Genomic DNA, 68,238 nt, shown 5'->3' on the forward strand with positions numbered 1-68,238 from the left:
ATTTGCTCACATTGAATTTCATCAGCCATTTCCTGGACCACTCTCCTAAACTGTCTAAATCTTTCTGCGGCTTCCCCACCTGCCTGTCCACCAATCTTTGTATCATCGGCAGACTTCGCCAGAATGCCCCCAGTCCCTTCATCCAGATCATTAATATACAAGGTGAACAGCTGCGGCCCCAGCACTGAACCCTGCGGGACACCACTTGTCACCGGTTGCCATTCCGAAAAAGAGCCTTTTATCCCAACTCTCTGCCTTCTGTCATACAGCCAATCCTCAGTAGCTCACCTCGAACACCATGGGCCCTCACCTTAACTCAGCAGCCTCCCGTGAGGCACCTTATCAAATGCCTTTTGGAAGTCTAGATAGATAACATCCACTGGGTTTCTCTGTTCTAACCTACTTGTTACCCCTTCAAAGAATTCCAACAGGTTTGTCAGGCCATGGTCCCAATACTGAACTCTGCAGCATCCCAGTCATCACTGCCTGCCACTCTGAAAAGGACCTGTTTATTTCAACTCTCTGCTTTCTGTCTGCCAACCAGTTCTCTATCCACGTCAATACACTATCTCCAATGCCATGAGCTTTAATTTTCCCCTTCATTCTCTTGTGTAGAACCTTGTCAAAAGAGTTTTGAATGTCGAGAACACAACATCTATTGATTCACCATTTATTACACTATTGCGGCATCCTCAAAAAAATTCCAGAAGGTTTGTCAAGCATGATGTCTGTTTAGTGAATCCATGCTGACTAGGACAATTCTGTCATTGCTTTCCAAATGCTTAGTTATTACATCCTTAATGATTCACTCCAGAATTTCCCCACCACCAATGTCAGGCTAACTGTCCTATAATTTCCCATTTCTTTTCTCTTTTTTTTAAAGGGTGGAGTTACATTAGTTACCCTCCAGTCCCCAGAGTCTACATAATGCTGGAAAATGATCACCAATGCATCCGGTATTTCTAGGGTCACTTCCTTAAGTACCCTGGGATGCAGAGCATCAGGCCCTGGGGACTTATCATGTTTTAGTCCCATCAATTTTCTCCAATACCCTTTCCTTACCAATAAGGATTTCTTTCAGTTCCTCCTTCATGCTTGACCCTGTGTCCCATAGCATTTCCTGAAGATTATTTGTGTTCTGCTTAATGAAAACAGATCTAAAGTATTTGTTAAACTGACAGATCCAAAGTAGTTGTTCAACACATAGGAAGATGTTCATGGTTTTTGGGGTCAGTCATCTCAGCTGCAGGACATCTCTGGGTAGTTCCTCAGAGTCATGTCCTAGGCCCAACCATCATCAGCTGCTTCATCAAAGACCTTCCCTCCATCATAAGGTCAGGAGTGGAGATGTTCGCCGATGGTTGCACAATTGTTCAGCACCATTTGGGACTTCTCAGATACCAAAACAGTCCATTTTCAAATGCAGTAAGATCCAGACAATATCCAGGCTTGGGTTGACAAATGCCAAGTAACATTTGCACCACACAAATGCCAGGCTATGACCATCACCAATAAGAGACAATCTAATCACCACCTCCTAGCACTCAATTGTGTTACCATCTCTGAAACCCCCACTATCAACATCCTGGGGGCTATCATTGACCAGAAACTCAACTGGACTCACCACATTAACACAGTGGCTACAACTGCAGTGAGTAACTCACTTCCTGACTCTTCAAAGCCTGTCAGCCATCTATAAGGCACAAATCAGAAGTGTGACAGAATACTCCCCTATTTCCTGGATGACTGCAGCCTCAACAACACTCAAGAAGCTTAACACTATCCAGGACAAAGCAGCCTGCTTGATTGGCACTACATCTACAAGCATCCACACCCTCCACCACTGATGCTCAGTAGCAGCAGTGTGTACTGTCTGCATGATGCAGTGCAGAAATTCACCAAAGATCCTCAGACAGCACCTTCCAAACCCACAACCATTTCCATCTAGAAGGACAACAGCAGCAGACATAAGGGAACACCACCTCCTTCAGGTTCCCCTCCAAGCCACTCACCATCCTTACTTGGAAATATATCACTGTTCCTTCACTGTCACTGGGTCAAAATCCTGGAATTCCTTCCCTAATTGCATTGTGGATTAACCCACAGCAGGAGGACTGCAGTGGTTCAAGAAGGCAGCTCACCACCACCTGCTCAAGGGCACCTAGGGACAGGCAATAAACACTGGCCAGCCAGCAATGCCCACATCCTACAAAAATGAATAAATTAAAAAATAAGAAAAAAAAAGACCTGTAGTCCTATGCATTGGCAGGAATCCAATGCCTGGTCTCCAAAGGTAAGGTAACTCAAGATAACTATTGCTTTAGCTCTCTATGCCCGTACCTAATTCCAGCGGATATGGTCCAGTGTTTCCTCGGTATCTTTATTGGCTTATTTCCTCCATTTGAAGTATAACAGAATACTCGCCCTGTGAGATAAAATATTCTAGAATCTCCAGTGTTTGATTCTATTTATCGACACTCAAAGAAGACTTTTCATGATTGTTCCTGTCATTTCTACCTTCTTAGTACATTCTAAGGAAACAATTAGTCTTTAGATTGTCACTATAGTTTTAATGCCTATTTCCTTATGCCCTGCTTTGGAGTTTCCTTTCCCATTACAAAAACTGCTTACACCACTTCACTTCCAGAAATTGACTTTGGTAAAGCTGCCCTAGTACAATGGAAGCTTATACTTCCTATACCTCACTTTTTGGTTCTCGCCTTTTCCCTTTATTACTTTGGTGGTCTGCTGTTTTTCTCTACAACTCGTACCTCTTCCATCTGCAGATTTTCTATCTCACCAATTTCCTTTCCTTTTTCAAGTGTGATTATAACTATCTTTTGACTATCCTCAGCAGATTCAGACATTAAACATAGAGTTTTTAGTCAAGTCCAATCCTTCATGTTTCCCTTCTTGCAAAACCGAACACTGGATAATCACTTCTAGCATCTCTTCCATTGGAGAACTTGCTTTCATTTCTGCTTCCAATTCCTTTGATTACTGCCTCAGATTTGCATTTGTCAAAGTTTGCAAATAAACAGCTGTTAAGTATTCTACTCCGAGAAAATTCTTAGCAACATTCGAAAATCCAATTTGTGCAATTAACCTCATCACTGCTCCCTGTGTTATTTTCAGTACTTTTGTTTTCTCTTTGTTTAGCAGAGTTGCAAATTCGTCTTAAATTCAAAAGCCTTCATTTATTATGATCCTAGCTGATGGTATTATTGGAAAACCCAGATCCCAGAATGAAATTTGGTCTGATCATTTTTTGTTTGCTTTTATTAATTTCATAGTCATCTACTGCAGCATTGTCACTTGGGCTGTAATGTTTTTGAACAATGGAGCAAATAATTTATTCCAGGAAAGGTGAATATAAAACAAACTAAGCTTTCTAAATGTGAAACATGGTTGGAAAGATCATGAAATATACAGGAAAACAAAGTCTCATCCCATTTCCTGATACTATCTGTTGAGGGGTCTCTAGTCTGTCCGTCAGATTTTTCATTTTGATTAAACTGGCTTCCCCTCATTATTTCCTGTGAACTGAGCTGTCTTCTTGCCTGCAACCTCATTAAACTGAGAGCTGTTCCTCAACACTCACTGCATCATGTCATTGTCCTGAAAGGACTATCTAATCTAATTCATTTCTAAATAAAATGTTGACAAGAGTAACCTACCCCATATGCCACTATTTACAATTCAAACACTAAGCCTTATATATATATAAAGCAATCCATGTGAGTTACAAAAATGAAGTGCTGATCTCTGCGCCCAAATTCTGTTTGCACGTTTGTTGACAGACCTCTTCCTCACTGCATACACTGGTCATGAATTCAATACTATTGGTTTGTAAAGGAAAGGTTTTGCAAAGTTTCTCCACCATTACCTGACTCAATCCTCAAACTGTACATTCATTGTATTTTCAGTCTCAACAATATTCCTGCCACTGATCATAGTTTTCACCTTTTCATCGCACTGCATTCACAGTTAGTGGAGTACTCATGCATAAAGTTATCCAGAGCTGCGTTTAGACCTGTTGTTCATTTCCTCAGAGCAGCCAGCAGAGGGAGATGTTACATTACAGATCATTCTGTTTTGATTCTGACATGACCCCAATCTTGAGGCTTTCCTTTAATTTTCCTTCAATTCATCTCACTTCTGCCAAATCAAAGGAGTGGCCATGGGCATCTGTATGGACCCTAGTTATACCTGCCTCCTTATGGGCTACACTGGCCGTCCTCCCACAAATCTTTCCTCGGTATATGGACAACAGCTTTGGTGTCGCTTCATGCTCCCACCAGGACCCTCAAAAATTTGCTCATTTTGCCTCCTAATTTCTACCCCTCTGAACTTTCATATCATCTATTTCCAACGCTTCCTTTCCTTGACTTCTCTGTCTCCATTTTGGGGAATGAACTGTCCACTGCTATCCACTATAGAGCCACTGACTCATATAGCTACCTTCACTACAGCTCTTCACACCCCACGTCCTGCAAGGATTCCATCCCATTTGCGTACATTGCTTCTATTCGAATGATGGCACCTTCCAAAGCAATGCTGCTGACAAGGCTTCCCTCTTGCATAACCATGGTTTCCCGCCCCCTGTGGTTGACAGGGACCCCATCCACACCCATGCTTCTGCCCCTGCCCCTTCCCATCACTCACGACAGCATGATCGGGTCCCCTTTGTTCTCACTTTTCATGCTACCAGCCTCCGCATCCAATAGGTCATTCTGCACCATTTCAGACAACTCCAACAGGACACCACCACCAAACGCAGCTTCCTGTCACTCCCACTGTCCACATTTTGCAGGGATCATACCTTCCGGGTCACTCTAGTCCCTTCATTGACCACTGCGATCGCTGCCCCCTTCCCATGTGAGCGCAGGAGGCGCACTGCCTGACCGTTCACCTCCTCCCTGCTCACCATCAGTGGGCCTAAACAATCTTTCCAGGAGAAGCAGCAATTCCTTGAACCTCCTCCAATCTTGTGGTTTATATTAGCTGCACCCAGCACGGCCTATTCTCTACTTGAGAAACCAAATGCAGGCTGGGTGACTGCTTTTAAGAACATCACCAGTCTGCGCACAAGCATAACACCGATCTTCCTGTAGCAAACCATTTTAACACAGGGCCCTGCTCGCTTACCTATTTGTCTGCCCTCGGCATGCTGCAATGCTTCAAGTGAATCACAGCGCGAACTGAAGGAACAACATCCCATCCTCAGGCAAGGCGCTTTACAACCTTCTGGACTTAATATTGAGTTCAACACCTTCAAATTGTGAAACAATTCTCATTCCTTCCCTTTCTTTTAGCTTTGCTTGTTACATTCCCGTTAGGCCCCATTTAGAATACTGTGTCCAATTTTGGGCCCCACACCTCAGGGAGGACATACTAGCCCTGGAGCGTGTCCAGCAGAGATTCACACGGAAGATGCCTGGAATGATGAACGGCTAAGGATCCTGGGATTGTACTCATTAGAGTTTAGAAGGTTGAGGAGAGATCTAATAGAAACTTACAAGATAATGTGTGGCTTAGAAGGGGTGGACGCTAGGAAGTTGTTTCTGTTAGGCGGGGAGACTAGGACCCGTGGGCACAGCCTTAAAATTAGAGGGGGTAAATTTAAAATGGAAATGAGACAACATTTCTTCAGCCAGAGAGTGGTGGGCTTGTGGAATTCATTGCCTCGGAGTGCAGTGGAGGCCGGGACGTTGGATGACTTCAAGGCAGAGATCGACAAATTCCTGATCTCAGAAGGAATCAAGGGCAACAGGGAGAGTGCAGGAAAGTGGAGTTGAAATGCCCATCAGCCATGATTTAAATGGCAGAGTGGACTTGATGGGCCGAATGGCCTTACTTCCACTCCTATGTCTTATGGTCTTATTCTCTGTCACCATGTCCTCTCTCCCCTCACTCTACCCCACTGGGACTGTCTGTTCCTTCAAGTCTGGCAGTTAGACACAACATTGCTCTGCCATTCTCACATTCCAATCACTTAATCTGCATGATCAAAATCTTTTATCCCTCGGCATTCTATACTCCAACCTTACCCACCCAACTACAGCATAAGTGCCGACCCCTCCAACCTTCACGTCAGCCCTGATGAAGAGTCATTTAGACTGCAGACGTTGGTTTGCTGTCTCTCCATGGGCGCTGCCTGACCCACTGTTACCTCCAGCATTTGTTGTTTTAAGTACAGATTCCAGTGCTCCTACTTGGAAATTCTTTTCCATGCCCTTTCCAAAAGCTGCAGAGATTAGACAAGACAAACCGGTGGCCTGTCGGCATGGGAAAGCCCTGCAGGATCCAGCACCTGATTGGTAGCCACTGGGCTTTCAACTGACACATTAGGACCCTGATTGAGGAAGCCTCAGCTGCCAAGAGATTATTGTTAAACTGATGATGGCATCTCCACCCTGGAAGAGGCTGCTGCCTATCTAACAGCCCTCCGACTTCCTGGATGAAGAAGTGACCAGAAAAGGAAGGTATGTGTTTTTTAATGAGGTGGAGGCAGAGATATCACAGTGTGAGGGGATGGGTCACGTTGAGTCGGTAGCCATGGGAATTAGAAACAAGGCCACGGGATCTCTTGCAGAGACTGCACCTCGATTCCCCAGCTCCAGCTGCTCAAATGCACACAGACAAGGGCAGAAGGAGATTCTTAAAATGTGTAACAATGCAGAGAGAATCCAAATCGAACCTTGTAGAACAAGGCTGGGGAAATTATAGTGAGAGCCAGGAAATGGCAGAGGGGTTGAATAACTGCTTTGCATGAGATGAGATAGATTTTTTTTCTCTGAGGATAGTAAATCTGTGGAATTCTTTATCACAGAGGGTCATCAAGGCTGGGTCATTAGATATATTCAAGGCTGGCATAGGTAGATACTTAATCAGCGAGAGAATCAAGGGTTCTGGGGAAAAGGCAGGAATGTGAAGCTGAGGATCACAAGAACATTCATGGTTTCATTGATTGGCGGAGCAGATTCGATTGGCTGAATCTTATAGAGGTTTGAATGTTGTGTGTTATTGGGGGGAGATGTGGCAAAACTGTGCAAGAAGACAAGTCAATCTTAAAATTGGGAACTACTCAATCTTTTAAATCCATTCTAGGCATTAGGCTGCTACCAGCTTGTAGTGAGTTGCCTCTTGATGGGGATTATTGCTTATTAATTGCTCACCTCACTTCTGTATTATGCAGCTTCCCATCCTGCCATGAGGAAATTCGACACTGATAGTGCTCAACATGCCAGTCAGAGCACGTACCTGGCGACTTCAGTTCACCACTTACTCCAAAGGGCCTCCATGTTGGACACCAGGCACCAAAATGTCAGGCCACATGATAAGAGCCCTGACAACACGCATGCATGCCCATGAACTTTGGCATCTTACATGTGCTAACCTCAAAGAATCCTCCAATTCACTTACAGGGCACTTCTGCATCTCAATGCTGCACCTCGGACTCCACCAACCACTATTCCTAACCCTATTGTAATGCTAAAGTGTGTCATGTGTGTCCAGGGACACACAGCTTGCTCATGGTTGGAGCAGGCATCTCAGGGTCTTCATCTGCCGTCGAGCACTCACTCACTCTGACCCCACCTGGATATTCACAGCACCCTGCCTTGCCTCACCTTGCCATTTAGTGCCTTGTATTGTCTTGCCATTTAGCGGAGACACAAAGCCAGAAGGCTTGTCATGATAGTCAACAGCCCTCTGTCAAGGTCAAGGGAGATAACTATGATTCAGGAGTTCTAGCACAGTAAGACAAGGGCAGTCTCAGATACCAGTGCATTGGCTTGGACTCGGTTCATCAGTTGCTTGGGGTGGTCAGAGTCAGGTTCCTTTCCTCAAGAGGGGTGAAGCATTAAATGACAGGGCAGCACACCATCCCTAATTAGTCTTGCTGCCCCATTGTGGGCTGCTTTCCTCCTGGAATGAGAAACGGGCATGTATTAAGGGAGATGAAAATGGGTGGCATAGCTGTCACTGTTGTTGAAGGTGGAGAGATGTTCGAATCGAGTGACGAGACAGCACAGGTGGCAAGTAGGACTGCATTGAATGAGGGAAGCTTTGCATGAATGAATGTGAGCAGGAGAGCATAAGCCTTTTTAGGAGGTGGGTACAGTCCCATTAGGGTGAGGTATCAGGGAGGAGATGGTTGTACCCAGAGTGGAGATTGTCATTGACTTACTTTGTGCATCATTGTGCATTTCTCTAGATGGCTGAGACTGCAGTAATCTGGGCAGTGGCCTCGGACCTAGCTGGCATGGTCTGATACCAGTCCTGGGAGTGAGGGTGTCTTGCCTCTGCACCACTCCATCCACTAGGATCTCCAGGTATCTGCCCATAAAGCATGGCACCAATCTTGCCTTTCCTGCCATGTTCATGGCAAATGTCAGAAACAGTGCAGGGTAGCTTAAAACCTACAGTCCTTAAATATACTCCCCAGCTCCCAGCTTCAAGGATACTGATTCTTTCCTGGACATCTTAATTCCGGGTACAGTGAATGGTGGTATAGGCTTCATATAAGATAAGAGCGGGTTCCAGTGGTGGGTTTGGTAGTTAATGAGATGAGATTGGTAGGATGGAGCGAGAAATTTCACCATGCTTCCAGGATTCACCACAATGGGGCGAGTGACTTCTTTCTGCCTCCATGGCTTTTATCTTTTGGGTTGCTGCCAATTTAGCCGTGTATATGAGAAATCATCCAAGAGCTGCAATTCTCACTCGCTATGCACAGTGTGGGGGTTGGGTGAGGCTGATGTGAAGTTTGTGCAGAGAAAATACATAGTGAGGAGGGAAGGAATGAAAGTAACGGTTAACATTATCCAGACCCTCATTAAAATGCAGCATCAAATGCCATGGGAAGGGGCAGGCTTGGCAAGAATGTGCATAGTTTTATATTTACAGACTGCTTTCTTGAATGGAATGCTGCTATGGGTGTTTGAGACTACATTTGACACATACTTAGCTGTGAAACACTTAAAAAAAGAAGGCAAATTAAAATCTTCTCCTGGCGATAGATCATCTGTTGCCAGGCAAAGGAATTTTATACTGTTTTGTAAAATAATTAATTGCAAAATGACAATCAATTTCATTTAAAAATGACAATAAAAAGTTCCTTGTTGTTCAGATTTAGAAACAAATTAAATGTGGAGTTCATTGCTGAAAATGGATATGGATATTGTTAAGGTTACGATACACGACTGCAGCCTGGAGATTTACGATTGGCACCGTTGTTCGCGCTCATTGCATTTTTGCCACTGAAAGGACCTCCAAACTGTGCGTGAGATTGTGACTTCTGGAAGTAGAAGCAATGCATTAGTTTCCATGGAGCTTCCCAGTGGCTGCGTGACCATGAAGCCATTCGATTGACACATAAAATGTCCTTCAGGAATGAGAGCCAGTGGCTCCTCTCTCGTTAGACACAAATGGTCACTGAGTAAATTTCCACATACTTGGCAAAAACAGATCTAGTCCTCATAGATACAGTGAATTCTTAAGGAAAATCAGAATATAAGGAGAGGAATATGTCATTTTGCCTGATGAGCCAATTCCACCAATCTTTGACCTAATTCCATTTGCTGACCTTTAACCCACACTTCATCATACCTTTGGTTAGAAAACAATTGATCAATTTCACTTCTAAAAAACTGATCCAGCTCCAACTTGTTGTAAAAAGATCCAAAGTTTTACCTCTCAAAGTAGAAGTACTTCCTAATTTTATTCCTGAAACATCTGACTCTAAATCTTAGATTCTTAATTCTAATTCTTAATTTCTAGTCTGAGAGACCCAAATCAATGAAACAAATTTTTGTTTATCAACCTTCACTATTTCTCTTAACATTTTGACTATTTTAATCAAGTCAACTCTTGACTTTCAAAATTCCATAAAGCACGACCCTACTTTGTTTAACCTTTCCTCAAAACTTAATATTCAGAATCCAAATAGACTTTATCTGCGCTTTTTCCAAGGTGGTGTATCCTTCCTGTATTGCCGAGAATTGCTGATGGTATACCAAATGTGACCTTATCAAGCCTTTATGTAATGGTATGAAAATGGGGTATTTTTAATATTTTTTGAGAACTCAGTTCAAAGGTTTGTAAACAATTTGGAGTGTTAAGAAGTGTTTTTTTAACAGGTCCTGGACAGGATGGTGAGACGCTTTTTAAAATCAAAACCACAACTTGGAAGCCACATGGTTTCAGCTATGTAACTAGCGCAGGATGTATTTACTGGAAGTCACTGGTCTGAGTTTATAGCTGTCAAGAACTGTGGCAGTTTTGAATATTGTTGGGAATCCACTTGGAGTACAGACTGCTAAGAGGAAGAAATTATCCAGCTCATTCAGACAAAAACATAGTGAATCCAGTGTGCACAATGAAACAGTGATCCAACTGTTGATGATTCACTTCTTGATGATTCCTGAATAAACGTCATCCACTAAGATCCCAGGGACAATGGACTCTGGTTCAGGCCCCTTCTAAGAGTGCCAGAATTGTGACTAAAAGCTAACATGGACATTTCGTACACTATCTTAAGTCCTTCAAAAACTAGCTATTATATGATCAAAGCATTATTTTTTTGTCAACATTAACCTCTTCAGAGAAAGTTTTTCTTAAATTTCTGCATATATACGGGTTTATTTAGCAGAGTAAATACTTACAATTTCATACATCCAACTGTGTATTAAGCAGCTTTACACTTCTGCCAAATAAGGCCTAGTTTCAAAATCAGTTAATAAATTTGTAATTTATTGTGGTTGGATTTATTAATTCTAAACCTATTGTAGATAATGTATATCATGAGCCATAGTGGTAATCAGATAAACTTTTAAAATTTATGTTGTGCATAACGAAGTGGTGGATTAAAGCATGACAGTACAATCCTCCAATCTCAACCATGCCCATAGCATCACTTTGGCCCTTGTGGTCAATTCATCTAAACATAAAAACCACCGTTTTGATATTTCTGTTCTTGTTCATGACATTTTAATGATTTAAGGCCTTAGGCTTCACTAATTCTAGCATTTCAAAACTACTCAATTCTATTATTTTAGGGCTATATTTTCCTGCATAAAGTCCATTTGCCACTATTTTCCCATGCACATCAACATTTCTATAATTTTATGCTTCCGTGTACATTAATTACAATGTCAATCTTTGTGTCATTGGCAAACTCGAATATATAGCTGTTTATTCCATTATCTAAGTCATTAATAAGTACTAGATAATTGAGGTATCAATATAGATCCGTGTGCGACACCACAAGTCATATAGTGCCAATTTTCCTTATTTTCAATTTCCGGACACTGAGCCAGTTTTCTAACCAGATCAACATTCAATTCCATGAGCTTTAAATTTCACTAACAATTTCTGCCAAGGGACTGCATCAAATGCATCCTGTTCATATTTGTTTGATTTGAAGCCATCAAGGCAACTAGGGATAAGTAAGGAATGTGGGATTGCCAGTGTTACACAGAGACCAAGATTAATTAAAACCTTTAGATTCCAAAATATAGAAGATGCTCCAAGTAAGCATTATTTTTCTGATTATCATCCTTTCTTGGACAGTTCGAAAACTGACAATTATTACAAATCCCCAGGTGCCCTTTAAGAAGCTGGAGGTAAATGTTCTTGAATCAATCCAGTTCTTGTGATGAAGATGCACCCATAAGTTTATTGGTCATTCTCAGGATGTTGCTGGCTGGGCCAGCATTTATTGCCTATCCCTAGTGGCCTTTGAGGAGGTGATGGTGGGCTGTCTCCTTGAATCACCAAAGTCCACATGCTGTAGATAGATCCACAATGCTATTAGGGAGGAAATTCCAAGATCTTGACCCAGTGACACAGAATGAAAGGCAATATATTTCCAAGTCAGATGGTAATTGATTTGGAAGGAAGCTTGCAAGTAGTGGCATTCCCAGGTATCTGTTGCCCTTATCTGTATAGGTGGTAGAGGTTGTGTGTTTGGAAAGTGCTGTCAAAGTGCTGCTATGGAGCATTGGAGATGGAGGGTGTGAGTGTTCATGGATTTGGTGCCATTCAAGTGGGCTGCTTTGTCCTGAATTATGCCAAACTTCTTGATATTGGAGCTCCACTTATTGAGGCAAGTAGGGAGTATGCAATCACTTGTGCCTTGTAGTTGATGGACATGCTTTGGGGAGTCAGAGGGCGAATTTCACAATACAGAATTTCAAACGTCTGACATGCTCTCTTAGCCATAGTATTTATATTCTGGAGAATGGTCATTGGATCCAAAGAATTAATTCTGTTTCCTCTCCACCAATTCTGCCAGATTTGCTGAGTTTCTTCAGCAATTTCTGCTTTGCTATTCATATGGCTGGTCTGGTTCAGTTTCTCATCAATTGTAATCTCAAATAATCTGATAGTAGAGGATTCGGTAATGGTAATATCATTGAATGTCATGAGTCTAAAGGAGTATAGTAGAAGCTCCCTATGGAGCACCAATGTTGAGAATTACTGGGAAGATGATGGATTCTCTCTTGTAGATGGTCTTTGCTTGGCAGATTTAGGGTATGAATGTTACTTGCCACTTACCAGCCTAAGCCTGATATTGTTCAAGTCTTGCTACATTTGGATTCAAATTGCTTGAGCAGGCAAAGAGTTGTAAAAACTGCTAAACATGTTGCAGTCATCAGTGAAAATCTCCAAATCTATCTTGTGATGGAGGGAGGGACAGTGATAAAGCAGCTAAAGATTTCTGGGCCTCGACACTTCCCTATGAAACTCCTGCTTTGATGTCTAAAGTCTGAGATGACTGCTTTCCAACAACACAAGCATCTTCTTTTGTATTGAGTATGACTTCATCCAGTACAGAGTTGCTCCCTGATGCCCATTAACTCTAGTTTTGTCTTTGAACAAAGGTTGAAACTAAGCCAGCAGCTGAGTGTCCATGGTGGGACCTAACCTGAATGTCAGTGAGCAGGTTACTGCTTATCAAGTGACATTTGATCACACTGTTGATGAACCCAGGCAACCCAGGTAAAATTGGGCAACATGCCTTAATGACTATTACCTGATGGTCCTGATATGCTTCACTATTAAGAGCTTCAAGAGGTTAATAATATCACATATCAACTCCAGCCTCTCAAACTGCCTTGATCCACTACAATTCACCTAGCATCACAATAGGTTCACGGCAGACACCATCTCCTTGGCCCTACACTCATCCCTGGAACACCTGGATGTCAAAAACATCTATGTCACACTCCTCTTTATTGACTTCAGCTCCACCTTCAACACCATTATTCCAACCAAACTCACCTCCAGACTCTGAACCCTTTGACTCTGCTCCCCCCTCTACAACTGTATTCTCAACTCTTGACTCACAGACTACATTCAGTAAGGATAGATGACAACATCTCCTTCTCAATAATCCTCAACATTGGTGCTCCACAAGGCTATGTACTCAGCTCTTACTGTTCTCCTTTAGGCTCATGACTGTGTGGCCAAATTCAGCTCTAATTCCATTTACTAATTTGCCGATGACACCACTGTAGTCGGTCGGATCTCCAACAACAATGAGATAGAATACAGGAATAAGATAGAGAGCTTACTGGCATGGTGTAAAACCAACAACTCCCCCTCAATGTCAGCAAAACGAAGGAGCTGGTCATCAACTTCCAGAAGCAGAGGGAAGGACTCACTGTTGTTTTTATCAATAGTGCTGAGGTGGAAGTGATTGAGAGCTTCAAGTTCCCAGAAGTAAATATCACCAATAATCTACCCTGGTCCATCCACAATCAAAAAATCACACCAACACCCCTACTTCTTTAGAAAGCTAAAGAAATTTGGCACGTCCACAATTACTCTTGCCAATTTTTATAGATGCACCACAGAAAGCTTCCTATCCAGATACATCACAGATTAAAATGGCAACTGTTCTGCCCAAGAACGCAATAAATTACAGAGCGTTATGAACATAGCCCAGCCCATCTGACTCCGTTTACACTTCCCACTTCCTCGAGAAAGTAGTCAACATAATCAAGGACTCCTCCCTTCCCAGTTATACTCTCTTCCACACTCTCTCATCAGGCACAAGGTACAAAGTTTTAAAACACATACCAACAGATTTAAGAACAGCTTCTTCCCTACTATTATCAGACTTATGAATGGACCTCTCATATATTAAAGTTAACCTTTCCCTGAAGCTTCCCTGTAGGTCTAACACTGTATTCTTAATTCTGTTCTATAATCCTAATTTACTTATGTAAGGTATGATTTGTCTGCTAAGCACACAAAGCAATACATTTCACTCTATCTCAGTACATGTGACAATAATAATAAATCAATTCAAGTCAAATCAAGTCAACCCTTCCAACATTCCAGGGATGTGCAGGTTAGAGAGGTTGGCCATAATTTAGGGGCGGCACGGTGGCTCAGTGATTAGCTCTGCTGCCTCACAGCACCAGGGACCCAGGTTCAATTCCACCAATTGCACATTCTCCCCATGTCTGCATGGGTTTCTACCTACAGTCCAAAGATGTGCAGGGTAGGTGGATTGGCCATGCTAAATTACCATAGTGTTCATGGATATGTAGCCTGGGTGTGTTATAAAGGGGTGGGTCTGGGTGGGATGCCCCAAGGGTCAGTGTGGACTTGTTGGGCCGAAGGTTCCACACTGTAGGGATTCAGTTCTAATTAAAACTCTCTGCAAGGCTATGGGAATGGGGTGGGATGTTTATCGGTGAGTCGGTGTAGACTTGATGGATCTCTTACTGCACTGTAGGGATTCTATGACTCTACGATTCTATAATTCTACTTTGCTGATGAATGTATGTGCAATGATGAGGGTGGTTCTACAATATCAACTAGGGGGAACATTGATACAGCAAACATGCTTGAGGTGAGAGGAGGATGAACTTGAAGACTATTCAGGGATAGATGGGAAGGGATGGGGCAATGAGTCAGTGAGGAGAAGTTTGCGAATAAACTACTTACCTGTCCCAGTAATTGCAAAGTTACCATTTTAGTCAATATGATTCGCCTGATATCATTTTATGCTTATATTGAAGTGGAGGAGAATGCAAGAACATTTCAGGTTAGAGAGTTAGCAATAAATTCTAGCACAGGAACAGATTCCCGTAGGTTGCAGATATATGAGGAGCAGGAACTGAGAAATCACTGCCAATGATGTCAGTCTTAACATGATCGTTTTGACGTCTGAATGATGTGTTAACACATTTTAAAATAAATCTTGCGATGAATGCCAGCAGATGTAAGAACCAATGAACACATGAAGGGTTCATTCACTTATTTTCCCAACTGTTATTTGGAGACTAAGGCTTCCTTTCTTTCTAAGACTAAACCAGTTAAAAAAAAAACTTCATCCTTGACTCTGGTTCTTTTAAGCAACAGCTAGGTTTAGAGTTACTTCAATTTATAGCTGATGAGGGCCATAGATATGAGCTGCTCTAGCAAATAGTTCTCCTCTTACTCACCAGTGACTGTTTCCAAATACACTCTGTGAGCATTCACTCCATGTGCTTACAATGTTTTTCATTTGCTCGATCAAACCAGTGCATATTAAAAAAAATGATTGAGTGCTAACTCTTAACAAAACAATGGATTGGCAATCCTGGGGATGAATTTCTGGGTGGGTTACACATTGCATGCCAGTTTCTAGGGTGTAATGTTTTAGACATTCTTATTATCAAAACTGACGCATTTGGGAATGCTAGACTTCAAGGCAAGTGCAAGAAGCCAATAAAGTTTCAAATTTTCTTCAGGTGACCTTGGATTACAGGGCACAGCCCTGAACTTGAGACTTATTGCCCCATCAGCTTTTCAAACTCTTTCTTCAAAGGCAATGTAACTCCCCCATATTTCCATTTCTACTTAAATCTGATATTGTACAGTCTATTAATCCCTTCTTGGTTCATTTTCCCCTGCATTCTTCCACATTAGCAGTGTTCTGCCATTTGGAACTTGAACTTGGAACTTGGCTTCTCCAATTTAAAAATAACAATCCTAATCTTTTTCCATTATTCCCAGTCTTCGCAGTCTTCCTACCAACTGGGAAATTTGAGACTTTGGAAGAGGAGTCTTCCCTTATTTAGCAGAATTGTGATCATTGGATATGGGAGGAAACTCAACTCACATGACCTTCTGAATGGACTGACTAATCCATGAGAGAACCATCTGATAGCTCTTGGTTTCTATATCCAATTTTGCTTTCACCATGAAGCCATTTGTCCAATAATTAGCCTGTTAAGATGAATTTGATCATTGTTACAGGAAATAACAGGCAGATTGAACGTCTGACTGATGAAAATTTACCAGGCTCCAGCCGCTGTCTCCTAGAATGCAGGTAAGAAGGTGGCTTTCTTGATAATGCTTACAAAGGAGCATTTTCCAATCTGGAGTTCAACATGTGAAACATATATATTGAACACATTCACAACCTGCAATTTTGTAAAATATCATTTTGAATTTGGGCATTGTTCTCACTCCCTTAATCAGTTCAGGTATTTCATTTTCATGGGAATTATCTTGCACGGCCCCAGTGGTCATGTTCCTTAGTATAACTAGGAGCTGCAGTATTAAAACCTTTGGGTGGCCTAGACTGGACTTCTGTCAATCTACATCTCAATCCCTCTAAACACTGTAAACAGTTCTTGCATTGTAGGTTATCAATGGTATCTGGATTACTGTTGGAAAATTGACATGCAAAGATCTTCCTATCTGAGGTTTCCGCCTGGTCACCTATATCCATTTTTAGGATGCTCCTTAGCATCCAGCCGTAAACCATCCCCACACCCCTCCCCGCACCATTATCACCACCACCAGTCATATATTCTTCTTGTGTGACTTGGTGTTGAAGTTTGTTTGATGCTGTAAAGGATGCACGCTTTCGAAAATACTTCCAAGGCGGGAAAGAAGATGACAGAAAACAGTGCACCCCACAGCAGCACTGCCACAACAAGCCTGCTATGCATATCTAGAATTATTTGTTGCGATTTAAGTTTCCAATATTCACATTTTTAATGCTGACTGTCTGCATGAAGTCAATTTTATCTGTCAGCAATGACACAGCTATTTGCTTGAATCTCTTGCACAATTACCAAGTGGGTGATGATGCTATTTTGAGTCAAGCCATTCAATCAGTTCATCAAATTAGCCTGGGCACGCAGCATCCAAACATTGCTGTTTCTCTTACTCATAGATGTGCGTTTAGGATCATGGCTGTTTAACAACTACTTGTGTGAGCAATGATCCAGAAATAAGTTCTCTGTAGTCAGATGTCTTAACATTTAGCGTCCCTGTCAGTTGCCCTGTAATTTTATGTGGAAGCTGAAAAGTTATTAGATGTTTGCACATTCTGATAATAAATGTTTGGTCCACTTATTATTGTTTCTATTTCTTAAACTTCCACTTTCTTCACTTAACTTAAAGCTTGTGAGTACACAGAATTTGAAAACCCAATGTTATCTCTTCCTCACCATATTTTGTTTCTTCTCCTTAAAAAAGTAGTAGGGATGTTTAAGACCCGGGGCTGTTGCAAGTCTCCCCAAGTCTAAGTAAGAGTTTGTTCAGGGTTATCAATCATGGACAACAGTGAAACTAGCAATTTTTAATGATGGTGGAAGGAAGAATGAATTTTTGGCGGTAATTGACAAACAGTCACAACATCAAGGGGCAACGGCTGTTTCCGGGTGGAGCCACCTTTGGGAGGAGGACTCATGTTTTTTTTTAACACATGAGAAAGGCAAAGGGGAACTACCTCATGTATTCTTTTCTCTAGCCTCTCTTATTGAAATTGAAAATGAGAATCTCCTACAGCCAACTGAACAGGAAAGTATGAGACCTTGAGTGTGGAGAAATGAGCTGATGTCCTACATTAGGCAGGTCACCATTACTACTTCTCCTGAAGCCATCAACATATTTGGTGTACAGTTTCCTCATTAAAGCGGCCTTTTCACACACGAATCACAGTACACAGTTTGACATTGGGAGAGCTCTACAGTTGAGCACAATTAAGTTATCCTGTTCCAGCAATAAATGATGATCAAGAGCAGGAGTCCTGGCTGCTGTATTTTTTTTTAACTCAGGGGGCACTCGATCTTTTCGCATTATTGTTCTGGTTGAAAATGCAAATTATTTGCATTTTTACAGCACCTGCAAAAAGCTTCTCAATTCTCCAGAGCCAATAAATTATAATTTAAGTATATTGTTGTTACACAGACAGGTTACTGATAAATGTGACAACTAATGTGTACAGAGCCAGATCTTCCAGACAGCCAATGGATGAGCTCAGGCACGACAACCTTCCAGGCCATTTGGAGACACACCCTCCAATAAAATTTGACAAAACTGACACTTAGCCAAGAAAATGTAAGACTTAACTCTCTATCACCAGAGATGCAGCCAAAATCTGCTGAGTTTCTCCTGCAATCCTGTTTTCTTTTATTTCAGAACTCCAGCATCCATTTTTATTTTAGCTGGTGATTCACTGTCCTGACTTTTGGGGAAAATGTTAAACCCGCTCAAAAGGATAAAAATAATAGCCCCTAATGCTTTCTAATACAGAGACATTAATCGTTTAAAAAAATAATTCATGACTTCAAATCTTTGTGAGTTCAAATTGGAAGCTAATTGAATGTATTTGGTTTCAAAATTGTAAAATAGTTACTGAGAAGTGAGCGATAAGCTGGAATCTCATTGAGTGATTTAGATAGTTTACATAGAGAAAGATAGATACTGTGAAGCAGAACCTCCTACCTTCTGTAGTGCCATGATTGGGGGAACAAGGACATTCCATTGGGTTGAGTGTGGCAATTGAGAACTGTGCCTCTCTTCCAATTCTGATAAGCATGAAGTAATTCTGATAATTGAGGTCATTAATAGTTATTTGAAGGCATTATCCCTCTGTTGCCAGCATTAGCTCAGCTACACAGAGAAAATGACAAGTAAGCTTGTGCATTGCTGTTTCTTTTCACCTGAGGGATAGTTCATCTTTCAGCTCGAGCCAGTGCCCAATTGAGGGACCAGGCATCAGAAAGGGGAGGCTCGATTTGAGCTCCTATCACCCGTGCTCCTCCCAATGCTTCCTGCCATTTCTGGCCTGGGTCACTCCACGATTCTGCAGTGTCAGTGAATGTCATTCTGGGAGCAGCCACTATCTCCTTGGTGATTCCATTGTGCAAATGAGCTGCCGACCTCTGAGTTACAGGCTGGAATCTAATCAGGAGATCCAGAAAGCTTCTGTTTCGATTGATAGATACCTGGAAATAAATTACAGGCTCAAATTGAGCTCATAGATGGGATCGAAGGGCTTTGAGAAGAGAAATATAACTTGAGGATTAAAATCACCTGAAGTTGTCGAATGTATTGGTTGATGTGCAAAAACACATGCAAGTCTTTGTGATTGGTTTTAGTGGATTTTCCTACCATTAGCATGGTGTTAACACTGCCATTTTTTTGCACGTTATTGATTGATATTATTAGTCCTTGTTTATCAAGTCAACGCGGTAACAGAAGTAAATTGCAAAGATTCATCCAAGTGGCATGGTTGTTCACCTATTCCTGCATTGCCTCGGTGGCTTGGCTAAATGAGCAGGTGCCTTTGGCATGCTCAGCTCGCAGGGATGTCAATGGCGTGAGTCCCATGATGATTTCTGGAAGCAATGATTGACTCAGCCTGATGGAGCAGCCAGGCTCCTAATGCCCTATAAATAGAGTCGGCTTACTCTCCCAAACATAGAGCAGCGATAGAATCAGCTGTCGGCATTTTCCCTAAGCCTGAAAAAGTCACAGACACAGCTGGGAGCAGGACTCCTTCCACCATTACAACTGCTCGGACTCAAACTTTCAACTGGGATTCAGCAAAAAAAAAGGCAAAGAAAACAACACAGTGAGGAGAAAGATTTTGGCAAGTACTGCACCTCACGTGAGTTGTTAAGAATGTTTCAAGTCCTACTATACAAAGGACTTTGTCTTTCAGAAGATGATTGGAGTATGTTGGAGGAAAGTGGTTCTCAGAAAAAGTGTGAAATATAAAATTGCAGTTTGATTGTCCACTTTACACCACCTTTAATTTTCTTTACTATGTTTTCAACACTAATTCCACTACAAGCCTTTTTTGTGCAATAGCCCAAATTTATTGTCATATAGGCTTAAATGTTAAAAGTAACGTAAGTGTTGTGTGGTATGTTGCCTGTTGAAGATTAGTATTAAATCCAGTTCTTGTTTGAAGAATGGTATCTCCCAGCTAATTAAAGTGCCAGTTGATTTTTGCTTTTTGATAGATCAAGCCCAACCTGACAAGCCTTGTTGTTTTCACTACTTTCTAATTTTTATCTGTAAAATCTTTCAGTGTTAACAGAGTACAGGCAGTAGCAATAATATTAAGGATTCAAAAGATTTGATATAAAGTATTTGAATGCATCTTGTTGTTTAGAAAGTCTCATATAGAACCAGGGTTTGTTGACTGGAGCTACCAAATGCCATGGGATATGGATATTACTGGCAAGTCGAATACTTATTGCCTCATCCCTAGTTGCAATGTTGAAGGTTCTTGCCCTATCCCTAGTTGCCCTTGAGAAGGTGGCAGTGAGCTGCCTTCTTGAGCTGCTGTAGTCCATTTGGTCTCAGTGTGTCCACAGTGCTATTAGGAAGGAGATTGCAGGGTTTTCACTCAGTGGTATAGGTGTGAATAGTATTGAGGAACTCCATGGAAGGAGCTTTCCGATCTCCCTACTCTTCTGATATTTTCAAGCGATATTGTCCTTTTTTTTGTACTTATACAGTTTAGAAACCTTTCACATAAATATAATTGCAACTTACAACATAATTACAGATACAACAGGATGGCCAATGTAGGTTCTGAGAATATAGGATCTGAAACATTGACTCTGATTTCTCTCCACAGATGCAGCCAGACATGCTGAGCTTTCCCAGCAATTTTTGTCTTCATTTCTGATTTATAGAATACACAGTTCTTTTGGTTTTTACTTAGCCAGGATAGGTTTTGGATTTCGTTTTGTAAAAAGGGCAGAATCACATACTGTAATGAAGGCTGAAGCTCAGGCATTCATAATCACAGATAATTCCAGCAATGTGTTTACCTTCTGACATCAGTGAGAAACTACTATCAGTTGATTCAGATGATTGATTTATCCTTTGTAAAATGCTGTTGAGAATTGTAGATGAAGTATCCATGTGGCTTTGAGATACTTATTAAACCAATAAAACAGCTAAACCTGTGGGACTGTGATACAGTTTACAAAGAGATTGTATCACTATTACCATGACTCAATATTTAATACAATAAGTTAGCTGACTGTTTCCTCTGAGTTGAAAATAATGTTTCAATACTTAGATCCACTGAGACTACTGGAATAGCTGCTGAATTCAAACCACATGTGTTTGAAGCTCAACAGCCTTCTAATTCATCATCAAGTGAATTTAATAAATGTCATAGACCTCTAAGATCAGGCACAAAGATAGTTCTTTTACCTTTCTTATAAGCCTACATATTAGAAAGGTAATTAGTTGCAAAGAAGTTTAGGTATCCTGTGGATTAATGGAGGTTACATAAATTGGGACTAACCTTAATGTATAAGCTTAGCAGAGCAGCAGGAAATCAGATACAAAGAAAACAATTGAGATTAAAGGAAAAAGGCAAAGGTGAAACAATAAGTTTTAGAACAACTTAGCATATTGGAAATGAGGTAGCAAAGGATTAGTTTTAGTTAGAGAAGCCCAGAAAAGTTATAGTCTGGAGAAAGGCAAGAAGTAAAGTGTAATTAGCTAAACAGTTTTTAAAAATTCTTTCATGGAATGTGGGTTGTGCTGGCAAGATCAGTATTTGTTGCAATCTATAACTGTCCTTGACCCGAGTGGCTTACTAGGCCATAAGAAGGCAGTTGCATTGCTGTGAATCTAAAGTCAAATGTATGTAGTAGCTATCCTTCCCTCGAGGGCCTGAGTGAATTAGATGAATTTTTACAACAACGATGATAATTTCATGGTCACCATTACTGAGAGCAGCTTTACGTTCCAGATTTTATTAATTGAGCTTCAATTGCAGCAGCTGCCAGGGAGAGATTTGAACTCATGTTCAAATTAAGAGTCATGATGTAATGGCTTTGTGGTGTTATCATCAGACTATTAAGGCAGAGACCCAGACAATGTTCCGGGTCTGTATTCCACCATGATAGGGCATGAAATTAGAATCCAATAAAAATTAAGAGTCTGGTGATGACCAGAAACCTTTCTCCTGATTGTTAAGAAAACCCAAAAGAACTACAGATGCTCATAACTGACGCAAAAGGTTAACTCTGATTTTTCTTCTCAGATACTGCCAGATCTGCTGAACTTTTCCAACAACTTCTGTTTTTGTCAAGAAAACCTATCTGACTAGCTGATATTCTTTATGGAAGGACGTTACCTAATCTGGTCCATATATTTGACTTTAGAGAATGGTTGACTCTTAACTGTCATTTGGGCAATTAGGAATGGGCAATAAATGTCGGCCTAGCCTGGGACATCCATATCCTATGAATGAATAACAGTAGTATGTATTTAGCCTGGGAATGTAGTCAATTAGCTCAGGGCCATCATGATTGCACCAACATCTCCCATGAAGAAAATGAAGCAGTGTGTGCTATCTATGACATAGATATAGAGGAATTTCTAGAGTAAATCTATAGATGGCTTCTCCAATATTTGACAGTTTTGAAGCTGTTGATATTGGAGGGAAAGTTAAAAATAGGTGAATCTAATAGGTGAGATGGCTTTAGCATAGGAAAGTGTGATGGGTTTTTGTCAGGGTTACAAACAAGGCTATCTAACTTAATTTGGCTGGTACTGATGATTATTGAAAAGATATAGGTCGGTTGTTGGAAACAGACCATTTAGCAGTTTGGGAAGATTTAAAAGTGACTCTCCACTTTCCAATTAAGTTATAACATGCAATTTATCTGGAAAAGCACTCCATTGAAGAATCATAACTTTGAAGATGTTTTTCTGTTTTCAAATTTCTTCCCACTCCTCTGAAGACCCAAGCTGAGACACAGTCTTCAAAGTTTCAATGGCCTTCCAACACGAAGCAGGTAGTGGTATGTGAGTGTTTTCTGCACACTATCTGTCTGAGTCAGCCATTGATTTCAGTTTTGCTGGAGCCCCTTGATGTCATACTCAGTCAAATGTGGCCTTGATGTCAAGGGCAATCACTCTAGCCTCAGCCCTGGTGCTCCCATACATCTGCCCTTATCCTTCTAAATGGCACTGGTTCTGGGTTTGGAAGGTGCAGTCTAAGGAGTCTTGGTGAATTTCTGCAGCACATCTTGTATGTGATACATTCTCCTGCACTCATGAGTGTCAACATTTTCCCCCAATCCCTATTGACTCCAGTTCATTGAAGTTGCATTTGGTCAAATGCAAATTTAAGGACAGTCTGCCTCATCTCTGCTCTGGATTTCTGCTCTGTTGTCCATGTTTGAGCCAGGATCATTATGTTGTCAGGAGCTGAGTGGTCCAGGGAACCCAAGTAGACTGTTAGTGAACAAGTTATTGCTAAGCAGGTGCTGCTTGATTACAATTTTAATGATACCTACCATCATTCTATTGATGATCAAAAATAGGGCGGTAAGTGGCCTAGTAAAGGTTGGGTTAGGAGGTGATGGCCTAGTGGTATTATTGCTTGACTGCTTTCATTCAGAGACTTGGCCACTGTTCTGGGGTCCTGGGTTCAAAACCTGCCAATGGCAGATGGTGGAACGTGAATTCAATAAAACAAATCTGGAATTAAAGTATAACAAGGCGTAGAGCTGGATGAACGCAGCAGACCAAGGAGCAGGAAAGCTTCGGGTCTGGACCCTTCTTCATTTTCTGAAGGAAAACCTCAGCTTTCCTGCTCCTCTGATGCTGCAAGGACCACTGAGTTTCTCCGCCACTGTGATTTATCCGTCCCCAATAGTAGTCCTCAATGTGTCATCCATCAACCTTGAGCTTCCCAAAGTTCCCTTGAGTTACAGGACTTGAAAATAACCTTCCTTGTATGAAGCTGGCTTTCCTCACAATCATTCTGGACCAATAGTTTTGCAACATTGAAGTTTCCTGCATTGTCCCTTTGTCCCCCATGAGAAATTTTAAGGTTATAATTCCTCCTTCCCTCTGTTAGCATGAGATTGATAACTTCTCCTTCACCCAAAACTGCTGGAAAGTCTTTTTAATTACGACCCATTGTATCAGGAAGCAATGCGGCCAGAGTTGCCACAACATATCTGACCACGTCCCCATCCATTTAACTCATGTTGATCGGAGTCTCCTTTAATTGGCCAATTCTGCTCACTAATGGCTCAACCACCAAAGACAACCCTCCTCCCACTTCGAGGAACCACATTTTTGGGGATACTTGTGTTTTCAGGACCAGCTACAGTAGTGTGGGCCACTCTTTAAACTCACTCTACCACATTCTACGCTCCCACATTCACCCTCTGCCACTGACCTACCAAACTCTCTGCAAAATCTTTGACATGACCAATACAACTATTCCTCTTGTGTGTGCTTTCTTCGAACCTCTCCCCATTACTTTTGACCTTAATACAGTCATGTGCATTCTCTTTCCCCCAAGACTACAACTGTTCCCCTATCCACTCTGACACTAAACTTCCCTGTTGTCTGTATCACCTGTACTATACAATCTGTGAGTCTCCTATGATACTATTTCAGATCCAAAGTGACTCTCAAACTCCCATCCTTACAGATCTACATCCCAAGCAGCCCACCCCAACAGATCTACATCCCAACCTACCCACCCCAACTTAATCCACTACCCAGCAACTCCAGTTCAAACTCAAGGACCTAACCATTGACAGTATCAATCCTGCCCTTTACCACATTCTATCCAATACCTTCCAAATACCCTCCTCAATCCATCAACATGGTCACCACATCCAGGAAGCTAGGTCAGTCTGCCCTCCACACTTCACTGCACCCTTGCCTTCTATCCCTACATAAGACAGCCTCCCTCCTTGTCACTGATAGCCCTGCCTGTGTCTCTTCTTTCTTTCACTGGCTTGGTCAGCCCTGCCCTGAAGCCTTTTGTCTGCTGCTGCTCAACCCAAATCACAGGTTGTTCTTGGACCAACATTCCCGAAAAAGGAGAAAGCTCAGGTCATCACTCAAACTCCAGCATGTATATTACACGGCCTGTTGCACTTATATGCAATCGTGAATCTGAAACAAACAACTTCTGGCTTGCATGGAACTTAATTTGAAAGTTGCACTTAATTTAGCTGCAATTCTCTTTTATTGATGTAAGTGCAAAACTTCTCAATTTCTGCCAGCGGGAAGATCGATTAACCTGCCTTCAAACTTCTGAGAATGTAACATCATAGTTTAAGCTTGTTTCTTTTAGTCTCCTGTGCCATTAATTTCCCTAGTCCCAAGCTTCCCATGGCTGGGAGCTGTGCATGATTCTGCTTTCGGACCGGATCTTGAATCCGCAACCATCATCCTCCCAATTGCTATCATCAAGTCAGAGTTTAGGCATTTTAAGTAGGAGAGAGGCTTGAGCTTTTATCTACAGCAAAGGAATTTCAAGGAATTTGTATCATGAAAGTAGATTGACAGGTTAAGAAGGCTGGAGCAGTAAGTCCAAAATATTTAGAATCCAAGTAATTATTTCATGTGCAGAATCTGTCCAACTTCACCAACTGGTCTCCACTGCTCTGCAAACAGCTGTGACTTTAGGGAAAACTCTTTCAGATTCCCTTCCAAAAATAGTGACTTCACATTCTTGCAAAACCCTGACAATTGTTGGGAGCTTAGAAGGACATTTTTTATGATGTGTGGGCTGTGATCACTTGCCAAGTAGTAGGACGATACTTAGTTTGCTTATTTTAAAACTGATAATTTATAGCTGATCAAGGAGTCACCGTTCAGAAATACACTTTGCAGTTTTTACAGTCATGACTGATTTTCAGCCACAATTATGAAACAGGGCCTTGATTCCTAATGCAGGGCCTAGGCCTAGTACAAGTCACAGGCCTCAAGGCCCGGATGAAAGGCCGGGCCTGTTATACCAGACCACGATCCACTATAACGACCACAATACAGGGCCAGACCTGTGAAAGGATAACAATCTGTGCAAGATTGTGCCAGGCCAGATAGATGAAAGCGGGCCAAGGTTATGCTTTTTGGACAAAAATATTGATTAAGGCCAAAATTAATAATGTCCAGGATGCCAGAACAAGGCTCCTGCTTGAATAAAGCCCAGATTTGAACAGACAATGGATTGAGCTTTGTCAAAAATAATGGGATGTCACCCAGTTTGAGTAATAAAAGCACGCTGATTCCATGGCGATTTACTGATCTCCTTGGAAAGGAACTTTAACAAATCTGTATTTTTGTCTCCCTCTCGATATTTATGTTTCTACTTCCCTCATATTTGGTTTTTGTTCTCATTTCATCTCTGTTATGTATAACTGTATGCATGTCCTGATTTTTGCTGACGTTTCAGTATTCTCAGTTTTCATCTTCCTTTTCGTTTCTACATGTTCGTCCACATCAATAATCTATCATGAATGACCACCAGCAGGTAACTAATCATCAGTTTGGCCCTTCTTTGGGTTGCCTTTCAACTCATTTTCGTACATTACACCTTGTACTAAAATGGTTTTGTAGTGTAAAGCTCCATCTTGGTCAACTCTTTCTTAGCTCTTTAATGCCCAAAGTATTCAGTGAAAGCTGTCTCTGAATTTCTTATGTGAATGATTTCAATGAGATTGGTGATATGTCACATGAGAAGGGAAACCAGTTTTGGCACCTCACATCACTGCAGTTTTTACTCAGGCCGAAAGCCAAGCTCGTCTTGCTTTCTCAACCAATGACATAAGCAGTAATTTTACCACTATTCTCAAAACGCTGGCATGTATGTGCCACTTTAAAAATAAACATTCCACTCTATGTCTGGTGAACACAGATGCATTTGACACAATATATTTACATACAGTTGACGAACTAAGAGGATTACCCATAATTAGTGATGAGATCACATATATTGTTGCTGGGAGTCTGTCCCATATGTCCATTTTGGGCCAAGATAAATTTATTTTTCACTGCAATTTCTGAAATTTTCCCATAAGAGAGCTGGACATCTGTGTTTATTAAGTCAGTCATTTTTTTCCTCCTCAACACTGTGGCTCATTATGTGAAGAGATAAACTGTAAAGTCCAATCCGCAGGATTTAGTGGGATTGCCACTTCTTGGCTGGAAATCTCTGGATTCAAACACCACCCCATCAGTTTACAGTCTAAGCATGAAACAAGGTAAAACAACATGAAAGTTGGGTAAGATATTAACAATAAAGGCCTAAGACTAAATGTCATATTTCCTGGCACTATTTGAATAAAGGATATAAATAATCTGCTACATAATGCAAGGTGACTGCCCAATTTAACATTGCTGTCTCATGTTTTTCCTATCGACCATCCATTTGTTTTCTATCCCGTCACCATTTCTATCAAATCCCCCATTCCACATATGCTCATGTTTGTGTGATAAACCTGGCAGTGCAACAAATACCTGAGAGTTCCTGTCTTACGGGAATGAGGGAGTGTGGGTGTAAACAGTGCCTTATACATCCTTCAGGGAATCAAAAACAAATAGTTTGGAGGTTCTCAGTATCAAGTAAACAAGTACTAGCCTTGGCTCAGAGAGAACAATCTGAATTACAAGCCTCACATGACTTGAACACTTCATTTCCACATTGAAGAAGTATTGAACTGTCTAGTGTGCCATTTTTGGGATGAGATATTAAACTAAGAGTCTGCCTGATCTTTCAGGTCTCAGACATGACAATGTTTGATGAAGGACGAAGTCAGAAGCCATAGATCCCAGGTTATAGTCCAACAGATTTATTTGAAATCATAAACTTTGTCTACCCCAGTCCAACACCAGCATCTCTACTTCAGGATGAAGAACAAGGAAGACCTAAATGATTTCGCTCTCTGAAAATTAGCTGTTGTATTTGTCCAAGCAAATCATATTTCAAAACTATTTATTTTTGACAGTTTGCTGGTGAAATAAATCCCAGTTCGTTCTTTTCTGTAAACAGAATTTAGATTGAAATGTCAATTCACTGTAAGGTCTCCACTTTTCTTTGTATTGCAATAATATACTTTATTCATATAAGGAAATCTTTATGTACATGCACATTTACTAAAGCAGTTCACAACCACACAGAGAATAAAACAAACACTGGGGTTTAACCTTCTCGAGAGTTACAACTCCTCGAAAGGCGTTTTTTTGATTATGCTAGATACTTGGAACCATTTACATGTATCTGAGGCATTGAGAGGGTCCAGTAGCTGAAAGGGCTCCTGTTGTGCTTTGGCAGAAAGACCTTAGATGATGTTCTTTCCCAGCTGTGCCTCAGCAGCAACTGCCCCAGGCTTCGGTGCATCCCTCAGCCCACTATACTGGATCTTGGAATGTGCCAGTCTGCAACACTCGGTCAAGGTCAGCTCTTTCAATTGGAAGACCAATGGGTTTCAGGCAGACCAAAGAGCATCTTTCACTGAGTTGATGGTCCAACAGGCACAGTAGATGTTTGTCTCGAGGTGCATCCTGGATAACAGACCATAGGGCACTGAGTCCTGTGTCACGGAACTGCTGGGATGAACCCCAACAAAAAAACCACTGCATCTCTCTCCATACTTCCATTGCAAAGACATGTTCCAGAAGTAGATATGTGACAGTCTCTATCCCCACCCCTGCAGCTGCTTCAAGGACAGTGTGTAATGGTGTAGAGAGTCTTGGCATGCATAAAAGATTGAGATAACAAGGTGTAGAGCTGGATGAACACAGCAGGCCAAGCAGCTGTGTTCATCCAGCTCTACACCTTGTTATCTCAGATTCTCCACCATCTGCAGTTCCTACTATCTCATAAAGGATCTGACAGCTAATGCCCTTCTCACCACCAGCCAAACAACATCTTGGTGCTTGTTGAAAGCTCTGGTGATGAGGCTTTCTGCCAAATGACTTTGACAGTCTGCTCAGGGAACCACCTGACAAATCAACCCTCTCCTTTTCCCAAAGGGTTTTGAGTGTGTAACGTGCTGATTATTTCCGAATGGACTTTTGATCAAAGGTGTTTCTCTTCACAAATTTCTCCACAAGGGACAAGTGATATGGGATGTTTCAACTACTTGGAGACCTCCATGGTGCTGAGGCCAGATCTATTCCTTTTAGCACTAGGGACAGGTAGAACCTGAGTAAGTAGGGGCACTTTGTGTTTTCATATTGAGGGTCCACGCACAGCTTGGTGCAGCCACACACAAAGGTGTTGTAAAGTACGTTCTTTTCTTCTTTGTCCAGCACTTTATACATGGTGTCCCTCAGACCCGGTCCATCTTCGAGCCCCCAAATGAAATAAATGATCTCCACACATGCCTGACAGTCAGCCAGCTCAACAATAAAAGGTTGGAATCAGCCTCACTCAGTATTGGGACATTTATTAAACAGAGTGACGATGCAGCAGATCCTGTGATTTTGTATTGTAAGTAGCCTAAGGCCCTAAAGCCAAGCTGACAGTGATTCCTGTAGGGATGGATCAGAATCTCTTCCTGTCCTTGTTCCACACAATGGGTGGGCTGGCATTCCGTTTGCTTGAGGTCGTTGTTTATTTAGCGTTGATAACTCCAGCGACTGACACATTGTTGGCTGACAATTCATAGCTTATCCATGCTGAGTCTGCAGGCCCCTCCTGTGCAAACATGCAATGATCAGTAATTAACTCGTAGTAACTGTACCGAGCCATCCCAAAAAGCTGCAGAAGAATTGAGAGACACTGGGTGCATTGTTTCAGCAACATTTACTCTGATTTCTCTCCTCAAGGATCTGCTCTGTCTTTTCCAGAAATTTCTGTTTTGTTTCTGATTTCCAGCATCCGTGGTTCTTTCAATTTTTTGTTTAATGCTTTCAGCCATTGTTTATTCTCCTTCTGCCTTGTCCTCATCCCCCATCCATCTGGAAAAACCTCAAAATTTACCCCTTCTCCGAGCAAGTGTTCACACTTGCTATTTAGTTTTATGAAGCAAGTTTGGATGAGATAGCACTTGTTTAAGTTATATATTTGGGATCAGTACATATATAGATGGGCCAAATGGGTGAGAAAGGTTGTAGCAGTTACTGCCCAATGTGGAAAAATATAAAGTTGTCCATTTCAAATCTGAGAAAAACAAATTGGAACATCTTCTTACAGGTGGGAAACTGTGATAAGTGGAGCAGGAAAAGGATTAATGTTCCTTGTGAGCAAATGACTAAACATTAGTGCATAGATGCAAAAATGCAAATGGATTATTGGCGCTTATTTCAGAAGGTTGGAATGCAATTGGGAGGAAGTTATATCTTAGATTAATCTTCATGTCCTGGTGAACTCAAATTTACCTCAGCATGTGGCTCTTCAGAGATGTGAACTGGATGGATCAGGATTATGGCAGTGGAATTGGAAGGTTATTTTTCAAATAAAATGTGGTTTGCCAGACACTTTTTGATTGCATGATTCTTGCGGAAAATAGCCTGAAATTTTACTAGAATTTCCCCATCTTGCAGATGAGAAGAAGGTTTTCGTCTGAGGGCTTCCAATACTGACCAGCAGACATCCAGTGGAAGGACAGGAGGTCAACTATCCCACTGCCTAAAATATCTGCAGCAGACTCTAGAAGTGCAGCCTGTGAGTACTCAGCATTCCATTCATGCTGTCTCAAAAGCGTAGAGGTCAAGAGGACAACATTGGTTGACCCTGACACTGCTGCATTGCTCACAAAGGCATAACTGTTCTTAAAGGAGCACCTTCACATAAAAAACATGCGGCCAATTCTTTGATTTATTTTCCATTAGCTAACCTGTGCCAGTTCTACTATTGCAAATCTTAAATATTTTAAATACTTAAATATTTCAAGTTATTTTCTTTGGAACAGATGTTGCCTGACCTGGTGGGCATCATCTGTTTTTTTAATTTCAGATTTCCAGTATTATTTTGCTTTTGTATTGGTGCATTAGTTATATTTGTTCCCTATTTATTAAGAGACCTTAGACTAGTAATCCATAATTTCAAATCCTACCACAGTAGTTTGAGAATTTAAATTCAGTTAAAAATTCTCATATGAAAAGATGAAATGTGACTGAATGGGTTGAATTGCACCATGGAGTCATTGAGTCATCCAGCACGGAAACAGACCCTTCAATCCAACTAGTCCACACTGACCATGTTCCCGAACTAAACTATCCCCACTTGCCTGCATTTGGCCCATATCCCTCCAAACATTTCCTATTCATGTACTTATCCAAATTTAAATGTTGTAACCATACTTACATCCACTACTTCCTCTGGAAGTTTATTCCACACATGAACCACTCTCTGTGTAAAAATATTACCCCCCATGTCCTTTTTTAAATCTTTCTTCTCTCACCTTAAAAATATGCCCCCAGTTTTGATCTCCCAACCCTAGGGAAAAGACCCTTGCTGTTTACCAGCAAATCAATTGGGAAAGTATGGCAAGATTTGAAAACTGAGATTCTTGACATAAAGACAGAATGTCCAATTTTGCGCTTTAAGTTTGAATGTCACAACAAGAATCCCATTGGTGGGTGACGTATTTGATTACATTATTACCTTTGCATTCCTCATTTATGTGCGGTTGGCTCACCTCCATGTAGAGAAATAAGATAGTGAGAATTCTCAACATGAATTCTGAACAGGTCCAGTTCACCTCTTGCTCTCTGGTACTCCATCTTGGCAGTGATCCCCAATATCTTGGGGTGCCAGTTAAGAACAGGATTAGGCTATTCAGCCCCTTGAACTTGTTCTACTATTCAGTGACATCAAAGCTGACCATCCTAACATAATCCACCTGCTTGGCTCTTTATTCCTTCTTACTCTGAGCTGGCAATAATTGACCTCACATTTAAAATGCCTAATGGAGAGCATCTACTGCTTTTGTGGGACAGACTTTCATACACTTTTGTGTGGAAAACTATTTTGAACTGCAGTACGGTCTGGCTCTGATACTGGGGTTATGCCCATTGTATGTGTCCCACATGTGAAAAAGGTTGTGCTGTACCCTATCAATTTCTTCAAAGTCCTAAAAAAAATCTACTGAATCACACTTTAACTATACATTCCAAGAAACACATGGCCAGTTTGTGGAATCACTCCTCACAATTTATTCCTGAAACCCTGGCAACATTCAATTAAATTAGTCTTGCATTCCTCCCCAGGCCAATAAGTCTGAAGATAGTAAGGTAGTCAGACAGAACTTGAGTATTGCTGATAAAGTACAGATTTTGTTAAAGCTTTTTGCCTGCACTCACCACTACAATTCAAAAGAAAATATATTCAAAGGGAAGACCAACATTTATTCTACGTGAGGAGTGAGTGTTGATTTGTTGGCAAGTGGACTCTGAACTATGCTGACAACTAATGTCAGATGGTCAGTCAGGCTCACAATGTGACACACTTGTTAGATATTAACACACCAGTTCTTTGCAGTCAAAAAGACACGTTCTGTGTTAGCTTCAAACCAACAAAATAGATAATAGCCACTCGAAGGTCCATTTCAAAAGGGTAATGTCTTGAATCAATCAGAGTTAACCTATTTGGTTTAAAATTTAAACAAAGATTTTTACACAGAGAGTGATAGTGCCTAGAACACACTGCCGGAGGAGATGGTTGAAGCAGATAAGATCATAACATTTAAGAGTTATTTCGACAAACACATGAGCAAGCAGGGATTACAGGGATACGGATCATGTGCAGGCAAATAGGATTAATTTGGAACGGCACTATGGTTGGCACAGACAGGTTGGGCTGAAGGGCCTGTTACTGTACTTTCTTTCCCGTTCTGTATTCTTGTTCTTGTTCTAAGCCTGGCGATCAACTGTCAATTATCATTACCACAAAGGATAGTAGAAGTTTGGAACTCTATTCCACAAACTACAGATGATGCCAGATCACTTGTTTAAGTTTTAAAAATGAGACAGATTTTTTTTTGTTAACCAAGGATATTAAGGGATATGGGCCAAAGGCTGCAGATCTGCTCATGATCTCATTAAATGTTGGAACATGCTCAAGAGGCTGAATGGTCTACTCCTATTCCTCTGTTCGTGTGTCCTATGTTCCTTATTGTTGCATTCTCCATGGCAATGGCATAACCAATCAATTTCTACTTGCCATTAATCAGCAGAATCTCTTCCCTGTAATATAAATGTTCATCTTCCCTTTGAATTGATGTCCTTGTGGATTGTACTGAGAAGAGCAATGTGTGTCTTTGTTTCAGTCATGTCCAGCAATGTTGTGCCCCCAGTGTTCTAAGCGTAGTCCAACTGTGGCTTTGTATAACTGCAGCAAAACTCCTCCCCATTATAATCTGGACTTCCAGGCAGAGTAACAAATCATTAGCCATTTTCAATGTTTATTTGCATTTTAGTTATCTGTGCACTGAAACCTGTTGGATTGCCGTCCACAGTCCATAACTTTACACTATTAAAAATGTATTAAGAGAAGGTTTATAGGATGATCCCTGGTATGGGGTATTGTTTGAGCAGGTTTGGCTAAACAGGTTGGGAGTCCGTTCATTGGAATTTAGGAGAATGAGGGATGATCTCATTGAAACATAGAGAATTGCTAAGAGTCTTGAAGCAGTAAATGCTGAGAGAATGTTTCCTCCCATGGGAGAGTCTTGGATTATACGGCATAGTCTCAGAATAAAGGGGTGCCAATTTAAGACCGAGATGAGGAGGAATTTCTTCTCTCAGTGTGCTAAGAGACTTTGAAACTCCTTGCCACGGAGAGAGAGCGCTGTGAGGATGGAGTCCTTGTGTATAATCAAGGCAGATTTCATTTCTTGATTAGTAAGAGAATGTTAGATCAACCATGATTCTACTGAATGGTGGAACAGGCTTGAGGGGCCGAATGATCTCCTCTTGTTCCTATTTCTTATGGTTGTTATCATCTTATCTATCCTCTCTTTGGGTCAAAATAGAATGTCTCAGATAGCTATATTGAAATCCATCAATTTTGTCCATACAACTTAGCAATATCTCTTTGTAATTTTATGTTCCTAACTACACAAAATCAATTAAAATTTCTGTTATTGGCAAATTGAATTATACTACAGCTTTAAATGCACTTGAAAAATGCTTAACTGTAATGTATAAGGTGTATGATAGTAAAACACATTAAATAAGTACAAGTATTTATTTATCACGTCAAGTATAGGCTAATATTGGTTATACTGCATCATAATCTGCACTTTGATTTTTAGAGGCTTGGTCCTGTTTGCCATTGAAGCTGCTGGTTAACTTGGAAACTTCTTTCAAGGAGAAAATGTTAGCTTTATGATGGCCTGTTTCAATGAAATTTGTTAAACAAAGTAACTGATGTATGTGCATTCATTACATTTGGCCAAGCTATTTTTAACCTGTTCTGCCTGTTTGCTTTCTTGGATCTGGAGTGCTTTATCCATCTTCTACGTGAACCTGCTCAATGTTTCCCCTGTTAGTGGCAGCTCTTTGGCAACTCTGTGTAGAATCAGGCAGATTGCTCCCTAAACAGTGTTCAGCTGCTGCTATGCTTCATAAATGTAATTTCTTAACCAAACAGGCACCTGTATCCTTACATGATGTTTGCATGACACCTGTTGAAAGGAAAATGCTACTGCAGGGCATGGAAACAAGAGGGCTGGAGGCTCACCTTGTTTCTTTTGTAGAACGCCTATAGAGGGGAAAAAGGCCATTTGACCTATTGAGTCTGCACCAACCCTCCAAGGAGAATCCCATCGAGTTCCAGCCCCCTACCCTTGCCCATAACCCTGTATTTTGCATGACTAATCCACCTAACCTGCACATCTTTGGACAGAGGGAGGAAACTGGAGCACCCAGCAGAAACTCATGCAATTACAGGGAGAACATGCAAACTCCACACAGATAGTCACCAAAGCTGGAATCAAACCCAGGTTCCTAGTGTTGTAAGGCAGCAGTGCTAACCACCAAGCCACTGCTGTCCATTTGTACTCAAACTTAACACAGTGTACACCCTCTAATTGAGAGACCTGAGTTGAGCCTGAAATTGGGTTTTGGACCTCATCTTATTAATTTTGACGACCTGTTGTCATGCCACACTTCCACAATCAGCTTGTCCATTTTAGAGATCTAAAGTAGTACAGTTAATATTGGATATTTGGATTTTCAAAGGTGTTTCATAATGAATCATTTAATAAGCTTGTTAGAAAAACTGAATCATATGAAATGAAAGGGAAAGTGAGAATGTGGATGTGAAATTGGCAAAGAGACAGGAAGTAGGGTATAGTAGTGAACAGTTGTTTCCTAGGCTGGAGAGAAGTGTACAATGGTGTACCCAGGGGCTAAGTATTGGAATCACTACTATTTGCAAAATAACAATATAACCTGGACTTGGACAGAAAAAAAATTCAAAATTTGAAAGTGATGTAGTCAGATTGTTGAAATAAGTAGATACATGGAAGATGCAGTTTAACACAGAGAAGGATGAAGTGATGCACTTTTGTAGAAAGAAAAATGAGAAGTGATATAAAATAAATGTTCCAATTTTAAGCAGACTGCAGGTGACTAATAGTTTTGGAGGTTTCAGAATGGATTGTGGAGGCTGTTTAAAATAAAAATGGTATCCTGGGCTCTGTAACACAGGAACTATTAGAGAAACAAAGATATCACGCTAAACCTTTACAAAACAACATTTTGTAAAGGATGCAGAGGGACTTGATAAAAATCACCAAGGGCTTCAGTTATGTGAATGTCTGGTGACTATCGTTTGTTGCTCTTGATTAGAGATTTGATTGAGATGTTCAAAATCATGAAGGATTCTATAAGAATGAATTCAGGAGAGATTGTTTCTAGCAGCAGAAGGATTGTGGACACCGATTCAGATTAAGGTTTTCAAGTATTTCAGATAAAAAGGGAGATAAGGACAATGTGTTTCATTCACTGAGTTGTTATGATCTAGAACGCAGTGTATCAAAGGGTGGCAGAAACAGATTTTTAACGAAGTTTCAGAGGCAAGGGAAAAACACAAAGAAATGTGACTAATTAGATAACTTCTCCAAGTGGCCAATTAGCTTCTTTCTGTTGAAATTCTGGAATCCCTATGCAACTGCATTGACAAAATCAAACCTCAGCTAAGTGCTGAAGAAGGAGTAAGAGAACAGGAGGGTTTGATCACAGCAGGTAGTGGCAGTCAGGAAATGGGAGGAATATTCCTTCTTCTCCTGGCTCCACATGAATTTCAAAAGAGCTGAACCTTTTGGTGGCAAACACTGGCTAGACTGTATTTGCAGCTAATGCAAGGAATTAGCCTCATGGAGTCATAGGGATGTACAGTGTGAAAACAGAACCTTTGGTCCAATTTGTCCATGCCAACCAGATATCCTAAATTAATCTAGCCCCATTTACCAGCATTTGGTCCATATCCCTCTAAACCCTTCCTATTCATATACCCAGCCAGATGTCTTGTAAATGTTGTGATTGTATCAGCCTCTTCCACTTCCTCTAAAAGCTCATTCCATACACGCACCACACTCTGCATGATAAAGTTGCCCCTTAGGTCCCTTTTAAATCTTTCCTTTCTCACCTTAAACCTATGCCCTCTAGTTTTGGTCTCCTCCACCACATCCTGGGGAAAAGACCTTATCTATTCACCCTTTCCAAGCCCTTCATGATATTATAAACCTTGATAATGTGGCTCCTCAGCCTCCAATGTGCCAGGGAAAATAATTCCAGCCTATTCAGCATCTCCCTATAGCACAAACCCTACAATCCTGGCCACATCCTTGTAAATCTTTTTTGAACGCTTTCAAGTTTCTCAACATCTTTCCTATACCTGGAAGACCAGAATTCCACACAGTATTCCAAAAGTGGCCTAGCCAATGTCCTGTGCAGCTGCAACATGACCTCTCAACTCCTATACTTGATACACTGACCAATAAAGGCAACCACATCAAACGTCTTCTTCACTATCCTATCTACCTGCAATTCCAAGGTCTCTTTGTTCAGCAGCACTTCCCAGGACATTACCATTAAGAGTACAAATCCTTGTCCTGATCTGCCTTTCCAAAATTCAACACCTCACATTTATCTATATTGAACTTCATCTGCCACTCCTCGGCCCTTTTGCCCATCTGATCAAGACTCCATTGTACTCTGAGGTAATGTTCTATGCTTTCCACTACACCTCCAACTTTGGTGCAACCTTCAAACTTACTAGCCATACCTCCTTTGTTCACATCCAAATCACTTAAATAAATGGCAAACAGCAGAGGACCCAGCACCAACCCTTGTGGCACACCACTGGTCACTGTAGCCTGAAAAGCAACCCTCCACCAATACCCTCAGTCTTCTACCTTTGAGTCAGGTCTGTATCGAAATAGTTAGTTCACCCTATATTCCATGTGATCTAATCCTGCTAACCAGTCTACCACTGCCCAGTTTACCTCAGAGATTTCATAGCAGACATTAGCATTAGCATGTGTCAGTGCGTTTTAGTACGGTATCAGTTATTTGGAATGCTGGGCCAAGATCCTGCAGAATTTTGTTTTAAAATTTATTTTTCCAACTGGAAAGTGTACTCAATAATGTCTATTTTGCATCTCATGATTCATTTTCTGAACACTCTCTGCCCCCAATGCTTCATGTTTATAATGTAATATCTAATGGCACTGTGTTCCCATGCCAGAAAGCCTGGGTTCAAGTCTTACCTGCTCCCAAGGTGTGTGTAACCTCTGAGCAGGTTGATTAGAAAATATCTATAATATGTAGTGATGCAAGTTAGAGTAATTAAAGACAAACTTTTGAGCATGAAAACATGAAGCCAGTACAACCTATGAAAATCACAGCTAATGGATTTGCTGGAGGTGCCAACTCCTTGCAGGACTTTGATCAATGAGCTATTAGTTACCCTCCTGTACTTTTGCAAGTGTCCATTAAATCATAGAATATGTCAGAGCCTCTTTCATCTTGCTTCTTTGATAACACTCTTAACAGTGGAGTTGTTGGGTTGGAGCTCTATTCCATGAGTTTAAGGGCATTATCTTCTCTTATACTATTATAATGCAGGCAAAGTAGTCAGGTGTTGTCCTTTGAAAGAGAGGTTAAACTAAGATCACATCTACTTGACTTATGTGCCTCTTAAAGAATAGCTTTCATTGAAGCATAATAGGTTTTATATTTGGACAGATAAGATCCAATGGTTCAAATTGCATTCTTTGTTTGAACAGCTTCTTTATGGAAGACCATTCCACAAAATCCCTTTTTGACTTAAAAATATACTTTATTAATAAAAAATCTCTTTATGTATATACATTGTCACAAAAGCAGCTTGTTTCTTGATCAAGTAAATAAACAAAAGTGGAATTTGACTCTATCCAAATAAAACCAAAGACCTCTCTTACATACACAATACTAATATCTACATATATGTGAGGCACTAAGAGATCCCCATTTACCTTCAGCAGAAGACCTCAGACAGTGGTCTTTTCCCATTGCACCTTGGAGGCAGCTTCCCCAAGCTTTAGTGCGTCCCTCAGCACATAGACCTAGACCTTGGAATGTGCCAGTCTGCAACACTCAGTTGGGGTCAACTCTCTGTCCTGGAAGCCCAACCCCTTCCAGTCAGTCTCACCAGAAACTGAGCAAGTGATGAAACGCAGTTTGATTTCCCTTCCCATGCTATCCCAGATGGCCCCTATCTCAGTTGTACTGGTAGTACAGAGCAAGGCTAAAATCTAGAAAGGGTGCTCTAATCTGTATGATTCCGCTCTACATGATTATCAACTGAAGCTTTCTTAGGATTGGCGGGAGTGGGGAATTAGGTTGTGCATGTAGCAGAGAAGGAATACTAATGTCTGCCCTAGCAATTAGGTTTGAGCAAACTACTATCTACACCTTTGCCTTCATTGAGCATTAGCAGGGTTTGGTGCCTGCATGGGCTATAAATATAAAATGATTCCATTTATTTTTAGGTTATTTCTTCTCAAGACAGTGTTCCTCAATTGGTGAACAACCTTCATCAGCTCAAGGTAGGAAAAAGAGGCATATTTAATGGCATTAGAAATGATTGTCTTATGCAGTGTTTACCATGACTTACATTATTTCAGTTTTTTAATGCCCCTTCCATTTCCACCTCCTCCACATTGCATACTGTCCACAGCCAACTACCTGCCCAGCTTTGCTAATACTGTCCCATAAAGGGCCAGCAGCGGGATTATGGAGATGGTCTTCTAACTCCCTCCCGAGACTCTTTCCCCCAAAGTTTTGTACCTCCGCTTGTCCTTTTAAGAGACATTAAGTGACACGAGTTTGACATTTGCCATATTGGTACTAAGTTTATATTCACTGTCCATCACAACGACCCAAACTTCTCAAAAACATTGTGTATCTATTGTTGACCTTTGGACATTGACAGACATAATTAGGCCCAATTCCATGGATCATCTCCAGTTGTAAAGAGAAAATCAATACATCAGAGAAAGGTTTGAAGAGATTAGTTTGTGTGATTGCCTTAATTCATCAAATCAAATTTGTTATATCTTAACCTCATATCTACATCCTTCCGATGTTCAATTCAAAATCCTTTCTCTGGATACAATCTGAGAGACGTAAGTGTATGGTCTATATCCTCACCCTTCAGATGGACATGACAGGAAATTATCACTTAGCTGTGACAGTGATATGTTCTTAGTTGCAAAAGAATCTGTGATATTTTAATATTGTATTTGATCTGGTACACATGGACCTATAAGTACCATCACTGTTTGTGTTTGTGTGTGAAATTTGCAGTGATTGAATTAACCAAAATGTTTTAAAGGGGAAGCTTGTCATCAGAAGGCTAATTACACGAGATCTATGACAATTTTCAGCAATGTTATTCATAGAATCCCTACAGTGTGGAAACAGACCCTTTGGCCCAACATGTCCACACAGACTTGCAGAGCATCCCACCCAGACCCATCCCCCTATAATCCACCTAATCTACATATCCCTGAACACTATGGACAATTTAGCATGTCCAATCCACCAAGCCCGCATATCTTTGGATTGTGGGAGGAAACCAGAGCACCCGGAGGAAACCCACACAGACCTGGAGGGAACGTGCAAACTCCACACTGACAGCGGCCCAAGGGTGGAATCAAACCTGGGTCCCTGGTGCTGTGAGACAGCAGTGCTAATCATTGAGCCACTGTGCTGCCCCACCGCGCTGTTATTGATGAAAGCATCGTAATAGCACAAAGCATTAACAAGTCACTTACAAATGGCTGGAGTATGACAAGATATTGTGTTGAGCCCTTTGGATCTATCTCATTTCCAAAATGATGATGCTTACCCTTTAAGACATTTTTTTTTGCTGTGCCATTAATACGCAGGCATGCTGGTATAGCATGGAGTGGGAATTGCTACTCACTGAACATAGACAACACACTCATCACTCACTCACATAGGCAGCACATAATCTATTATGGATTCTACACAATCAAGTAACTCTTATGAGTATAGATAGCAAGAACAGCAGATGCTGGAGTCAGAGACAAAACAGTATAGAGCTGGAGGAACACAGCAGACCAGGCAGCATAAAAGGAACAGGAAAGTTGTCGTTTTGGGTTGGAACCCTAAGAAGGGTGCCAACCTGAAATGTCAACTTTCCTGCTCCCGGGACACTGCCTGGCCTGCTGTGTTCCTCCAGCTCTATATTGTGTTAACTCCTATGAGTAGTTCTGCAGTCAGAGTTCCAGATGCCTCAAAAACAATTAAGCAAACACTAGAATATTTACCTGCAATTATTTGTCCAATACTCAACCCTGGGCAACTGACTTCATAGAATCCCTAGAGTGTAGAAGTAGACTATTTAGCCCATCGAGCCCATATCAACCCCATGAAGAGGATCCCACCCATGACAACCCAGCCTATCTATCCTATCCCTGTAACCTTGCGCTTCCCATGGCTAATCCACCTAATCTACACATCTTTGGACTGTGGGAGGAAACCTCTACAGACACAGAGAGAAAATGCAAATTCTGCATAGTCAGTCACCCAAGGGTGGAATCAAACCCAGGCTTCTGGTACTGTAAGGCAACAATACTAACCATTGAGACACCATGCTGCCCACTTCCACCAATGCCAGATTCCTTATTGTTTGATTTGATCCCTGTCTCAAATGATCCCTCTCAACTCCAGCTTTATCTTACTCAAATCTAGTTGAATGTATGATTTCATCTCGTCAATATTATTCTACTGATACAATCTGATTAACTTGTTTGCAGAGGCATTATTTACTCCTTTTGATGTTTTAGGTTGAAGTGTTCCTTTTGTTTAAAGTGTCAGGAACACTCAGTGCAGAAAACTCAAAAGACTAAACAGTATACTGAAGGGATAATAGGATCTGCAGATGCTGGAGAATCGACATAACAAGGTGTGGAGCTGGATGAACACAGCAGGCCAAGAAGCATCTCAGGAGCAGGAAAGCTGACGTTTCAGGCCTAGACCCTTCATCAGAAAAATGATCATTTTTCTGATGAAGGGTCTAGACCTGAAACGTCAGCTTTCCTGCTCCTAAGATGCTACTTGGCCTGCTGTATTCATCTAGCTCTACACCTTTTCATCTAGTATACTGAAGGCTTAAGGTCTCATACCTATCCTCCAGGAGGCTGCCTTACACCTGTTTTGAGTTCCCAAACTGTCAAGTGTAAATGCCACTTAATGATGTGTATGATATCATGTTCAATTCCAGAATCTTATTTTTGTCACTCTTTATTTTTGAACATTTCTGAGGTATCTCTACTCTTTTGAAGTTTAGGTCCAGAAAATAATTTCCAAGAAAAACTCATTGTCTGTACAAAAGTGCCATTTCTAGACTAGCATTTTAACAGGATAAGAGTTGGAATAATGTAAAAGTGCTGCTTTCTGTGATATGAAGAGGTCCTCATGAATTTTAAAAAGACTGAGGACTGTTTGCGGTGTATAGATAATCATCTCTCAACAACCCAGACAGCACGATCTGTGCCAAAAGTGCTGGGCAGTGGTACAAAAGTACTTTTCTTCTGCCAATCATTTATGCTTTAAAATTACTCATTACTCTCAATTAACAATTTGACCTCTTTTTTTTAACATTAAACCGCATGGCATGATACAACTCAATAGTGGTGTCCATAAATCCTCATACATAATCTTGTTTTACTAAAGATGGCTCAGAAGATGAATGTGATCCAACAATCAAGTGTTACTCAGAATCTGGAAAATGATCTTCTACCACCACCTCCACCACCTGACATACTCGAGGCTGCTGTCAAGCCAAGCACCACAGTAGAAGAGCACCCACAAAACATACCACCACCTCCACAGCAAGCCTTTGCCAAGTTTCACCAGCAACGCCAAATTAATGAATTGAAGAGGCTTTACAAGCACATGCACCCAGAGCTTAGGAAAAACCTACAGGAGGTGGTCAGTGAGGACTGGGCTGAGGTGTTGAATGCCGAGCAGGCTGCTGCTGCATTAGCAACTGGTACACATGGCTTTGGCAACACAGTGCTTCAGACTGAGGTCCAGTCTATGCGCTGGATATTTGATAACTGGCCTTTGGACACCATTGGAGATCATCAAGGGGCTAAGAAGCTGAAAGATGAAGAGACCATTCTCAGCGGAGATGTGAAAAACACATCTTGGAAGTTTGAAAACCAGACAATTAATGACATCAGCGCCCAGTATTCAGAATTTTCTGAAAACTCCGTTGATGGAAAAGAGCAAATAAAGGGTGATGTCCGCACAGCACTGTGGTTGTTTGAAACACAGCCCATGGATTCCTTGAATAAAACTTACTCCAGTGAGAATGATCTCCAAGAAGCAGTCCTAAAAGAGCCTGTGCGGAAAGGAGACGTAAAAGGGGCAAAACTATTATTTGAGACCCATCCATTAGGCGATTTGGGACGTAGCAACTCTGTGGAAGAAAGCAGCATATTGCAACTGCGCTCCGAAATTCAGGAACTGAAGGGTGACGTAAACAAGACAGTGAAGTTATTTGAGACTGAACCATTATGTGCCATTCGAGATACTGTCGGGAACATCCACCAAATTAAATCTATTTGCAGGGAGGAAGTCCAACACAGCGGCAATGTCCAAAGTGCTCGCTGGTTGTTTGAAACTCAACCCCTGGGCAGCATTAACCAAGATCTTTCAAGAGTAAAGATCATTCGAGGCATTTCCCTGGAAGAGACTCAACAAGGTGGTGTTGGCAGAAAAAGATGGCTGTTTGAAACACAAGCATTGGATACCATCAAAGAGCAGACCGAGGAGTCAAATGACAAAGCTAGTGTTAAAGTAATAGAAGGCGGAGATGTGAATAAGAAGTGTTGGCTCTTTGAAACTCAGCCTCTTGACACACTGAAGGAAACCCCTTCTGAAGAGGTCACCAAAGAAGAAGTAATTGGAGGCAATGTGCGCAGCAGCCTTTGGCTGTTTGAGACACAGCCAATGGAAAGCTTGAAGGACAGCTTTGAAGTTGGTCATTTAAAGAGAGTTGTGACAGAAGAAGAGAAGGGAGATGTGAAAAAAAGAACCCGTATTTTTGAAAGCTGCTGTCTGGACAGTATTAACAAGGAGCAAAGTGAGACCTCCGATACCAGCAAGACGTTGGAAATACAGAAAGGAGATGTCAAAACTTATAAATCTCTATTTGAAACTCTACCTCTTCATAGTTTTAAAAATTCAGATGAAATCTCTCCTGAGAAGCAGACTGAAGTGTTAGCAGGACACGTAAATGAGAACAGAGCTCTGTTTGAAACCATCCCTCTCTATGCTATCATGGACAGTGCTGGTCACTGCCATCAAGTCAAGACAGTAAGTCGAGAACAAGTTGTTAGTGGTGATGTCAAACATTATAGATGGATGTTTGAAACCCGCCGACTGGATCAGTTTGATGAAGACACACAAAATGTGGAATTAGTTAAAGGCATCACGAAAGAGGAGATCCATGCTGGCAATATGGAGACAACACGGTGGCTATTTGAGACACAGCCCCTTGATGTCATACATGCCAACATAAATAAAACAGAGATTCAAAGCTCTGACTACAAAGATGTGGTAAAAGGTGATGTCAATACATGTAGATGGCTGTTTGAAACACAGCCAATGGATGCTTTGTATGAAAAGTTAGAGACCAAGCAAGAGGATGAAACCCAACTAAAAGGCAATGTCAAATCATACACATGGCTTTTTGAAACACAAGCATTGGATAGTATCAATGAGAAAGGTGAACAGCAGCTCAAGGTCTTAAGTGCAAACCACGATGATGTTAAAGGAGTAGATGTGAAGACCACAAAGCATCTTTTTGAAACTGAACAAATTGGCAATATGACCGGTGGGCTGGATGAGGCACAGAATATGAGATACACAAGTGAGGTGGACATTCAGTCAGGGAACGTGTCGAGAGTGAAAGAAATCTATCAAAGCACTTCACTCAATGAAATAGGTGATGTGGTCGAAAATGTAAACAGCATCAAATCCATGCCACTGGATGCTACGCAGTCAGGATCAGGTTGTGTACACAAGTTCACCTGGCTGTTTGAAAACTGCCCAATTGACTCCATTAAAGAAATGACAGAAGAACACACACCCAAAAATACAATCACTGATATAAAGGGAGGTGATGTTTGTGGCAAAAGATTTGTTTTTGAGACCCACTCATTGGATCAGATAAAAGATAAAACTGATATAATGGATCTCAGTTCAAGAAAGGAAGAATCTGTTGCCAAGGGAGACGTGAAATCGTGCACCATGCTCTTTGAAACACAGCCCCTTTATGCAATCCGAGACAAGGAAGGCCAATATCATGAAGTTACTGCAGCGACAAAGGAGGAAATTATGAAGGGAGATGTAAGGGGTACTAGGTGGCTCTTTGAAACCAAACCACTGGATACAATCAAGCCAATGGATGAGGTGTTCGTGCTCAGAGCTGTTACGCAGGAGGATGTGCAGCACGGAGATGTGACAGCAGCTCGATGGAAATTTGAGACCCAGCCTTTGGATTCAATCAAAGATGAAGCACGACCAGGAATTAAAGTGGTGGACGAGGTCCAAGGAGGAAATGTACAAGCAAGTAAGCAACTCTTTGAAGGGCAGCAGATAAACCGCAAGTATGTAAGGATGGTCAGTGTCAGTGACGTTCAGAGTGGAGATGTCAGAACATCAACTTGGCTCTTTGAAAATCTCCCCATTGATTCCTTGAAAGGAGCAGCTGAAGAAAGCACATGTGCAAAAACTGTCCACAGAGAAGACGTACAGAAAGGAGATGTGAAAAGGTGCACATGGCTGTTTGAGTCCCAACCATTGGACAGCTTCAAAGATTCAGACACTACATTGAAAAATGAAACCAAAGAAAGAGTGACAGATGCTGATGTGAAGTCTACAACATGGTTGTTTGAAACAACTCCCCTGGATACATTCATTCGTGCTCAATGTAGCACAGAAAGTGCTGATATGACAGAACAAAGTGTCCAGACAAGTTTACAGACTTTATACAATTGTAAAGCTATTTTGTCAAGGGGACTTCTCATTGAATCAAGTGAGGTAGGCATTCTAAAAATGGCCAAGTATCAACTAATGAATCACAATGGCCCGCATATTCTAAAAGAAGAAGTTATCGGTGGTGTCTTGCAGAGAATTCTGTGGCAGTTGCTTCAGAAGAAGGAATCCCTCCACCCTGAAGGGATTGTGCTGAAGGAAGATGGAAGTGGGAGAATTTCTTCACATAAAGTTCAGCTGTTCTCTCATTGTGAAGGAGGTGTGAAGAAAGATGGAGACATTGCTAATGAAATTTATAACCTTCTTAACCAAGACGGTAAAGTCAAAAAAGGGATTTTGATTCAGGAAACTGAAAGCAAAATTGCTCAGATAACTGTTTATTCACTGGTTAATCGTCAACAAAGTGAAGAAGTTGAAAAAGAGGTTATCAAAGGAGATGTAAAATCAACCATTGATAGTCTTCTTGCTTCTACTAAGCAGCAAACTACATCAATGACAGTAAAACGTGAGGAGAATGAGAAAGGGAATGTCCAACTGTACACAACATGCATTGAATCAGGCACATTGGACTATCTCAAGAGGGACCAAGAGGAAACTGATGATTCTACAGTTTCAGCACAGAAAGAGGAAATTGTACGTGGTGATGTAGAAGGTGCTATAAGGAATTTGAAACAGAGTGGAGGACAAATTGAAAGGACAGTTGATGATATTGTACCAGGAGATGTCAAAGGAACCAAGAAATACTTCTTAACTGAACCACAAACTGCCCATGATATTGTTCAGAAAGAAGATATTTTAGGTTGTAATAGCAACTCTATTAATCAGTTCTTGGGGCAGGCTGCAAATCAGTCCACAGGGGTGGAGAATGAAGAACTTGTCACTGGCGATGATAAGGCTCCACCACAATCAGTGAAGAGTGTAAAGTACCAAACAAGACAGCTGGACACGGAAGGCATTGTCCATCATAATACGAAGGACACTTTGGTTACACTGCAAGAATCCACAAGTGATAAGAAGGGGATGAGAAACGGGCAGCATTCCGAACCTTTTGTTCACTTGCTGGGTGGTGCCTCCCGCGCAGTGCCAGAGGTGAGGGCAGAAAATACAGCAGGTCAGGACCTTCAAGTAGCAATGGAGAACCTTAGAGAGGTTGCAGCTGAAGCACAGACTACCCATCACAAATCCAGCACACGAGAACAGTTCAAGAGTAGCGCACAAAACTCAGCAGCATTTCAAAGTCATCAAGCTACTCAGTACAAGACTTCAACAGAAAAGATAAAGAAAAATGTACAAATGTCCACGCAGCAGCAAGGCAGCATGATGCCAAGGCATCGGACATGCACCCAAATGACTGTCACTCAACCCCAACAGCTGAACAGCCAGCAAAATACTCAACAGGTCAGTGCGTATGAGGGACAAGGACATTTTCGGTCAGATTCAGCTTACTCTAATGAAGGTCAGAAAGGTGAATATTTAACAAAGGTAGTTAACAATGGCAGAACTGAAATAGGAGCTGCTTCAGAACATGTGCAGACTCTTGGTCAGTACTCGTCCACCAACTTAGAGGAGGAAGATTGGGCAGTGGCAGATCAGGAGATAATTGCCAAGGGAGATGTAAAGTCAACCATCCAGTCTTTAAAACATTCAGTGGCAGAACAGAAGTCTGTCAAGAGGGAGGAAGTTGTTCGAGGTAACTTGGAGGCAGCTCTCCATTCTCTGGGAAAAGCTAATATGAATGTTTCCAAAGGTGATTTTAAAACTGCCATGATATATAGAACTGCAGGCCAGTCACATTCAAGTGACAAAATGAAGAGTGGCGTTAGAACTGATTGTAGTCGAGTTTCGCTATCACAATCTGACACTGAGTCTCCTCCTCCATTTCCAGTGACGGAGCGCCCTGTACTCTCGAGTGAAGCTTGTGGCCAACTGTCTGTGGAGGCCAGACCCTTTCCCTGCAACCGGTCTGAATCTACTGCCGTGAAAAAGCCAGCAAATTCTCAGTATCCTCCACCTCTTCCACCCAAGGCCCACGAAAGAAGCAACGTCTTGTCTAAACCATCGATTGCACCAAAACCACACACGATACCACCTGCCCGGCCAATGCAGGCAGGCAAACCCATGCCACCTCCCAAGCCAGAACATTTGCCATCAATCCATTCTTCCCCAAGTCCAACTAATCCACCAAAGAGCTATGCATCAGCTGTGCCAATACCAAACCCATTGCTTTCAAAGGGATGCAACACCCCAGGGTTTATGCTAATGGGAAAGCCTGGCAGAACATCAATCCCTACAGAGGATGTCCATCCATCAGACTGTCAGCCTGGCCAACAGAAAAGACACTGTGAGCAGTCTCTATCAGAGCAAGCATCCAGCACAATGGCATCTTACACCAAAGTATTGAGAACTCCCTTGCAATTGGCAGAAGAGAAATACAAACAAACAAAGGAAGGACACAGCAAGCCAACTGTCATGGTAATTAACCCTGTGGCACACGTAGTATTAAAGGGAAACTCTTCTGGAAACCATGTTGAGGCCAATGGCCCAATGAAAACAGAACAAGAAATTGTACCAAAGGAACAGACTGTTGCAGAAACCCAGCAGGGATTCAAACAGTCATATTCCCAGCAAAGTATGCAGAGTGCTGAAATGTCTCAGGGATCTAAAGCTGCCCTTTACACTTCTGGTACCCAGGACAAACAAAGCTCTCCTCAAATGAACCAGGCTAGCAGCTGGAAAGAGGATGTGACAATGACAGAGACTATGTCTGCTTTACCAAAAGAAGTTGAAATTATGCAACCAGAAATCACAGCCGCTGGTAAAGCGCAAAAGAGTTATCTGCAGCCTCGGCCAAGCCCAGAGTTGTACCCACAAGAGTCATTCAAAGTGCCCTTTGAACAGCAGCCAGCCCAGAGTAGCCAGTACAACAGATGCATGGGTCAGCACGGATTCAGTACGCAGACGGTAGCGACAAATCGCCAACAAGGGCACCTTCACACAGAGCAACAGCGCACCCCACAACCAGATGCAGTTGTAATGCGCGGGAAGCGGCAGCAGGGGAAAGAGACTGAAGATGATCGCAGGAAAAGGTTATCAGTTCACAAAGAGGAAATAATGCGAGGAAATGTGAAGGCGGCGATGGAGATATTTGAAAATTTGAGAAAGCGAGAAGAGCTGCACAAGATCTTGTCTCAGGTTAAAGAGTTTGAAGAGGAGACTTTTCAAGTGAATGTAAAAGGTCTGAAAAGTTTGTTTGAGAATGTGCCTGAATGGGTGGTGCCTAAGAATAAAGTGGCTAAGCAACTGAAACCAACTGATCGACAAAAGGATGAATTTCAGAATCAGCCTAATGTAGCCAAGGATGAATTGGAAAGTCTGTCCTCCATGGAGCTTGTGTTTGAAGACCTTGAAAGGGCAAGTATGGAAATCATCTACCTGAAAGAACAGACACTGGCGAAGCTGCTACACATCGAAGAGTCCATTAAAAAGGCTCTCTATTCCGTTTCCAATCTGAAATCGGAGTCTGATATCGTGGGACTCTCCGGCCTTTTTCGGGAGTCACTGGGGGTTGCTTCAAGCTCCCCATCTGGTAACATTAAGAAGATCAGTCTGGTCTCCAGCAAATCGAGTGCAGAAAAAGCCAAGGAACGTAAGGAGGATCAAATTCGAAAAGAAATGTTAAACGATTCAGAGAAACAAGTGTTAGATATTCCAGCCATTCCGGCTCGTGTGAGCACTCCATCATCTCCCTCCTATATTTCCATTGAATCAGCAGCTAGAAAACCGACAGGTTCCTTAAAAAACAACCCACCAATCGCACCAACAGAAAGTATGTGCATTTCTCCTGCTCCTCAAAACGAGCACGCTGCACCATTATCTCCAAAAGCAACAACCTACAATGATTTTCAGAATCCAGTTCTTTGCAATGGACACCAGGGTGATACAGCAGAGAAGGCAAAGCATGATGCTGTTGGCAGCAAGAACTCAGTGCCAAAAGACACCAATGAGTTAATTCAAACTGAGGACAGAAATGGAAACAAAATTGCCCCTATCAATGCGTCCAATGGAGTCATCCCCTTAAGTGGATTTAAAGGCAATGTTTTTGAAAGAACACAGACGCCAGTCCCTCAGAGAAGCAAAAGTGTTGTAGAGTTCAAGACGGGACCTGATGGAGGTGAGATAGTCGGTACGAAGACTGTCATGGAAAAATATGAAGAGATTGATCGATTTGGAAACAAAATCATCACATCAAAAACCTCAACCACAGTCACAAAGCAATCAGAGTCTAGAACCTCATCAACATATGAGGTAGTTCAAGCACCACCCAAGTATGAGGTTGCTACTTCTCCCCGTATGGGTAGATACCTGCAGAACCCATCAAAGCTAGCAGAAGATTCATATTCAAATGCTAAGGAAAGCGGGGCCATGTTTGTTTCCATTGGCAATCCCAATTCGGTAAAGAAATGTTAAATATTAGAGTCACACTAAATTCTGTTAAATACAACCTATGGCACAGTGGTCAAGAAATATAGAGCTGGGAAAAGAACATCCATGGAGTTGGAAATCTGAAATAAGAATCAAAAAGGTGCTGCAAATGCCCAGCAGGCCTGGTCAATCTCTCAAAGGATGGGTTTGTATAACACGTCTAGGTGGATAGAAGTTAATGGAGGACCCACGCAAAAAAGTGCCAAACTCACTTAATATTTCAAGAAGAACAAAATGGAATTTTGAAGTGAAGATCAAAATGTTCACATCATGCTCATCAGCTTCTGAAAAGAAAAAAAAGATAATGTTGGAGATTTAGAATACTTTCCAGAAATCAGCTTCTACTCACAGCCCGTAATCACAATGTTGACCATCATTTCCACATGTTGCTGCTCTTAGGACACTATTCCTTTTGACAATGTGGTTTTAGACTTCATGGGGGGTCATTTTAACTTTGGGCAATGATATACAATGTGTTTGATTGAATTAGCCACTCATTTTACAGCTCTGTTTATTTTTTGACACTGGATTAGAAAGTCTTGAACTGGGGGCAATTCAACATCATCTGTTTCATGCTGTCTAAGTTGACATTACCTCCTTGTGTGTCACATATCTCCAGGGTTTTCTGGTTTTTGCTGAAGAGTTGTAGTGTTGTGAATGCAAATAGACCACAATTTTGAATCACTATTCAATTTTTCTCCTCAAATTTCCTATTTTGTTTCTACATCCAACAATGTATCAGTTTCTTTAAGCTCTTTGAAAGTCTCTTTCTGCCTTGGAACTGTTTTTCCTGTTTGCTAAGTATTTTATTCACCTCTTTTTTATTCCACAGCCTGCCTTAATAAACATTTTTAATATTTTACTAGCTTTTTCTGATTTCTTTTGCATGAAATCTGTCTCGGAATGTGTGACATCAATTGTAGTCTTTATCTGAATCTTATTTAAACATTATTTTGGTATCTTCACTGTTGGTCATTAGTGCTGGAATTGATTAATCATTTTTTAAAACATCTCCAATTATTTGGTTGGTAAATGTATTTTCCATTGTGAAATCAAACCTTTAGACAAAGGCTCCTAGGTTTGGTTCTGGTTTGTTGCACAATTCATGGATGACAGCAGGAACAATGATTGGGTGAGCCCCTTAATTGACCTTTAACCATAAGGAGAGGGAACAACCCAGGTGTGGATAATGGTCCAGTTCCTAAACAGTAAAATGTTTGAATTTGGCCCACTTAGATTTAGAATTAGAATTAGATTTAGGTTTTATTGTCAAATGTACCCTAGTACGGGACACCAGAGTACAGTGAAATGTGTACAATGTCGCCACACTCAACAAAGTACCTAGATACAAAATCTTAGTTACAAAAGTATAAAAATAAAGAAATAAGTTAAAAAGTCAAACATTACAGTCCTTTCTGAAGCAATGGGCTTGCAGATACTCCAAGCTGAGCTTTCCCCAAGATGCCTCGCTCACCCCTGTGCTGGGCTAAGACCAGCCTGTGCTTGCCAGCTCCGACCACTGCTGCTGATCTCCATCAGGTACACCAGGCTTCGCTGCCGCTGCTCACAAGGCTTCAGCCCCGACTGCCGCTGTCCTAGTCCGGGCTCATGATGGGCCCCAGTCGCTGCCACGCTCTGTTGGCACGTTAGCCACTTTGTGCTTTTCCCTACCCTCCTGGGCGCAAGATGATTGAGAGCGCCTGAAATTATCTTCTGTAACAACCAGTCCCCAGGCAAGGTTGTCCAATTTTATCATAGTTCCAGATCAGAAATTGTCTAAGTTGTCAATTTCATCAGGGGCGAGTTATGAAATAGTTTTGCTTTTTAGTTTCCACATCCCTAACCCATCCCACTTGCTTGTATCAAGATTAATTTAGAAAGGATCTCTTCCTTTGGGATCCCTTTATTCCAGGCCAAATAAATTTATATTTCCAAGAGAAAATTTACTCAGGCGTCTTGAATTAAAGAAAAGAATGTGTTAATTCATTACTGAACAGGAGAACAAATAACAGCGCAACACACATACAGATGCATTAGGAATGAGATAGTGAGTCTTAAAATGATAATAGTTTAAAAAGTTATAAGGATCAGTCAGAGTTCTGTGAACAGTAGACAATGTGGCATTGTGATCATGATCTTGAGAGAAACCACGAGAATAGCTATCGGTGGATGGTTGATTTTTGAGATATGTGGCTTTTTTTTTTGCTTTTGACCTCTTTCTTGTTGACAGTGAGTGGCTTGTTACACTCAGAACAATAGATTATCTTTTACATTTTGCCTACAGTGCAAGGATGTTTAATGGCTATTCCATAGCTGTGGCTTTCACAGAACATTTGTCCACTGGCACACACACAGATCAGAGGTCCCTACAGGGTGCTACTTTTCAGGGGTTCACAATTAATCTTAGTCAACAGTTAGTTCCATGCTCAGAAGTTACAAGATCTACCAAACTTGATTTGCAGTCTTAATTTTGAAAAAGCCTTGTCTGAAAATTCTATATGTTCACTTGTTATTTTTGATTCATGATACTTCGCCTTGTAATAAATGATACTACCCCTTATAGTGAATGAACTTCCCCAAATAATGGAGAAAAAGAATAAAATATCATTCCCACCCTTGTCCTGGGTGTCTAAGAATGTCTCTTTGAAACATTGACAGAGAATCTATGCTGACATGAATTCCAGAAATGATTTTTAAATGACACAGCTGGAGGAACAAAATCCAATGGAATACGTTCTGGATGTAAACTCTTCCACAAAAGTTAATGGCCTGTAGTCGATATAATCTGTGGTCTCTCTCTGCACATATTTTGGACATACATGTCAAAGTGTCTGACAGCCTGAGACTTTTCTTCTCTACTGTAAAGATTCATTTCTGATGCTTGTTTAGTTTTATTTTTGACAAATAACTAATTGGTCTCTCTATTCCTAATTCATCTTCCTGAAGGAGGACCACCCCCACTCCAATGGTTACATTGTATGTTTGGTTAAAAGTTGGAGATGTAAACACAGGTTGATGAATAAAGTGGCCTTCGGCATTTCAAAAGCTGTTTGGCATTTCTCAGTCAATGCTACCTTCACATTTTTCCAAAGCAGCTCTCTCTGCAGGGCACTAATTGTACTGAAGATTGGAATGAACTTTCATAGAATACCTAAGGTGCAGAAAGAGGCTATTCAGGCCATCAAGTCTGCACCTACCTCCGTAGACCAACCCATCCAGAACCACTCCACATCCTGTCCCACCACCCCACCTTTACCATGGTTAATCCACCTAGCCAACACATCCGTTGACACTTTGGGCAATTTAGCATGGCCAATCCACCCATCCTGCACATCTTTGGACTATGGGAGAAAGCAGAGCACCCAATCGTACCCCACACAGTCACAGGGATAACATGCAAACCCTTCACAATCATCCAAGGCTGGAATCGAATCTCAGTTCATGGTACTGTGAAGCACAAGTTGAACTTGTAATAGAATCCACGCATCCCCAGGAACCTCATGACTTCCCATTTTGTTATGTGAATGGGGAACTGCTTCTGAATGGTTTCAACTTTTGTAGCCCTGGGTTGCACATGCTTGAGCCACTCTGTGTCCTCAGTAGATCACTCGACCCTTCCAAACTCACTGTTTGTGAGATTGACCATGAGGTTAGCTGACCACGTGTTCAGGAAGATACCTTCCAGTTCCCCTGAGTGTCCAATGTGTCGCTGAAGACTTGCAGGTTGTTGAGGTACACTGCACAATTACATAGTTCTGCCACTGTGTTGTCATCAGCCCGGATAGATTGGCTGGATTGTTTGGAGTTTGAATGTTATGACTTGATAGTTTAATAAAATGTCTGGAGTTACAAACAATTACTTTTAACAGGCTGTCAAGGGAATTTGCCAGAATGGCTTATGTAAATCTATCTTGGCAAAAAGGCTGATTTACCTACCCAAGCATTGTAATCTTCCAGCTGGGAAGGGTAGGAATAGGCTTTGGTCATTGCATTAACTTTGTGGGAATAAATATAAAGCCTCTTGGAAAACATCCGCTGGGCACAAGAACAAGTGGGGACCTCCATCATGACTGCTGGGTTCTATTAGTCAGTGGTCTGGCATGTAGTTCATCCCTTTCCAAATGTGGATCAGCTTTTCTGGGCCTAGCTAAAAGGGATGTTGTGTCATGGGAGGTGCCTCTCCCACATCCACGTCAAGTAGAACTAGACTAGTGTAGCCTGATGTCCCTGCACAGTGAGCAGCTTCATCAATTCTAATTAGTTCTGTATTGGTTGTGCAGGTAATAAGTGGCTCATTGGTTAAATATGAGCCTTATCCACATCTTCCTCCAATTCATTCCTGCTGCTACCATCCTCTTGGTTACTGGCAATGGACGGTTGGCCATTTGGGTAACCTGGGGTGAGGCAGTTAGTACCTCTACAATCTGGAGAGTGTGCCATGGTCAGACCTGCAGGTCCAGTGCATGTAGGCTGGGGAACTCAGTCAAAGAGCTGCCTAAAAATCAGTCAGGAATCTGCCCAACCAGGTCTGTTTTTCCGTGCCAACTGAGTATGGGTCACAGTCATTCTAGAGATCTGTGTATTGAATGTCAGAAATCACTGCTTTGATGGGCACATTAGGGAAATTAGTTCTGGGGAGGAGGCATCATGTGAGGATGAAGAGGGAATAATATTTGTGGGGCGGGGTGAGGTGGTCAACTCAACATGTCAGGATGGGGAGATCATAAAACATGGGAGGGAAAGGGCTATTCTGGGACAGGGTATTCATTGACGGTCATCACAGCCTAGCTTCACTGGTGTGGGTGGGGGGGACAATATATATAGTACAACAAAGCTGTGTACCTGGGGAGAGTAAACAAACAGTTTGGGTGTGAACATGGGGAGGATCAAAGCTAATGGGGTTGACAGGCTAGGCAAGGAATAAAGTAACAAGACGTTTTGGTGGGGGAATCACACCTAGAATGAGAGACTCACTGAGAGACTGAAAGCATGTGACTCACTCCATGAAGAGCTACCTGTATTGCGTTCCATTCTCATCCAAATCGCAAACATGCAATGAAACTGAAAATGTCTGAAAATGTAAGTTTTGGGTTTTTTCTCTCAAATGGAGGGCTGTCAGTGGTGAGGTTACCTTCAAGGTGCACTAGTATTAAATAGCTATCCACATAGTTCAGGTGAAAGACATCTCTTATTAGAAAATATTTTATGTAGACCTCAAATATTGATCCACTGTGTTGATTAAAAATCCTGGCACCAAAGACTTTAGAGTGCATTATATTACAAACGTGCATTCTAAATGTCATTCTCCAACCATTTTAAGTGGCCAGAATTTGAGTCTTTGTTAGCAAAATAAACAAGTCAAGCACCGAGGACTTTAGAGCACAATATATTGCAGATCAACCCCGCTAATGGCTGTGAAACATGAGCAAAATCTTGCAGACAGGAAAGATTCACCCAAGTTGCCATAGTCGCAAATATGTACCCAGGTCCCATCGCCTGCACAGAGTGCACGAGAGGCTCTCTTCATAAGCACATTTGGATCATAAAATGTCTACACGGTTGTCCCATGTGCAACATTGCCTTTCTAGGGTACTGTTGAGTCTGTGTGTGGAGGGGGAAGACCTCTTCATCATTGCTGCCTCATGTGCAATCTGCTACTTCATGTGTAGTAAATGGATTGAACAACAGATGTCTGAATCAGGGCAAAGATGTGCAGCATACATATACAGACATTCCTCTATGTAAGTAGGGGTACTTCCATTTACACCCCTTCTCACTCCATTCATTCTGTGGTAATGACAGTCAGAGTGACCTAGCCTTCTGCAATGGAAATGAGGAATTTGGATATCCACTTCCTTGTACAAGACAAGCCAAGCAACTGGCTGGATGAATGCTACCTTGGCCATTCCCAAACATCTGCAAAGACTTTTGCGGACCTTAAGCCCAGGCTGTTTCATTACAACAGATTAGGTCACCCCAGTTTTAGTGTTGTAAACGCCAACTGTGCTGCAGCCTTTTCAGAAAGAGGCTCCTAAAACCTGGGAAAAGTTACAGTATTCACCCTTGCTTAGGTCCTCTCTATATTCTGACCAGGACTTCTGGAAACAGCCATGAAACCTCTCTGCAAATGCACTGATGGTGTGATTTTGATACTAAATAATACTTGGTAGAAATCAATATTTTCTCCCCCCACCACCCTACTTGTTGTTCCTTGAATGAACCTTTGGCCACAATACCTCAGTTGAGCTTTCTTTTGTCGAGGGAGCATGCAGCAAAGAGGGGGAATCTCAGCAGGTCTGGCAGCCTCTGTGGAGAGAAATCGGAGTCAATACTGTGGGTCCAGTGATTCGATTTCATCAGATTAACTAGAGACCTGAGGCAGAATATTAACTTTGCAGGATGAGTCCATTCCCCACCTGCATGAACAAAATTACTGGAGCAGGTTATGTTACTGATATTATCTACCACAACTCTTTCAATATTTTTCAATCAACTCATTCAGAGAGGTTATTATGCACCTCTGGACTAGGTGAGACCTGGACCAGGGCCTCCTGGTTCAGACTTGGTGGCACTGCCATTGTGGTGAGTAGGTGACCCTCAAAATTGGGTACCTGTCCAGCAAATGCATAGTACCAATTAACATTAACCAGATGGTCCGATGGGCAGAGGACCGTCAGATAGAGTTTAAGTTAGATAAATGTGAGGTGTTGCATTTTGGTAAGGCAAATCAGAACAGGTCTTATACACTTAATGATGGGGTCCTGGGGAAAATTCGTGAACAAAGAGAACTTTGGGTGCAGGTTCATGATTCCTTAAGGTGGAGTCACAGGTAGACAGAGTGTTGAAGAGGCATTTGATATGCTTGCCTTTACTGGTCAGTGCATCCAGTATAGGAGATGGGATCAGAGATAATGGGAACTGCAGATGCTGGAGAATTCCAAGATAATAAAATGTGAGGCTGGATGAACACAGCAGGCCGAGCAGCATCTCAGGAGCACAAAAGCTGACGTTACGGGCCTAGACCCTTCATCAGAGAGGGGGATGGGGAGAGGGAACTGGAATAAATAGGGAGAGAGGGGGAGGCGGACCGAAGATGGAGAGTAAAGAAGATAGGTGGAGAGAGTATAGGTGGGGGGGTAGGGAGGAGATAGGTCAGCCCAGGGAAGACAGACAGGTCAAGGAGGTGGGATGAGGTTAGTAGGTAGATGGGGGCGCGGCTTGGGGTGGGAGGAAGGGATAGGTGAGAGGAAGAACCGGTTAGGGAGGCAGAGACAGGTTGGACTGGTTTTGGGATGCAGTGGGTGGAGGGGAAGAGCTGGGCTGGTTGTGTGGTGCAGTGGGGGGAGGGGACGAACTGGGCTGGTTTAGGGATGCAGTTGGGGAAGGGGAGATTTTGAAACTGGTGAAGTCCACATTGATACTATTAGGCTGCAGGGTTCCCAGACGGAATATGAGTTGCTGTTCCTGCAACCTTCGGGTGGCATCATTGTGGCACTGCAGGAGGCCCATGATGGACATGTCATCTAAAGAATGGGAGGGGGAGTGGAAATGGTTTGCGACTGGGAGGTGCAGTTGTTTGTTGCGAACCGAGCGGAGGTGTTCTGCAAAGCGGTCTCCAAGCCTCCGCTTGGTTTCCCCAAAGTAGAGGAAGCCACACCGGGTACAGTGGATGCAGTATACCACATTGGCAGATGTGCAGGTGAACCTCTGCTTAATGTGGAATGTCATCTTGGGGCCTGGGATAGGGGTGAGGGAGGAGGTGTGGGGGCAAGTGTAGCATTTCCTGCGGTTGCAGGGGAAGGTGCCAGGTGTGGTGGGGTTGGAGGGCAGTGTGGAGCGAACAAGGGGGTCACGGAGAGAGTGGTCTCTCCGGAAAGCAGACAGGGGTGGGGATGGAAAAATGTCTTGGGTGGTGGGGTCGGATTGTAAATGGCGGAAGTGTCGGAGAATGATGTGTTGTATCCGGAGGTTGGTAGGGTGGTGTGTGAGAACGAGGGGGATCCTCTTTGGGCGGTTGTGGTGGGGGCGGGGTGTGAGGGATGTGTTGCGGGAAATACGGGAGACGCGGTCAAGGGCGTTCTCGATCACTGTGGGGGGAAAGTTGCGGTCCTTGAAGAACTTGGACATCTGGGATGTGCGGTAGTGGAATGTCTTATCGTGGGAGCAGATGCGGCGGAGGCGGAGGAATTGGGAATAGGGGATGGAATTTTTGCAGATGGGTGGGTGGGAGGAGGTGTATTCTAGTGCAGGAGGGTGGTTCACCTGCACATCTGCCAATGTGGTATACTGCATCCACTGTACCCGGTGTGGCTTCCTCTACATTGGGGAAACCAAGCGGAGGCTTGGAGACCGCTTTGCAGAACACCTCCGCTCAGTTCGCAACAAACAACTGCACCTCCCAGTCGCAAACCATTTCCACTCCCCCTCCCATTCTTTAGATGACATGTCCATCATGGGCCTCCTGCAGTGCCACACTGATGCCACCCGAAGGTTGCAGGAACAGCAACTCATATTCCGCCTGGGAACCCTGCAGCCTAATGGTATCAATGTGGACTTCACCAGTTTCAAAATCTCCCCTTCCCCAACTGCATCCCTAAACCAGCCCAGTCCGTCCCCTCCCCCCACTGCACCACACAACCAGCCCAGCTCTTCCCCCCCACCCACTGCATCCCAAAACCAGTCCAACCTATCTCTGCCTCCCTAACCGGTTCTTCCTCTCACCCATCCCTTCCTCCCACCCCAAGCCGCACCCCCATCTACCTACTAACCTCATCCCACCTCCTTGACCTGTCCGTCTTCCCTGGACTGACCTATCCCCTCCCTACCTCCCCACCTATACTCTCTCCACCTATCTTCTTTACTCTCCATCTTCGGTCCGTCTCCCCCTCTCTCCCTATTTATTCCAGTTCCCTCTCCCCATCCCCCTCTCTGATGAAGGGTGTAGGCCCGAAACGTCAGCTTTTGTGCTCCTGAGATGCTGCTTGGCCTGCTGTGTTCATCCAGCCTCACATTTTATTATCTAGGAGATGGGATGTCATGTTTTGGGTGTGCAGGACATTGGTTAGGCCACTTTTGGAATACAGTGTTCAGTTCTATTCTCCCTGCCGTTGGAAAGATTTTGTTAAACTTGAAAGGATGCGGAAAGGATTTACAGGGATATTGCTGGGTTTGTAGAGTTTGAACTATGGGGAAAGTCTGAATAGGCTGGGGTTATTTTTACTGGAGCATTGGAGACTGAGGTGTGACATTATAGAGGTTTATTAAATCATGAGGGGCACAGTGCATAGCCAAGGTCTTTTCCCCAGGGTCAGGGAGTCTAAAACTAGAGGGTATAGGTTTAAGATGAGAAGGGAAAGATATAAAAGGGACCTAAGGGGCATCTTTGTCACACAGAGGATGGTGTCTGTATGGAATGGGCTGCCAGAGGAAGTGATGGAGGCTGGTACGATTACATTTAGAAGGCATGTTGACGGGTATGTAAATAGGAAGAGTTTCGGGTGATATGGACCAAATGTTGGCAAATGGGATTAGATTCATTTAGGATATTTGACTGGCATGGATGAGTTGGACCGAAGGGTCTGTTTCCCTGCTGTATAAGCCTATCAGTCTATGACTTTATGAACTGTGAGTGTGAAGAATGCCAGGTGAGGAATTTAATTTTTAATCATTTATTTTGTCAGGGTGGTTTAGTTGCACCAGGGAATCAGTATTACACTTCAGCAGTTTATCCTACTGGTAGGTGTGATTACATCTAAGTGAAGGCATTGTATTTGTGTATTGTTTTGTGAAGATTCAACATCTCAGATTTACAGGCACATTTGTGGAAGTGCGGTCCCATCCGCACTATAGCTAGTGCGGTCATCAGGAGATGCAACCTCCAATGAAGTAGTGAGAAGGGTAAGGAGGATGAGTATAAGGAGGATAGACATCCACCTTCCTTGTCTGTTCTGTGATTCCAGATCCACAGCAAAGTGGTTGGCTGTTAACTGCACTCCTGGCAATTGAGGGTGGATAATAAATATTGGCATAGTCAGCAATACCCTCATACCTTGAACAAAAACATTTTTAAAAGGAGGAGGCTGAGAATGAGAAGCAGAAGAAGAAGGGCAAAAGCTGAAGCACAGGTTATTTCTTTAAAAGCATAGATGTCTATCCAGTTACATGGGTTGAAAGATCATCAGAAAGCAGGACAGTGAAGCTTCAGAAGAGTGCCAGAAGGCATTATGCAGCCAACTGAAGCTACAGAATCAGAATGAATTACCTATAAATGTCTAAGGCACAGTGCTGTAGAAGATGGACCGTAATGCCTTTTTGTAACATTCTGCCTGGAGTGATAATGTCTAACTGAATAACAGGTGACACAATACCAATGACTGTAAAGGTGACCTTGGCCATGAATGTTCTTGGAAGTAGTATATTTCAGACTGTGATCTATGTGGTTTCACCCAGCCTAAAACCTAACATTGCATTAAAATGCTTACTGATATAAAGTTCACTGCAGGAGCAGGCTTTCTAAGGGCTCAGGGTGTTACTGAATGTGTGTCATTATAAGGCACCCGAATATTCATCTCCTGACTCCTCAAAGCCTGTCCACCATCTACAAGTCACAAATCAGGACTGTGATGAATTACACCCCCACTTGCCTGGGTGAGTGCAGCCCCAACAACACTCAAGAAGCTTGACACCATCCAGGATAAAGCGGCCTGCTTGACTGGCACTTCACCCAGAAGCATTCACTCCCTCCACTACCAACGCTCAATAGCAGCAGTGTGTACTATCTACAAGATGCACTGCAGAAATTCACCAAAGATCCTCAGACAGCACCTTCCAAACCCACGACCACTTCCACCTAGAAAGACAAGGACAACAGACATTTGAGAACACCACCACCTCCATGTTCCTCTCCAAGTCATTCACCATCCTGACTTGGAAATATATCACCGTGCCTTCACTGTCATTGGGTCAAAATCCTGGAATTCCCTCCCTAACGGCATTGTGTGTCAACCTACAGCAGGAGGACTGCAACGGTTCAAGAAGGCAGCTCACCACCACCTTCTCAAGGCCAATTAGCGATGGGCAAAAAGTGCTGGCCAGCCAGCAATGCCCACATCCCACAAAATGAATAGAAAAAAATGGAGCGTTTTCACTTTATAAATGTCCAACTGGTATGCAACCATGTTGGAGATTGTGGTCCCTTTAAAATTGTATTTCCTCAAGAGCTCATATTACTGCAGTTTCTACCTTTTTTTCAAACAAACAATTGCTAATAAACAATAAAAAGAAGATATGATCATGGTTACAAAGATCACCGATGTCACTGCATTGTACTGAACTGATATCAAAGACTACCCGTGTTCTATTATCAACACAATGCATAGGAAAATAAACATTCAGATTCTCGGAATAGTGAAAAATCACTTTACAATAGAAGAGGACAAGAAGAGGATAATGATAATTCTGACTTGACTGGCTGCAACATGATCATTGGCTAAAAGAGATTAAGAAACTACCAAAAAAGATCAGATCGACAACTGCTCAGAGCTGAGGATAGTCAAAGTCAGGGAGTAGTCCTTGTCAGGCACCTGCCTTCTATATCTGAGGAAAGATGTGCTGGCTATGGAGGGAGTGCAGCAAATGTTTGCCAGACTGATTCTTGAGTTGACAGCACTGATGTATGAAGGACGACTGAATCAGTTAACCCGAAGATGTGCAGGTTTGGCAGATTGACCATGTTGAATTGCCCCATCAGTTCCCAGAGATGTGGAGGCTTGGTGGGTTAGCCATGGGAATAAGGTGGGGTTGGGTGGGATGATCTTTGGAGAGCCGATGCAGACTTGATGGGCCAAATGGCATCTTTCCACACTGAAGGGACTCAATGATTCTACATTGACTGGCATTTAGAGAATGAGAGGAGACTCATGGGGCCCTAATAAATCTTGACAGAACTGAGTGCAGGAAGAATGCTCCTGAGTACTGGGAAATCCTGAACCAGGGCTCACAGAGTAAGGATACTGTATAGGGTCTGGCTATTTACAGCAGAGATGAAGAGAAATTTCTCCATCCCAAGAGTAGTGAGCCTTTGGAATTTGCTGCCACAGAAAGTGATGGAGGCTGAAACATTGAATGTTTTCAAGGAGGAGATGGATATAGTTGTTGGGCCTAAAGGAATCAAAGAGTATGAGGAACAAACGAGAACAAGGTACTTAAATGGATGATCAGCTATGATCATATTGATTGGGGGAGCAGGTTTGATGGGCCGAATGTAATACTCCTGCTCATATTTTCTATGTTTCTATGTAACTGAGGTTCTGAACCCTGCAAAATTTAATAGCTGGTGTCAGGACTGGAATCTAGAAGCAGAGATTTTATCAGCTTTCAACAAGAAAATCAGCAGTTTTACATTATAGTTAAACACATATGAATAGCCCGTAAGTGAAACCAGAAGCTGCATTTTATAACGTACAGTTGGCAGAGTGTTTCAATGCAAAATCTGGGGCAGCTGGAGCAAAAGATGTGCAGGGGTTGATAGAGGAATGTGACAGAGATTATGAAACCATCTTTGTTTGACTCTCTAAGAAGGTTCAGAAGGGTAAGATTGAATTAAAACAATAAACTGGCCTATGACACCCCAAAGTGTGCCTTACAGCCGAATAAAAATTATAAGGAGTTGAGGGAACTGGCTAAAGAGTTACAAGGGAAGAGTGACGGGTTACATATTCAGTTAAGACCGGAGTTAGATATGATGAGGAATACTATTAAAACGAACAGAGGACATATTGGAATAAAACTTTGATGCATTCAGAGAATGACAGATTGAAGTGTGACCTGCAAAGATGCAAAGGTTTCTCTGAAAAAGCTAATTTGACAATAAAATGACAATAAAATTCCTGGAGCAAGGCACATCTCCTGCGTTAACAAAGTCAGAACTCCAAACACAAGTTTTACCAACAATGACCAGTGAAAGCTGCAAGCTCTCCTGGTGAGACAAGAGACCTTGATGTATGCTAATTAATCCGAGAGCTGTTTCCCTGGTGATTTTAATCTTTATTAGGATAGCACAGTTGAAAGACCCCTCTGTCCTGCATCTCCTATGCCAGTGTTTGTAGTTACATGAGCCGTGGCAACAACTGAGACGATGCAGGGATTAAAGAGGAGGTCACCACCATGCACTGAACAGCTATATCTGACAATCACTAAAGCCCAGCATTTTAATTACATTGTCTCCATGGTTGTAAAGTACACTGGACTTCAAGGTGCTTTTATCCCTTACTCTCCTGTTAAACTTTAATTCCTAAAACTAAAAATTATACTGAAACAAAAGAGACATCAACGAGATATTCACTGTACACCGATTATGGACATCAGCCACAAATAAATACCATTACACTTTCTGATAAAGACCAAACAGAGATAACATGAGAGCTGATGTACATTCTAAATGTTATCACTCCAACTATTTTAAGTGGCCAGAATTTAATTCTTTGTCAGCAAAATAAACAGGTCAATGTTGAGAATACATTTTAGACTAGTTAGCTAAAAGCAAGAGTGGACAACACTATTGACGTCAATACAGTTAATATATGATGTTAACGATCCCTTTGCATCTAAGGATTTTTTTTATGATCTCCTCTGTCAATAAGAAGACAGATTCTGAGATCTGGTAATCTTCTCTCAATTTTCAAGCACGTCTCCTTAGTCAAATAAAGTTTTCAAAACATTTTGTAAATAAAAGCAGCTTTGAAAATGAAATACAAGCTGCTTGTAAAGTGAGGTGGGTTAACCAGTTCTGCAAAAGAAAAAGACCAGGCCAACAATTTCACTTTTATTAGCTGATAAAATGTGAGGCTGGATGAACACAGCAGGCCAAGCAGCATCTCAGGAGCACAAAAGCATAGTGTTCTGATTAAGGTATCTCCAAATCTAAAACGTTAACCCTCTCCCTCTTCTTCAGATACCGATAGACGGACGCCACACCAAAGTGAATGGAGGGGATGAATAAAATATGACGTTACTGAAGACAATTTTCATAGCAGAGAGCTCAGGAGAAAGAGAGGGAGCTGGATTTAATGCTCCCTCATGAATGAGTTTAAAACTGGGGTTGGGAGAGCACATGTTAAATCTAGTGGGGAGTTTGCTCTGCTGACCATTCTGGCACCATCACCCATTATGCCAACAGTGTGGGCGTGAAAAAAGCACCTGATTTACTCAGCAGCGAGAGGACCATGCCATGTCCCAGTTCAACAAGTTTTCCCATGCAGGTGATAGTTGACCAGGCTGCTAGTTCCACCCCAATAATGGGTGTTCATTAAGACAATTACTTCCCAACTTTGTACAGTACACCTCCATACCTCCAGTCACTTCTCCCCTACCAGACTGCTTGTATTTTCTCACCCTCCTCATGTCTTCTCAGCGCTCAGTCCCAACGATCGCCTCCATGGACCTTTCCAGCTTGATCCAGGCAAAACTTATAAACACTGACCAACGTCACCCACTTCTTTCCCAAAGTGCCAGATCAGCTCTGGCTGTCTGGCAGCTCTCTGAGGGGTGATTGACTGCTCCAGAATGGCAGAAGCCTACTAATAGCCAATTGTTCGTACACAACAGCACTCACTAGACTCCCTACAGTCACTCACAAGGTACCAAGCACAATGAGGACCGCAACCTGGATAGGAGCATCCAGTATGTTTGGATCCTCAGAGGCTAGCTCTAGACCACAGGAAAGTCAGTTATATCAGCATGGGAAAAGACCTTTTGAAAGTACACTTAAGCATGTTGAGAAGAGCACTTAGGCTCACATGGAGTTCATCGATGTATAGATTATGTGCATGCTCAGCCTTGAAATTGTAATACACTTAGTAATTGTCAAACTGTCAAATAGGATAGACAGTGGTAACGTGGGCATATCACAGGGCTGGTGGTACAGAGATTCAGGTGAAAATTCTGGAGGTGTGGATTGAAATCCTAGCTGGTAAGCTTTAAATTCAACTGATAAAACCTAGAATTGAAAGCTGATCTCAGTAATGGTGACCATGACAACTATCACTAATTCTCATTAAAACCTGTCAGGTACAATTATGTCTTTAGAGAAAGAAATCTACAGTCTTTACATCTGATCCAAATTTACACCTTTTGACTGACTCTTAATTACCCTCAGTACCATAATCACAGTATGCAGAGACAGTGACATTATTATGCATGTGCAGACATATTCTCCCCTGTCATTGCCTAACATCAGTGATTCTGTTTTAACGCGCGTGTGTGTGTGTGTGTGTGTGTGTGTGTGTGTGTGTGTGTGTGTGTGTGTGTGTGTGTGTGTGTGTGTGTGTGTGTGTGTGTGTGTGTGTGTGTGTGTGTGCCTGTCTGTCTGTCTGGGCGCCCATAGAGTATACACTGAGATGTTGATGCCTGTTGTTCAACATGGAAGCAGTGAGCCAAATTTACCAGGTACCTGCAGTAGTTTGCATGTCAAGAATTTTCAATGTCTAGCTTGCACATGGCGGGTGATAGGATAGGAAGTTGAACGCTAATATGCATTAGATAAGCTCGTTAACTGAAAACAATTCCCTTTAACACGCAATATAATAAAGTGTGGAGCTGGATGAACACAGCAGGCCCAGCAGCATCTCAGGAGCACAAAAGCTGACGTTTCGGGCCTAGACCCTTCATCAGAGAGGGGGATGGGGTGAGGGTTCTGGAATAAATAGGGAGAGTGGGGGAGGCGGACCGAAGATGGAGAAAAGAAGATAGGTGGAGAGGAGAGTATAGGTGGGGAGGTAGGGAGGGGATAGGTCAGTCCAGGGAAGACGGACAGGTCAAGGAGGTGGGATGGGGTTAGTAGGTAGGAAATGGAGGTGCGGCTTGGGGTGGGAGGAAGGGATGGGTGAGAGGAAGAACAGATTAGGGAGGCAGAGACAGGCTGGGCTGGTTTTGGGATGCAGTGGGGGGAGCGGATGAGCTGGGCTGGTTGTGTAATGCAGTGGGGGGAGGGGACGAACTGGGCTGGTTTTGGGATGCGGTGGAGGAAGGGGAGATTTTGAAGCTGGTGAAGTCCACATTGATACCATTGGGCTGCAGGGTTCCCAAGCAGAATATGAGTTGCTGTTCCTGCAACCTTCGGGTAGCATCATTGTGGCACTGCAGGAGGCCCATGATGGACATGTCATCTAAAGAATGGAAGGGGGAGTTGAAATGGTTTGCGACTGGGAGGTGCAGTTGTTTATTGCAAACCGAGCGGTGGTGTTCTGCAAAGCGGTCCCCAAGCCTCCGCTTGGTTTCCCCAATGTAGAGGAAGCCACACTGGGTACAATGGATACAGTTTACCACATTGGCAGATGTGCAGGTCAACCTCTGCTTAATATGGAAAGTCATCTTGGGCCTGGGATGGGGGTGAGGGAGGAGGTGTGGGGGCAAGTGTAGCACTTCCTGCGGTTGCAGGGGATGGTGCCGGGTGTGGTGGGGTTGGAGGGCAGTGTGGAGCGAACAAGGGAGTCACGGAGAGAGTGGTCTCTCCGGAAAGCAGACAAGGGTGGGGATGGAAAAATGTCTTGGGTGGTGGGGTCGGCTTGTAGATGGCGGAAGTGTCAGAGGATGATGCGTTGTATCTGGAGGTTGGTGGGGTGGTGTGTGAGGACGAGGGCGATCCTCTTTGGGTGGTTGTGGCGGGGGCGGGGTGTGAGGGATGTGTGGCGGGAAATGCGGGAGACACGGTCAAGGGCGTTCTCGACCACTGTGGGGGGAAAGTTGCGGTCCTTGAAGAACTTGGACATCTGGGATGTGCGGGAGTGGAATGCCTCACCCACTGCATCCCAAAACCAGCCCAGTTCGTCCCCTCCCCCCACTGCATCACACAACCAGCCCAGCTCATCCCCTCCCCCCACTGCATCCCAAAACCAACCCAACCTGCCTCTGCCTCCCTAACCTGTTCTTCCTCTCACCCTTCCCTTCCTCGCACCCCAAGCCACACCTCCATCTCCTACCTACTAACCTCATCCCACCTCCTTGACCTGTCCGTCTTCCCTGGACTGACCTATCCCTTCCCTACTTCCCCACCTATACTCTCCTCTCCACCTATCGTCTTTTCTCTCCATCTTCGGTCCGCCTCCCCCTCTCTCCCTATTTATTCCAGAACCCTCACCCCATCCCTCTCTCTGATGAAGGGTCTAGGCCCGAAACATCAGCTTTTGTGCTCCTGAGATGCTGCTGGGCCTGCTGTGTTCATCCAGGTTCACACTTTATTATCTTGGATTCTCCAGCATCTGCAGTTCCCATTATCTCTGATACCCTTTAACAGGCAACTCAGATTTCCTCATGAAGGTCATGGATAAGGTGAATATCAAGGGTTTTTTCCATAGGATGGGGGAGTTTAAAAGTAGTGGGTATAAATTTAAGGTGAGAGGAGGAAGATTCAAAAGGGACGTGACGGGCAACCTTTCTACACAGAGGGTTGTTTGTGTGTGGAATGAAATGTCAGAGGAAGTGGTGGATGCAAGTACAATTACAACTTTTAAAAGGCTTTTGGATAAGTACATGAATAGGAAAGGTTTGGAAGGATATGGGCGCCCAAATGCAGGCAAGTGGGGCTACTTTGGTTGGGGAACATGGTCAGTGCGGAACGGCTGAACTGAAGGATCTATTTCCATGCTGTATGACTCTATAGCTCTTATATATTGCTCCCAACAACGAGATATTTCTCGCTGAACTATCTGAGATTCTACAACATTAGGGCGGCATGGTGGCTTTAGGGCGGCACTGTGGCTCATTGGTTAGTACTGCAGCCTCACAGCGCCAGGGACCCAGGTTTGATTCCCGCCTCAGGTAACTGTCTGTGTGGAGTTTGCACATTCTCCCCGTGTCTGCATGGGTTTCCTCTGGGTGCTCCGGTTTCCTCCCACAGTCCAAAGATGTGCAGGTTAGGTGAATCGGCCGTGCTCAATTGCCCATATTGTTCAGGGGTGTGTGGGTTATTGGGGGACGGGTCTGGGTGGGATGCTTCAAGGGGCAGTGTGGACTTGTTGGGCTGAAGGGCCTGTTTCCACACTGTAGGGAATCTAATTTCTTACCATAGCCCATGACGTTTCTTCACCCAAGAAGTGATGAGCATGTGAAATTCTCTGCAGCAGAAAGCAGTTGAAGCTAAAATATTGAATGCTTTCAAAAAGGAGTTAGATATAGTTCTTGGGTTAAAGG

The 68,238-nt window shown here is 42.5% G+C and overlaps 1 protein-coding gene across 4 annotated transcripts; it reads left to right on the forward strand.

The window, feature by feature from the left end:
• Positions 1-16,311: 16,311 nt before the first annotated feature.
• Positions 16,312-52,670, forward strand: LOC125451934 (xin actin-binding repeat-containing protein 1-like). 4 transcript variants are annotated; one of them, XM_048529693.2, is made up of 4 exons: positions 16,312-16,333; positions 30,586-30,706; positions 39,024-39,080; positions 42,238-52,670. In XM_048529693.2, exon 4 carries the CDS (start codon positions 42,238-42,240, stop codon positions 50,035-50,037), a length of 7,800 nt encoding a protein of 2,599 aa, XP_048385650.2. In that variant the 5' UTR covers positions 16,312-16,333; positions 30,586-30,706; positions 39,024-39,080; the 3' UTR covers positions 50,038-52,670. The 4 variants fall into 4 exon arrangements, with proteins under 4 accessions (XP_048385650.2, XP_048385646.2, XP_048385652.2 ...); XM_048529689.2 differs by lacking the exon at positions 16,312-16,333 and adding an exon at positions 19,739-19,912; XM_048529695.2 differs by lacking the exons at positions 16,312-16,333; positions 39,024-39,080 and adding an exon at positions 19,739-19,912.
• Positions 52,671-68,238: the final 15,568 nt, after the last annotated feature.

Source organism: Stegostoma tigrinum, chromosome 5 (assembly GCF_030684315.1).
Source record: "Stegostoma tigrinum isolate sSteTig4 chromosome 5, sSteTig4.hap1, whole genome shotgun sequence".
NCBI lineage: Eukaryota > Metazoa > Chordata > Chondrichthyes > Orectolobiformes > Stegostomatidae > Stegostoma > Stegostoma tigrinum.

Coding starts and splice junctions, on each gene's coding strand:
- LOC125451934 (XM_048529693.2), top strand. CDS start 42,238: ATGGCTCAGAAGATGAATGTGATCCAACAATCAAGTGTTACTCAGAAT.